Source organism: Nicotiana tabacum, chromosome 7 (genome assembly GCF_000715075.1).
Source record: "Nicotiana tabacum cultivar K326 chromosome 7, ASM71507v2, whole genome shotgun sequence".
NCBI classification, from domain to species: Eukaryota; Viridiplantae; Streptophyta; class Magnoliopsida; order Solanales; family Solanaceae; genus Nicotiana; species Nicotiana tabacum.
The window spans coordinates 168,557,636-168,629,724 of record NC_134086.1 but is presented as its reverse complement, the minus strand read 5'-3'; the positions used below and the strand labels follow the sequence as shown (position 1 = coordinate 168,629,724).

Genomic DNA, 72,089 nt, shown 5'->3' with positions numbered 1-72,089 from the left:
GTGTCGAGTTTTCTTTACTGGGTACTCCTAGTTTTGGACTTCACGTTGGAGCCTATTCTTGGTCTCTTGATTATTGATGAAATGGCCCCGGGGAATAATGGATCCATGACCTATTTTGAGTTTAAATTTTCTCATTAACGATTAGAAATCCCGCATTTCCTCTAATCAATTGACCAAGTTCCTTAATAATTGAGGTGAGCCATATTTAATAGCACAAATAGATTATGGCCCTCTAGTGTTAGTTTAAATACCCTTTCAAAAATGGAATTGAGGTGCGCCACGCCAAATAAAATTCCAAATGCGTGGTCCTCGGTTAAATTAATTTTTTAAAACCTTTAGAATTCGAGGCATGCCATCTAGCAAATTTTCATGGCCCTCGCAAAGTAAAAAAAAGCGTAGTTGCTTTAGGCGCGTGTTTTAATAATATTACCTTCCTAAACTCGGGTGCGTATTTCATGTGACCCAAATCCAAATCTTAATAACATCAAATAAAATGTGTTTCGGATTGCGGGTGCATTTCATGTGGTGCAATCCAAGGACATGCTTTAGACGACGTTAAATCTTCTTTAAAATTAATTAAAAGCATTTAATAATTTAAAAGGTACCATAGGCTAAAACATGTATTAAAATCAGATAATATGTCAACTATAATGGTTTAAGCGACCGTGCTAGAACCACGGAACTCGGAAATGCCTAACACCTTCTCCCGGGTTAGCAGAATTCCTTATTAGAATTTCTAGTTCGCAGACTTCAAAAGAAAAGTCGAATTTCCTAGATTTGGAATTTTAAAATAAATTGGTGACTTGGGACACCAGAAAACAAACCATCCCAAGTGGCGACTCTGAATAAAAATAAATAAATAATCTCATTTCGAATAATGTCACTTTAATTGGAAAAACTCCCTATATATACTTTCGGGTGTAGTAAAAAAGAGGTGTGACAAATACAATAAAATACAACAAGATACATTGAAATACAATGAAAAAAGAAGGCAATGAATACAATGAAATACATAGAATACAACGAGATACATTAAAAATATATTAACAGAATCTTCAAGTTGCTCAGCCCCAAACTCTGTCGTCTTTGTTCAAGAACAACCCTAATGTCGTCTCGTTGATAGCGGATTTTGAACCTCTAGAATAAAAGAAGATTTTTCAGCAATTTCCCAAACTTTCTCCCACCATCTCCGCGGATGATTACCATTATAATTGGGAGAAGAAGAATGATGTACGAAATTATGATGGGTTAGTTGGGCGTAAGAGCGATGAGTATGGGAATTATTACTCATGGTTTCTTTGATCTATAAATTAAAGAAGAGGGTTAACAAAGCAGGGGAGGATGTTCTTTGAGTTAATTCTTGAAAAGAAGATGAACAGCAGAAAACAACCAAATAAATTCGAGGGAGGACAATGAACTATATATAGAGATGGCATGTAAACAACTGGGTTTGAGCAATCTTGGAATAAAGAGGAAGAATTGTGAAATTGGGCTGTTACGAAGAGAAAATTGAGGTTGTATTCATGGAGAAAAACTGGCGTTGAGGGAAAGAGGGTGGAGAAAAATCTGAAAGAATGAGAGAGAAAAATAATACAAAGCATATTTTATGGCTTAAGGATAGGAGGTGACCATAAATAGATATTTGGCTATAAAAATCAAAAGATAGCTTTGGAATATAATTTTTTAAAAGGATATATTTATTTAAAATAAATAAAGGTATCAACTTTTGCTATATGAAGTAAACATTCCTTAAAAATATGATCCACGAATCGGCTCCCGGCTCCCTAACCCCTTAGTTAAAGGGCCTAGAATGGATTCATGTCTTTTACCCCAACCTAGCCTGGCCCGGCCCAGTCTTGCAAGGCCTAATCTGAATCTCAAATAGAAAATAGAAGGTGTCGTTGAACACACTAGATAGTAGATAGTAGAAAAAATCACTCGCTTTCTATTCGTGTAATGATCTTGGTTTGGATAAGAGTCCGAAACTTCTCTAGAACGAAGAAACATAAATGTTTCCATTTAAGTTAATAGTAAAAGTATTTTGGGAGACAATTAAGCTCATGTGATGATCCAAAATGTCATCTTATATTTTAGAACTCGATTCTGTGTTCCGAAACCTTTAAAACCTCATTATATTCCTCCTCGATTTGCATGCATAGTCTGGGCATGTTTTCGGAAAGCTTTTATGTTGAAAGTTGATAAAAATAATAACTTTTGCCTTTAAAAGTTGATGTAGTTGACTTCGATCAATGTTTTGAGTAAACGGACCCAGACTCGTGTTTCAACAGTCCTGATGGGTTTGTATCGAAATATGGGACCTGGGCGTATGCCTGGAATCGACTTCCGAGGTCCCTAGCTCGAGATATGAAATTTTGATGAAATTTGAATGAAAATCTAATGGATTTAAGAATTTGATTTGATCTCGTTAGTATCAGGTCCATATTTTGGTTTTGGAGCTCAGTACAAGTTCATTATGATATCTAAGACTTGTCTGTGAAATTTGGTGAGAAACGAAGTTGGTTTGACGTGATTCGGGCGTCCGGTTGTGAAAATAGAGGTTTTATAGCTTTCTTGAAATTTCATTCAATTTAGTGCTAAATTTGTAGTTCTAAGTATTATATTGGTGATTTGATCGCACGAGCAAGTTCGTATAATATTTTAGGGTCTGTGTGCATTTTTGGTTTGGAGTATCGAGGGCTCGGGTGAGTTTCGGATAGGTTACGCAATATTTTGAACTTAGAAAATCTGGTATTTTTAATGTAGCAGCTATTCTAGTGTGTCCTTCTTCACGGTCGTGAAGATACTATTGCGAACGCGAAGGGTGGGCTGGTCAGGGTGAGTTTTTCTTCTTCGCTAACGCGAAGGCCTGGTCGCGAACGTGGAGTGATGGGGGTTTTACCCTTCGCGAATGCGACTGGCTCATCGCGAGCGCGAAGCATTTGGGGACCTGGGGGAAGGGTTAGACTTCCTTCTGCGCGAACATGAAGGCTAGGGGGCAAAGCCTTCATGAACGCGATGGTGGTTTCGCAATCGCGTAAGCCTAGCAAGGCAGCTCTTCGCGAACGCGACAGTGTCCTCACGAACACGATGAACACTGTCGCCCAGTTCATAAACAGTCCCAAATCGGGACTTAGGCCTTTGTTTCAAATTTTCAAAAGCTAAATGGCCTAGAAGTGATTCTCAAAAAAGAATTCCTTTCCCAAAGTGTTGGTAAGTGATTCTAAACCACTTTCTTTCAATTACTCATTGCATTTCATGAAATTTCAACCTAAAATCTAGTGTGTTCATGGTAGAACTAGGGGGGGGGATAGAAACTAGGGATTTGAGAAATTGGGGATTTAGACCTCGAATTGGGGTCAGATTTCAAAACCAATTATATATCTAGGCTGGGGGTGAATTGATAAATGGATTTTGGTCTAAACTTCGGATTTTGACCAAGCGGGCGAGGGTCGATTTTTGACTTTTTGGAAAAAAATTGGGAAATCTAAATTTATGCATTATAGTTGATTTCCTAAGCAATAATTGATGTTGTTGAGTTAATTGTGGCTAGATACGAGTGGTTTGGAGGTGGATACTAAAGGAAAACGGTAGTTGAGCATTGAATGGCCCGTGGAGCGAGGTAAATGTCGTGTATAACTTTGACTCGAGGGATTAGGAACCCTTGGCTTATTTGTTATGTGAAAATCCATGTGAGTAGCGTATAGTTGAGGTGACGAGTACTTATGCGCCGCCAACTTATCTGTTTTGCATGTTTCCTTCCCATTCTTCTTATATTTTTTTTTCCTACCTTAACTGCTACATGTTTTAATTTTATTTTTATGCCTAATTGCTACTTGTTAGACATGGTTACTGTTTGTTGAAAGTATTAGTTCTTTTGTAGCTCTGTTGTCTCATATTATTTTCTTAAGTTGTTGTTGGTACTTTCAAGGCATATTTTCTGGATTGGTTTCGTTGTGTAGTATTATTCGTGTAGATTCTATATTGATTGAGGTTTCCTTTCTTGGTTCAATTGGTAATTAATTATCGTAAAGGCCTTGTGATTTAGCCCGTAGATTTTTATACATTGACTGTTTGGTACTGATATGGTGGGATCGGGTTGCACGCCGCAACAGGTGTAATAAGGGAGGATTGATATGGTGGAATAAGGGTGAATGTATATATACGGTGGGATCGGGTTAGGTTACATGCCGCAACAGGTGTAATAAGGGTGGATTGATATGGTGAAATAAGGGTGAAATTACGATATTGATTTGATATATGATGGGATTGGGTTGCGCGCCACACACACACACATATATATATATACACACACACACACACACACATACACACACACACACACACATATATATATATATATATATATATTATTTAATGTTGTTGATATTGTTATGGTGGAATAAGGTAGGATTATGTGTTATCTGGTAGGATCGGGTTGCGCGCCGCAACAACTTATATGTTTCTATTTTCTTGAGCTGCTTTGTTTCTCCAATATTTTTGTTTGAGCTGGTAAAATTGGTAATTCTGGACGACACCGGTTTATTTTCGAGGCTGAGGTTCTCATTCTCTTTTGACTGTTTAGATTCTGTTCAGTATTTCTATTATTTTTGTCATTATTATATACTAGGTACAGTTTTTAACGTGGGTGACCCGCCTTAGCCTCGTCACTACTTCGTCGAGATTAGGCTCCACACTTACCAATACATGTGGTCGGTTGTACTGATATTTCACTCTGCACTTTCTGTGCAGATTTTGGGAGCAGGTAGTGGCTGATCGAGAGGATGGCTGCATATATTTTTACAACTAGGACACCCAAGGTAGTCTTGCCGGCATCTGCAGGCCCTGGCATCCCCTTCTATGCTCCTACACTTACTGTTTTTACTTCCCTTCATAAATAGTTGTATCTTCTTTCGAACAAATGTTTGTAGAAAATCTTAGTGTGTTTGTGAATTGTAACTTCAAATTCTGGGCAGAAGTAGCATGTATCTGAAGTTGATATCTATATAGCTTCACATTTATTTCATCTTATTTTTCTGGTTTACTGATAATCATTAAAATGTAAGAATTGGCTAAATAAACTCTAACATTGGCTTGCCTAGCAAGTGTGATGTTAGGCGCTATCACGGTCCCGATGGTGGAAATTTTGGGTCGTGACAAGTTGGTATCAGAGCAATAGATTGCCTAGGTCTCACAATTAACGAACAAGCTTAGTAGAGTCTGAGGGATCTGTATGGAGGCGTCTGTGTTTATCCCCTATAGGCTACAGAGTTTAGGAACGATTTCACTTCTATTCTTCTCTGTCGTGCGATTTTGTTCTCTCAATGCTAATTAAACTCTCTACTCTTGTTCTTACACAGATGGCGAGAACACATATCGCTTCTTCAGCTGAGCAGCAGCCAGAGCCCCTAGTGGCAACTCCTACGAGGGACAGAGGCCGAGGCCGTGCCAGAGACTGAGGCAGGGGAAGGGCTCAGCCTAGATCTCGAGTAGCAGCACCAGCGGCGGAGCCTCAGGTAGAGCTTGATAAGGAGGCTCCATCCCAGACCGTTCCAGCAGGGCCAGCTCAGGTTCAGATGGGTTCATCACTACCCAGGCACTTCAGGATGCTTTGGTCAGTCTAGTGGGCCTCATGGAGAGTGTGGCACAGGCCGGCACATTCCATGTAGCACCAGCCGTCTCTCAGGCTGGTTCAACTTTGTTGCATTTCATCTGTCAGGTTCCGCCAAGAAATGGTGGAGGGATTTTATGTTGGCCAGACCAGTCGGGTCGCCGGCTCTTACTTGGGACCGGTTCTCTCAGCTATTTCTGGAGAAGTCTCTTCCTATCACTCAGAGAGAGGACTACCGGAGGTAGTTCGAGTGCTTGCAGTTGGGTTCTATGACTATCACTCAGTACGAGACTCGATTTGTGAATCTGGCCCGTCATGCTATTCTTTTACTTCCTACAGAGAGAGAGAGAGAGAGAGAGAGAGAGAGAGAGAGAGAGAGAGGGTGAGGAGATTTATTGAGGGACATTCCCAACCTATTAAATTGCAGATGGCTAAGGAGACTATGAGTGAGATTTCCTTTCAGGCAGCAGCCAATATTGCCAGGCAAGTCGAGATGGTTTTAGCTCAGCGGAGTGGTCAGGGGCCGCGTTACTCCGGTGGATTCAATAGAGCCTCATATGGAGTTCGAGGTACTTTTGGTAGAGGCCATCCTCCCAGGTCATTTCATTTAGCGCTCCACACTTTCCATAGTGCTTTAGAGAGTCATGGTCCTTATGTGCCTCATTTAAGATAGCCAACTTACAGTGAACGGCCAGCTCCTATCAGTGCACCTCCTATTCAGAGTTATTATCGTGGTCAACTGGCGTGTTCGGGTCATGGTTCCAGCACCAGTTGTTGCACCGCCTGTTCAGCCAGCTAGAGGTAGGGGTTAGGGAGCTAGAGGTAGAGGTCAGGCCGCTAGAGGTGGAGGTCAGGTCATTAGAGGTGGAGGTCAGGTCATTAGAGGTGGAGGCCAGGCCGCTAGAGGTAGAGGCCAGCCAGTAGGAGGCCGTCCTAGAGATATGGTTCAGGGTGGTGAGGCCCAGCCTCGATGTTATGCTTTCCTAGCCAGGCCTGAGGCTAAGTCATCTGGTGTTGTTATCACAGGTACTGTTTCAGTTTGTAGTAGAGATACTTCAGTTCTATTTGATCCAAGGTCTACATACTCCTATGTGTCATCTTACTTTGCTTCATATTTGGTTCTGCCCCGTGATTCCTTGAGTGCCCCCATATATGTGTCTACACCTGTAAGGGATTCTATTTTTGTAGATCATGTCTATCGTTCATTTGTGTTTATTATTGGGGGTCTTAAGACTAGCGTAGATCTTCTATTTCTCGATATGGTCGATTTTGATGTCATTTTAGGGATGGATTGGTTGTCACCTTATCATGTTATATTGGACTGTGATGCCAAGATAATGACCTTAGACTTGACGGGGTTGCCTCGATTAGAGTGGAGAGGGACTCCTGAACATTCTACCAGCAAGGTTATCTCTTATATGAAGGCTCAGTATATGGTCGAGAAGGGGTGTCTAGCTTATTTGGCTTATGTCCGCGATTCTAGTGCTGAGGTTCCTTCCATGGATTATGTACCAGTTGTTTGAGAATTTCCACAGGTATTTCCTGGAGACCTGCTGGGGATGCCACCCTACAAGGATATTGACTTCTGTATTGATTTGGTTCGGGTCACCCAGCCTATTTCTATTCTGCCATATCGTATGGACCCGCCAAAGTTGAAAGGATTGAAGGACTAGTTGCAAGATTTTCTTGATAAGAGCTTTATTAGACTTAGTGTCTCGCCTTGGGGTGCGCCCCTATTGTTTGTAAAGATAAAGGATGGATCGATGAGGAAGTGCACAGATTATCGGTAGTTGAACAAAGTCACCATCAAGAACAAGTATACATTGCCGAGGATTGATGACTTATTTGTTCAGCTTCAGGGTGACAAAGTGTTCTCGAAGATCGATTTGAGGTCTGACTACCATCAATTATGGATTAGGGTATCTTATGTCCCTAAGACAGCTTTTTGGACTCGATATGGGCATTATGAGTTTCTAGTGATGTCATTCAGGCTGACTAATGTCCCAGTAGCATTTATGGATTTGATGAACCGGGTGTTCAAGCCTTACCTGGATTCCTTTGTGATTGTGTTTATTTATGATATCCTGATCTACTCCCGCAGCCGAGAGGAGCACGAGCAACATCTTCAGATCGTACTTCAAACTCTGAAAGACAGTCAGTTATATGCTAAGTTTTCAAAATGCGAGTTTTGGTTGAGTCCAGTTGCTTTCTTGGGTCACGTTGTATCCGCAAATGGTATCCAAGTAGATCCTAAGAAAATCGAGGCCATTTAGAATTGGCCTAGACCTACTTCAACCACAGAGATCCGTAGTTTCTTGGGATTGGCATGTTATTAGCGTCAGTTTATGGAGGGGTTTTCATCTATAGCAAGCCCGTTAGCCAAGTTGAACCATAAGGGTGCCCCTTTCAGATGGTCAGACGAGTGTGAGGAGAGCTTTCAGAAGCTCAAGATAGCTTTGACTACGACATCGATATTGATGTTACCCTCAGGTTCAGGGCCTTATATAGTATATTTGTGATGCATCTCGTATTGGGCTTGGTGCTGTATAGATGCAGGGTGGCAAGGTTATTGCATATGCTTCACGGCAGCTAAAGGTTCACGAGAAGTATTACCTTGTTCACGACTTGGAGCTGGCAGCCATTGTTCACGCGCTGAAGATATGGAGGCACTATTTATATGGCATGTCGTGTGAGGTGTTGACGGATCATAAGATTTTGCAGTATTTGTTCAAGCAAAAGGAGCTCAATTTGAGGCAGAGGAGGTCGTTGGAACTATTGAAAGACTATGATATCACTATCTTGTATTATCCTGGGAAGGCCAATGTGGTGGCCGATGCTTTGACAGAAAGTCCGCTAGTATGGGCAGCCTTGCGTACATTCCAGTCGGTGAGAGACCATTTGCATTATATGTTCAGGCATTAGCCAATCAGTTCGTGAGGTTGGATGTTTCCTAGCCCAGTTGCGTTTTAGCTTGCACCATTGCCCGGTCTTCTTTGTTTGAGCGTATCAGGAGCAGCAGTGTGATGACCCTCATTTTCTTGTCCTTATGGACATGGTGCGGCACGGTGATGCCAAGCATGTTACAGTTAGATATGATGGAGTTTTAAGGATGTAGGGTCATGTTTCTATGCCTAATGTTGATGGACTTCGTGAGTTAATTCTAGATGAGGGCCACAGTTCCCGGTATTCTATTCATTCGGGCGCCTCCAAGATGTATCAGGACTTGCGATAGCATTATTGGTGGAGGAGGATAAAGAATGATATAGCTGCATATGTAGCTCGGTGTTTAAATTGTCAGCAAGTAAATTACGAGCATCAGAGACTTGGTGGTTTGCTTCAGAAGATAGAGATTTCTGAGTGGAAGTGGGAGCGTATCACTATGGATTTCATTGTTGAACTCCCACGGACTCAGAGAAATTTTGATGCAGTTTGGGTAATTGTGGATAAACTGACCAAGTTAGCGCATTTTATTCATGTGGTTTTTACCTATTCTTCAAAGCGGTTGGAAGAGATTTATATCTGCAAGGTCGTTCGTCTTCACGGTGTATCTGTGTCTATCATTATCGAGGTACGTAGTTTACCTCGCACTTCTAGAGGATAGTGCAGCTTGAGTTGGGTACGCGAGTTGAGTTAAGCATAGAATTTCATCCTTAGATGGATAGACAATCCAGGCGTACTATTCAGATCTTAAAGGATATGCTCCGCGCGTGTGTTATAGATTTTGGAGGATCGTGGGATCAGTTCTAGCCCCTTGCAAAATTTGCCTACAAGAACAGCTATCAGTCGAGCATCCAGATGGCTCCCTATGAGGCATTATATGATAGACGACGTCGATCATCGGTTGGATGGTTAGAGCCAGGGGAGGCTCGGTTATTGGGTATGGATTTGGTACATGATGCCTTGGATAAGGTTAAGATCATTCAGGATAGAATTTACACTGCTCAGTCCAAAAAGAAGAGTTATGCCAACCATAAGGTTCGTGACGTGGCATTCATGGTCAGAGAGAGAGTGTTGCTTCGGGTATCACCCGTGAAGGGTGTAATGAGTTTAGGAAAGTAAGGCAAGTTGAGCCCTAGGTATATTAGGCCTTTTGAGATCCTTGAGAGAGTGGGACAGGTAGCCTACAGACTCGCGTTGCCACCAGGTTTATCAGCGGTACATCCAGTGTTTCATGTGTCCATGCTTCAGAAGTATCACAGTGATATATCCTACGTGTTAGATTTCAGCACTGTCCAAATGGACAAGGATTTGACCTACGAGGAGGAGCCGGTAGCCATTCTAGACCGGCAGGTTCGTCAATTAAGGTCGAAGAGTTATCTTTCTATTCGAGTGCAATGGAGAGGTCAGCCTGTTGAGGTAGCTACCTCGGAGTTCGAGTCCGATATGCAGAGCAGATATCCCCAGGTAGCTGCCTCAACATGCTCACTTCTCCACTGCACTCGAACCGAAGGATAACTCTTCGATCTCAACTGACAAACCTGCCGGTCTAGAATTGCTACCGATTGCTCTTCGTAGGTCAAATCCTTGTCTAACTGGACAGTGCTGAAATCCAACACGTGGGATGAATCGCCGTGATACTTCTGAAGCATGGACACATGAAACACTGGATGTACCGAAGATAAGCTCGGTGGCAACGCGAGTCTGTAGGCCACCTCTCCCACTCGATCAAGGATCTTAAAAGGCCCGATGAACCTAGGGCTTAACTTGCCATTCTTCCCAAACTGCACCACACCCTTCATGGGTGACACCCAAATCAACACTCTCTCTCCGACCATGAATGCCACATCACGAACCTTACGGTCGGCATAACTTTTTTGCCTGGACTGAGATGTACGAAGTCTATCCTGAATGATCTTAACCTTATCCAAGGTGTTTTGTTCCAAATCTGTACCTAATAACCGAGCCTCCCCCAACCAGTGATCGCCACCGTCTACCATATAATGCCTCATAGGGGGCCATTTGGATGCTCAACTGATAGCTGTTATTGTAGGCAAACTTCGCTAACGGCAAGAACTGATCCTAAGAACCTCCAAAGTCACTAACACAGGTGCGGAGCATATCCTCCAAGATCTAAATAGTACGCTCGGACTGTCCGTCCGTCTGAGAATGAAATGAATGCTCAACTCGACCCACGTACGCAAGTCACACTGTAATACCCTCCAGAAATGCGAGGTAAACTGCGTACCTTGATCCAAAATGATAGACACGGGCACACCATGAAGACAAACGATCTTGCGGATATAAATCTCTGCCAACTGCTTCGAAGAGTAAGAAACTGTCACAGGATTGAAATGCGCTGACTTGGTTAGTCTATCCATAATAACCCATACTACATTGAACTTCCTCTGAGTCTGTTGAAGTCCAACAACAAAATCCATAGTGATACGCTCCCACTTCCACTCAGGACTCTCAATCTTCTGAAGCAAACCACCAGGTATCTGATGCTCGTATTTTACTTACTAACAATTTAAACATCGAGCTATATATGCAACAATATCCTTCTTCATCCTCCTCCACCAATAATGTTGTCGTAAGTCCTGATACATCTTAACGGTGCTCAGATGAATAGAATATCGAAAATTGTGAGCCTTCTCTAGAATTAACTCACGGAGCGCATCCACATTAGGCACACAAACACGACTCTGTATCCTCAAAACATCATCATCTCCAACCGTAACCTGCTTGGCATCTCCGTGCCACAATATGTCCCTAAGGACAAGCAAATAAGGATCATCATACTGCCACTCCTTGATACGCTCAAACAAAGAAGACCGAGGGACTTTATAAGCTAGAACACGACTGGGTTCAAAAACATCCAATCTCACGAACTGATTATCACCTACTGAAATATATGCAAGGCTGCCCATACTGGCTGACGTCCTACTTAAAGTATCGGCCACCACATTAACCTTCCCAGGATGATACAAGATGGTGATATCATAGTCTTTCCCTTCCCAGGATGATATAAGATGGTGATATCATAGTCTTTCAAGTGCTCTAACCACCTCATCTGCCTCAAATTGAGATCCTTTTGCTTGAACAAGTAATGCAAAATCTTATGATCCGTGAATACCTCACACGACACGCCATATAGATAGTGCCTCCAAATCTTCAATGCGTGAACAATGGCTGCTAGTTCCAAGTCATGAACTAGATAATTTTTCTCGTGAATCTTCAACTACCGTGAAGCATATTCAATAACATTGCCACCCTGCATCAATACCGCACCAAGTCCAATACGAGATACATCATAATATATTGTATAGGGCCTTGAACCTGCGGATAATACCAACACTGCCGCCGTAGTCAAAGCAGTCTTGAGCTTCTGAAAGCTCGCCTCACACTCGTCCGACCAACTGAACGGGGCACCCTTCTGGGTAAACCTAGTTATCGGGACTGCTATTGATGAAAACCCATCTATCTATAGCTACGGGTGAGTTTTGGATAGGCTAGGGATGTTTTGATCTTAGAAAATCTGGTATTTTTACTGTAGCAGTTATTTTGGTGTGTCCTTCTTCGCGATCGCAAAGATACTCTTGCAAACGGAAAGGGTGGACTGGTCAGGGTGCATTTTTCTTCTTCGCGAACGCGAAGGCCTAGTTGCAAACGCGGAGTAATGGGGTTTTTACCCTTCGCAAACACGACTGTCTCATCGCGAACGCGAAGCATTTGGGGATTTAGGGGATGGGTCATACTTCCTTCTATACGAACGCGAGCATGGGCTTGCGAACGCGAATGCCAGGGGGAAAAGCCTTCGCGAACGCGACGGAGGTTTTGCGATCGCGTAAGCCTAGATAGGCTGCTCTTAGCGAATGCGACAGTGCCCCCGCGAACGCGATGAACACTGTTGCCCAATTCATAAACAGTCCCAAATCGGGACTTAAGTTATTGTTTCAAATTTTCAAAAGCTAAACGGCCTAGCAGCGATTCTCAAAAAACTTGAAAGCTTTCGTAGCCTACTAATATGATATCCCTAGTCAACCCCTTTAATCTGAAGCCCTTTTATTTTCAATACTCATGTTACAAGCCTTTATCCGTTCTATAATGACCCTCTCTTGGCACCCGATCTTTCCTTAGCATTCTTGATAAACAATTGGAAAAAAGCATAATTTTAGGGGAGAGACGAGGAATGTGAAAGTGATAAAAGGTACAAAAAACAAAGAGAAATGAAGAAAAGGGAAGGCAAAGAAAAGGAAGAAAGGCTAAAAAGAAATATGTCCAAAAGAAAGTGAAAATTGAATTGATTCAAAGAAAGCAATGATGAAACGCATGAAATGATTAGAAAAGGAGAAAAATGATTGTCATAAGAAAGAAAGAGTGACATTGTGTCTCTCTAGTTCCCCTAAGGAATAAGAAAATGACTCAAAGAGTCAAGAAAGTATGAGCCGAAATGAGAAAATAGAGTGCTTAAGGAAAGATGAAACCATCCTATGCCGATAAGTCCTACTTTGATCCAAAATCCTTCATTACATTCCCGCAAAAGCCCTATATGATTTCGAGTTGAGTGAGCTTACATTTGTGGTGATTTACATAAGGGGTAAGCTTATGGTACTTAGAGCCAGACTGGTGACATTCTTTTGAGAGAGATGGGCGTACTTCTTCACAATCCTTGTTTTGAGTGTTACATTCTAAAGTGAGATTTGCTTATGGAGAGTAGAGGAGGAGGAGTTTGGGTTACACAATGACCTACGTAATAGAGCGAGCTTCTTTGGTGAATTAAGTCAACTCTTGATGATCTAGTGTCACAATAGAACTATGGTACTCAAAAGGTCATAATAAAGTGTTGTTGATAATTCATTTGTGTTGATGGTAATTGTTAGTTCCAATTGATGTATGATTGATTCACCTAAGGGCAGCTGAAATATCCTTCTGTTTTACTGGAGGTGGGAATTACCTTATTTGCTTGAGGACAAGCAAAATATTGAGTTTGGGGGAGTTGATAAGTAGGGATTTTAACCTATTATCTGCTCTTTTTTACTTGTGTTTTGGGCCAGAAATGCGTGAAGGTATTCCCAGAAACTAATGCAATATGCTTGCTTGTAGGAATTGTTCAAAATGAGCCAAAGGAGTAATAATCAACTCATAAATGAATTAAAACTTGAATAAAAACCAAGACTGGGCCAAGAGATCTGAAACGTGGATCACACAAATATTGTGCGTCCGCGAAAGCCACAACGCAACCATGATCAGAAATACGTGGTCCATGAAAAGGAGGTTTAGAGAGTTGCATTTTCAGGCTAAATGATAAGTGTGGACCGTACCAGAAATGTGCTGCCGCGAAAGTCTCTCTGCGGCCGCAATGGAAATTATGCGGACCTCGATGCATGAAGTTCAGAGAGCTCACAACTTGAGCAAAAGAAAGAAGTGCAGTCCGCGTCAGAATTGTGCGGCCGCAGAAGTCCCTTACGCGTCTGCGATTGAAATTATGCGGTCCACGAAACTCAGCTCAACGCAGATCCATATTTTAAGAACGCATACCGCGATTAGAATTACGCAGCCGCAAAAGAAAGAATACGGCCCCCGTTGAGAATTACTCGGCCGCACAACCTCCGCATGGGTATTTTTGTCTGAAAATTTTAGCTTAGTCTAAATAGAACTTTTTGTCATTTTTAGGTTATGTAATGAATTTGAGGAGCACCTGAGACGGCTAAGTTTACTGCTTTTGGAAATTTTGTACTATATTCATATTTTAACATTAGATTTTCATCATTTGATCTAGTATTATGAATTTTATCTTCATTTCATCTTTAATTTCTGTTAATTCCATGTGTAGCCAAACCCATAGCTAGGGTTGTGACCCGACCCTAGTGTGAGTATTTGATGGGTATTTGATTTTAGGGCTTGAATGTGAATGGGTTAGTGATATTTTGCCTAGTTCTTGCTATAACTATAGAATTAATGGTTGCAAATATTGATTCATGCCTTTATGACTCAGTCTCTACTTGAAAAAGAGGGACTAAGTCTAGGAAAAATAAGCTAACAAGGAATTGGGGTGAACTCAAGAAATTGATAGCCCCAATTAAAGGGTTAAACCTAGAGATAGTAATACCCGACTTGAGCCAAAATCACTTGAATTGCATGAATACCTATTTGGACTTGAGAAAGCCAAATTGGGGAAAATCACTCAAACTACCGAGAGGTATAGAGTGAGTTCCCAGGTATGATAGCTATATTATGATCCCAACTAATCACAAGTTTTCCCTAGATTTTATTATCCGTTAGATAACCACCTAGGTAGAAGTCATGACCCTAGTCTCTTTAACTATTTGAAAATCAAAAACAAAAATATTGTCCTTATTGCAATCTTTAGAGTAAAAGTTAGAAGTAGAAGTCAAACTCAAAACTTGTGGAAGAGTAATTAGACTCAAAGCCCGCATTTAGCTTAGATATAAACCTAATTCCAATTATTAACTCTCTGTGGGTTCAATCCCGACCTAGTTGGGTTAAAACTGCATCGACCACTGTTGCTCCCTAACGCACACGCAAGTATACGTGGTCGACAAGTAATATAGGATTGTATGTCCAGATAACGTACCCATAGGGACTTGTGATTAACTATAAACTAAATTAAACCAAACAATTAATTTATTCAAGCGAATCCTAACATATTAATATTAAACTAAAATTAACCTAAAGTAACAAATTAAGAGATTAAATAAAACAACGACAAACTTAAAGTCGAATTCAATGTGAGTGAATATTCTAGAGCTATGGATTAGCTAACAATCCTGTTGAGTTTTTTACTTAAATCATCTAATTAATTTATCTAGTTTATTGGTTGACAGGGTTAATATTGCTCGTAGCCTTCTCCTGAAGTACAACTTGCCTATTCAAGCTAACCTAACACCTACATTTCTATGGAATTAGAATTAACAAAAACACATTAATAATTCCGGTACAATAAACAAGCACGACGATTAGGTATATTCCTATACTAACCGCAAATCCGCCCCCTTTCAGAGTTAAGATCTTGCTCTACTCAATCTTATATGCATTCTAGAGTTCCCTCTCCCGAGTTCAATCCTAGATTCATAGATAGTATTCAATTGCTGATCAAGCAATCAAATAATTAAGCGCAATATTGAATAAATAAACCAATATGATAAAATAATAAGAACAATTCAAGCTTCAAACTACAACGTTCATGTAGCACCCAAAACTCTAGAACTAATAAACTATGAAACTAAGAGAAGAAAAGAGAAGAAAAACTAGTTAGAAGCCTCCTCCAAAGCGTGGTGTGTGTTCCCCCACGTCTCCTTTCCAAAATAGTCTCCCTAGGTCTAAGATGTGTTCCTAGGTCTAAGATGTGTCCCTTAGGTCTAAAGTGTGTCAAAAGTCCTCAGAATAGCATTTTTATATGTCTTTATACCAAGTAGGGTTGGGCCCAGATGAAACACCCTTTTCTGCGTGAAATAGGACTCTGACTCTGTAAAATTTGTACAGGTGCGCCGCAAGATGGAAATTATCAGCAGCCTTGCATTTTCTTGTCAAGCCAGTTTTTACACTGTTGCGCCGCATGCTGCGGCGCCCCATGCGGCATGTTATTGAGAATTTGTAAATATGCAAAACATAAAAGTTGTATCCCTTTCAAATAGCTTTCCAATGATATATGGTGGAGTCCAAACGGAGTTTTGAGTGAAATGTTATGTGTATTTACTAGACAATGTGTCATATGCCCGCTGGATTCTTCGTTTCATTCTTGACTATCATCCGTTGATCCTCGAACACGATACCGACTTAATTCCTTAGGATTTTACTCAAACTTCAAAGCTCCATATCACTTGAATTCATTCCATAATGCCTACATAGATCGGAATCACTCCTACAAGGTATAAAATACATATTTAGTGCAAAACACTAGCGATTAAAGCTCAAACTCAATTAAAGTGCAGTAAATTAGAGTGTAATAAGCGACTAAAATATATAATTATAGCCTATCATCAATACCCCACACGTAAACTATTGCTCGTCCTCGAGCAATCAAACTACACTTTATATAGACACGACATCTTTAAATAGCTCTCCTAACTCATCACACCAAGAATATTTAAAATAGACTAAGCACAAGAGTGTAACATCTTCATCTCAAGATTTGACTCACAAGTACCACGCATTATTCGCAACTCACCCACTTACTCTAACATAGAGGTCACTGAAATTACCTTTCCTTCATGAATCAAGTGCCCTCACCCAACAAAAGAGAGTAGTTACACACAATAAAATTTAAGAATAATCAGGAACTCAAGATAGAAAGAATTCACTCACTCTCAGAAATAACATTCATATGCCACAAAAGATGTACCATAGGCTTGCCCGTAGTGTACTACTCTACTAATCGAGCTCATTCAGTCTAGGATCAAGTAGGACTTTATTTCGTTGTAATGTAGGCTACATGTCGGATATGATACATTTGGATATAAGAGTGAACACCTCTCTAAGTACTTTAATAAATAAACTTTAACATTGAAAACCCCACTTATGTCAAACCAAAACTCCACCTTCACATCAATATATATTACCCCATACTTCTTTAAGCACCATTGCATCAAGAGCCACCACTTATCAAGGAATATTTTTCACAGCAATACAACTATTTATTTTCTTTCTTTTCTTTTTTCCTTTTCAAGTGACTCTTACTTTTTTTTTTCAAAACATTGCACCTTTCTCCTTATTTCATTAGTTCCACTCAAAAGTCAAACCAACCACCCCCACACTTTAACTTTTACAAAGTTCATAACAATTCAAGTGCTTATGAGAGGTGAAAAGGTTCAAATAGATGGTTAATTCAAACAAATGAGTGAGGCTTGTAATATGGTTGCCAAAGAAACAGGATTACATGCTCAAAGGGGGTAACTATAATACATAACAATTAGGGGGTAAATTATATATATGGCTCAACAAAGAAACGCCTATAACACTTCAAAGACTGAACAAAACTACTATTTCGCTTTGCAAACACACAGGGCAAGTTCTAGACATCAAATGCAATGCATAGAATAACGCAAAACCTTACACACACATGGAACATAACTCATTCAGGATTGGACTCGTCAAGACACTCTAGTCAAAGAAGTTAAGCAAAGTTTAGATCATACAATTTAAGATACTTATACAAGGATCAAAAATTGAGCCTAAGCGTCACAACCAAAGTATTCACTATTCTCAAGGCATGACAAAGTTAAAAGATATTGCTTTAATTCAAAACATAGCACAAATTTTCCTAGTTCTAAAAAATAAAACTAATTACACCCAGTTCAAACAAAACCCTTGGAAAAGAACAACGACACAAAAAAACAAGGGGGAATTACTACACTACCTACCAAGAAAATCTTTTTATCCTTTTTTTTAGACTTAAATCCCTCAAGAAAACTGTCTAGGAGATCCATTGTCAGGAAAAGTCCAATTATTTTCCCGTTTTTTCTAAAAAAAAAATTATTCAATTAAACTAGCACAAATAAAATAGCATAGAAAGTCACTCAGACAATCTCCTCACCCCACACTTAAAATTGTGCAATGTCCTCAATGTACACTATAAATAACAAGAGGGTAAAAGAGACTCCCTGATAGGCCAAAGGCCGAAGAATTAGTAGCTCACGGGATACTCAGACTTCTCCCAAGTATGATCCTTTATGCGGGTACCTGACACTTAGTTTCAAACACCTGCTCGCTTTTGCACATGCCTATTGGCTATGCCTCCTGCTTCTACTCCTACAAAACATAAAACTAACACTACAAAAAAACACACTAAAATAAAAAAATAAAAAAAAAAGAAAAAAAAATAGAATTGGGTTGCCTCCCAACAAGCACTTGATTTAACGTCGCGGTACGACGCCATCACTTTCACCACTTTTGCTTCCACTTTGAGGATATGAATTGTGCCCCCAATTTTGCATCAATTTTTCTATCACGTTCCTGGGGCGGTGGTACACAAATAAAGGAACCAAGCAAATAATATCGCATCTTGCACTTCTTGGCTTTTAAGTGAGGGATGTCATTTTGTCTCCTCAGCATCGCAAATTTTAGAATATATGCACTTTGTTCCCCATACATTGACTCCTCCATATGCTCGAATGGATCAATTCTCATGTCACCTACCAAACACAATGTTGAAAAATGGTTTGAATGAGGTCCAATGTGCTCCAAATCTAAAATCGCTTCACTTTTGACATCCTCACTTTTGCACATTCCGTCAACCTTGGCATTATTAATAATTTGGTCAAATAGTTGAGATTCCTCTTTTTGCTCCATAAGTTGACCAGTATCCACAAAAATTAGTTGTAGTGCATCAGACGCCTCAACCTTTTTATTCAGTTGAGCCTGTAGGTCATGGATATCTAAGCCAAATTGGTCTATCTCTTGCCTGAGCTCAGCTCTTTTGTCTATCAGCTGTTCTGTCATATTTGAAAGACCATCACAGAGAAACTCATGAGATTTCATCAGTTGAGCTTGTTCCTCTAGCCAAGATTGGCTCACTATATCTTCTTCTTCAAAATTATTTTCTGCTGGGAACTCACTCTCTTCAGTCGCTTCCTCTGCCTCGGCTTTCATTCTCATGATTGTTGCACTAATTTTTTGTGTAGCCTTTCGATTTTCATCTTGTTGATCGGCTACTTGCCTTATCATCATATCATGTTGCTCGACTACTTGCCTCATCATGTCCAAAATACGAGTCATGCTTTCCATATCCTCCACTTTCTTGCTCCTATCAAACTCATAAACATTATTAGAAACATTATAATAAGAACTCTGAGAAGGATAATAAGAATTAGGACAGTCATCCCAATGGCCACCTTGATAACCACACACATTACACAAATTCCACTCATAAGATTGAGATGCACAATTTTGCCCTAAGTATGGTCCTCCACAATATAGACAAGGCTCACCATAATAAGAATAACCAATATTCGACCAATTATCATTCCAAGATGCCATGTCAATAAATGTAATAAAATATTAAACTAAGTTAAAAATAAAAAATAAAACTTGAATTGGGAAAAAGTAAAAATCCAATTTTAATTTCTAAGTCCCCGGCAATGGCGCCAAAAACTTGTTGCTCCCTAACGCACACGCAAGTATATGTAGTCGACAAGTAATATAGGATTGTAAGTCCAGATATCGTACTCACAGGGACTTGTGATTAACTATCAACTAAATTAAACCAAATAATTAATCTATTCAAGCGAATCATAATGTATTAATATTTAACTAAAATTAATCTAAAGTAACAAATTAAGAGATTAAAGAAAACAACGACAAACTTAAAGCCGAATTCAATGTGAGTGAATATTCTAGAGCTATGGGTTAGCTAACAATCCCGTTGATTTTTTCACTTAAATCGTCTAATTAATTTACCTAATTTATTAGTTGACAGGGTTAATATTGCTTGTAGCCTTCTCCCGAAATACAACTCGCCTATTCAAGCTAACCTAACGCCAATATTCCTATGGAATTAGATTTAACAAGAACGCATTAATAATTCCTATATAATAACCAAGCAAGGCGATTAGGTATATTCCTATCCTAACCGCAAATCCGCCCCACTTCAGAGTTAAGATCCTAGTCTACTCAATCTTATATGCAATCTAGAATTCTCTCTCCCGAGCTCAATCCTAGATTCGTAGATAGTATTCAATTGGTGATCAAGCAATCAAATAATTAAGCGCAAGATTGAATAAATAAAACAATATGATAAAATAATAAGAACAATTCAAGCTTCAAACTACAATGTTCATGTAGCACCCAAAACTCTAGAACTAATAAACTATGAAACTAAGAGAAGAAAAGAGAAGAAAAACTAGTTAGAAGCCTCCTCCAGAGCGTGGTGTGTGTTCCCCCATGTCTCCTCTCCAAAATAGTCTCCCTAGGTCTAAGATGTGTTCCTAGGTCTAATATGTGTCCCTTAGGTCTAAAGTGTGTCAAAAGTCCTCAAAATAGCGTTTTTATATGAATTTATACCAAGTAGGATTGGGCCCGGACGAAACACCCTTTCCTACGAGAAATAGGCCCTGGCTCTGTAAAATTTGTACAGGTGCGTTGCACCCTATGATGCACCTTGCGGCGCGCTAATGGAGATTATCAGCAGCCTTGCATTTTTCTTGTTAGGCTAGTTTTTACACTACTGCGACGCATCTTGCGGCGCGTTAGTGGGAATTTGCAAAAATGCAAAACATAAAAGTTGTACTCCTTTCAAATAGCTTTCCAATAATATATTGTGGAGTCCAAACGGAGTTCTGAGTGAAATGTTATGTGTATTTTACTAGACAATGCGTCGTATGCCCACTCGATTCTTCGTTTCGTTCTTAACTATCATCCGTTGATCCCCGAACATGATGCCGGCTTAATTCCTTGGGCTTTTACTCAAACTTCAAAGCTCTAGATCACTTGAATTCATTCCATAATGTCTACATAGATCGAAATCACTCCTACAAGGCTTAAAATATATATTTAGTGCAAAACACTAGCGATTAAAGCTCAAACTCAATTAAACTGCAGTAAATTAGAGTGTAATAAGCGACTAAGATGTGTCCCTAGGTCTAAGATGTGTTCCTAGGTCTAAGATGTGTCCCTTAGATCTAAAGTATGTCAAAAGTCCTCAAAATAGAATTTTTATATGTATTTATACCAAGTAGGGTAGGGCCTAGACGAAACACCCTTTTCTACGTGAAATAGGACTTTGGCTCTGTAAAATTTGTACAGGTGCACCACACCCTACGCTGCACCTTGCGGTGCGCTAATGGAGATTATCAGCAGCCTTAGATTTTTCTTGTCAGACCTGTTTTTACACTACTGCGCCGCACCCTGTGGCTCCCCATGCGGCGCGTTAGTGAGAATTTGCAAAAATGCAAAACATAAAAGCTGTACCCCTTTCAAATAACTTTCCAATGATATATTGTGGAGTCCAAATGGAGTTTTGAGTGAAACGTTATGTGTATTTTACTAGACAATGTGACGTATGCCTGCTCGATTCTTCGTTTCGTTCTTAACTATCATCCGCTGATCCACGAACACAATCCCGGCTTAATTCCTTGGGATTTTACTCAAATTTCAAAGCTCAAAATCACTTGAATTCATTCCCTAATGCCTACAAAGATCGAAATCACTCCTACAAGGTATAAAATACATATTTAGTGCAAAACACTAGCGATTAAAGCTCAAACTCAATTAAACTGCAGTAAATTAGAGTGTAATAAACGACTAAGATGTGTCCCTAGGTCTAATATGTGTTCCAAGGTCTAAGATATGTCCCTTAGGTCCAAAGTGTGTCAAAAGTCCTCAAAATAGTATTTTTATATGTATTTATACCAAGTAGGGTTGGGCCTAGACAAAACACCCTTTCCTGCGTGAAATAAGACTCTGGCTCTGTAAAATTTGTATAGGAGTGCAGCACCCTACGCCGCACCTTGCGGCGCGCTAATGGAGATTATCATCAGCCTTGCATTTTTCTTGTCTGACTAGTTTTTACACTGTTGTGCCGCAACCTGCGGTGCCCCATGCAGCGCGTTAGTGAGAATTTGCAAATATACAAAACATAAAAGTTGTAGCCCTTTCAAATAGCTTTCCAATGATATATTGTGGAGTCCAAACGGAGTTCTGAGTGAAACATTATGTGTATTTTACTAGACAATTCGTCGTATGCCCGCTCGATTTTTTGTTTCGTTCTTAACTATCATCTGTTGATCCACGAACACGATCCTGGCATAATTCCTTGGGGTTTTACTCAAATTTCAAAGCTCAAGATCACTTAGATTCATTCCATAACGCCTGCATAGATCGGAATCACTCCTACAAGGCATAAAATATATATTTAGTGCAAATAGTAGCGATTAAAGCTCAAACTCAATTAAAGTATAGTAAATTAGAGTGTAATAAGCGACTAAACTACATAATTATAGCCTATCATCAACCACCCTCTCTACTCAATAGTAATTTTGGCTTGGACCCGATCAATATACTTGTCATGGAAGTACTTCAGCTTCTCCTTGTAAAGGTTTGAACTTGTGTAGGCATGATACCGGAATTCATCAAGCTCATTCAAATGTGACACCCTTAGGTTTGTTGCGACATCCCACTCAAGGTTCAACTTTTTCAAAACCCACATGGCCTTATGCTCAAGTTCTACCAGAAGAGGGCACACCTTCCCAAACACTAATCGATATGGAGACATCCCAATCGACGTCTTGTAGGCCGTCCTATAAGCCCAAAGAGCATCATCAAGTTTTCTTGACCAATTCGTTCAGTTGGCATTCACAGTCTTTGACAAAATACACTTGATATCCCAGTTAGAGACTTCAACTTGTCTGCTTGGTTGAGGATGGTAGGTGTGGAGATTTTATGAGTGACACCATCCCTGGTGAGTAAGGTATCAAAATCCCGGTTGCAAAAGTGCGAACCCCCATCACCAATAAAGGCCGCAGAGTACCAAACCTTGTGAAAATGTTATTTTTCAATAAAGTAACCACATTTCAAGCTTCATTATTGAGTAAATTCACGACTTCAACCCATTTCGACACATACTCCACAGCTACCAAAATGTAAATGTTCCCACAAGACCTCATGAACGGTCCTATGAAATCAATACCCCAAACATTAAAGATATCAATCTATAAAATAGTGGCAAGGGGCATTGATCGAGGCAAACCCTACATCACTACAAAATGGAAAGAGTGGTCGAAGCAGCTTTTATCTGAGATGGTCGGGATCGAATCCACAGGGAGCTAGAATTGGTTGGGATTTGGATTCCCATCTAAATCAGCAATGCGTAGCGTTTTTAATTGCACTTCCAATCATAGTTGTTCTTTTGATTACTTCTATTTTTATGCTAACAAGATGCTAAAATAAGCTAAGAGTAAAATGCTTGAAAGGTTTTTTAAATGGTTAAAGAGGCACTAGGGAAGTGACTTTCTCCTAGGTGAATATTTGACGGGTTCTCAAATCTAAGGCAAGGTTGTTATGTTGGGAATTACGATATAACCAATGCACGAAACTTCTCACTCTATACCTCTCAGTAGTTTGAGTGATTTTGCCCTAATTGACTTTCTCAAGACCAATTGGGTATTAAAATTGTGCAAGCAATTTAGGTTCAAGTCAGGTATTACTATATCTAGGTTTAACCCTTTAATTGGGGCTATCAATCTCTTGAATACACCCCAATTACTTGTTGGACTAATTTTCCTAGACTCAAGCTCTCTTTCTCAAGAAGAGCCCAAGTCAAATAGGCACAAATTAGTGTTTGCAACCACTAATTCAACATGGAAAACACAAATTAGTCCAAATATCAAACATCCATAAACATTCAAGCCCTAAAACTCAAGACCCATCAAATACTCACACTAGGGTTGAGCCACACCCCTAGCTAATGGATCTAGCTACTCATAATAATGGAAGAAAACTGTGAAAAGAAAGTATTTATACTAAGCCGAATTTTCTGGACAAAAATACCCCTAATGAGGTGCGGTCTGCATAAAATGCACCGCGGACCACGATGAGGCTTTTTGGCTTGATTATACATTCTCTGAATCTGACCACCGCGGGACACACAAAATGCACCGTGGCCATGGTGGCTTGATTGCGGTCCGCATAAAATGCTCTGCGGACCACATTGGCTTCAATTGTCCAAACTTCCAACTCTCTGAACCTCCCTCTTTGCGGATCACATAAAATGGATTGCAGACGCAAGAAAACCTCCGCGGACTGCACTACTTTAAGCTCCAAATTTACACCTCTCTGAATCTCCTCACCACGGACCGCACTAAATGGATTACGACCGTGGTGTGTCTGTTGCAGCAGTGCTTTTACTTGTTCTTGGTACTTGTGCATGTTTCACTCCTTTTTGAACTGGTTTTAACTAATTGTCACATTTTAACCAAACCCTGCAAACAAGTACAACATGTAAGCCTTTGGGACTATTTTGTATACATTTTTAATCAAAACTCAAGTGAAAAAGAGTGTAAAATGAACTAGAATCCCTAGTTATCAACTCCCCCAAACTTAAGTTTTTGCTTGTCCTCAAGCAAACCAAATAAGTCTCACCTCCTTAAGAGTAAAACCAACAAAATTCAGCTGACCTAAAGTGAGTGACCTCATCTAGCATCAATTGGGACTAACAATTGCCCTCAACTCAAATGAATCATTAACAACATTCAATCTTTTAAGCACCATGGTTTTAGTGCGACACAAGAGCATCAAGAATTGACTCAACCCATCAAGGAAACTCTTTCTAAAACTTTAGTCATTGTGGAACAAACTCATACATCCTCAACTCTCTCTAAGCAAACCTCACTTTCAAATTGTAACAAACAGAACGAGGATAGTGGAAACACTCTCATCTCTCTCAAAGAAAGGTCACAAGTTCGGCTCTAAGTACCATAAGTTTGCCCCTTATGTGAGTCACCACTAATGTAAGCTTCATTCAACTCAAGATCATATAGGGCTTTTTTGGAGTTATAGTGAAGGCTTTTGGTTTAGGTTAGGAAATATTTGGTCTAGGTAGGTTCCATCTTCCCTGAAGCACTTCATTTGCTTTATTTTGGCACACATTCTCTTCATTTTTTCAGTCATTTACTTCTTTCTTAGGGGTTAGAGAGAGACTGTCACTCTTTCTTGTTCATTTCAAACCTTTTTTTCCTTTTAGGCTTTCCATGCCTTTCATCACTTTACTTTTATTCAATCCCTTAATTTCTTCTATATTGCTCATTCTTTTTGACTTTTTGATTTTCGTTCTTTTTTATTGCCTTTTCTTTTATTCATTTCTTTACCACTTTGTTGCATTCCTCGTCTCTTTACCCAAACTTATGTTTTTGCCATGTGCTAAGGAAATATTGGGTGCCAAGAGAGGGTCTTTTCAAAATGGGTAAATGCTTGTATCATGGTTTTTGAAGGAAAAAGGGCTATGGCTCAAAGGGGTTGACTAGGGACATTATCATTGGTAGGCTATGGATGTTTTCAAGATATCATTTGGATGAAGGAGAGCCTATAATCACTTCTCAAGTCAAACTACACATAGGATTTCTCCTAGACAAACATTCAGGGCAAGTTCTAGACTAATGGCACGGGACTTGGACTTGCAGTTTAAATTCTCACCACACAAGCTATAGGATTGCTAAAAAGACAGAGTCGGGGGCCCACAAAAACCTTAGCTAAGATCTGAGCAACACAATGGTCTCGAAAAAACCACTTGATGATTATCGGCCAACACAAGAGTCTCAAGGTCACAACTTTCACCATCCTATACACAGCAATTTGTTTTTTACCATAGGATCAAAGGCAAATGTGTTAGGCCCAAGTGAAGCTTTGCTTGAGGCAACACTACTCACTAGCTACAATTTACACAAAAAGAAAAAGAAAACAGACTCAAACTCTTAAGAAGGTTGTCATGCCATCCATCATCGGGAAGAGTCACCCGGTTCACACAAATTTCACCTTTGGAAAGAACCGTGGCATTAAGAAAACTAAAGGCTTATTGCACGCAAAACTAAAAATAAGAAGCTATCAAAATGAGATAAGAAGGTAGTAAAGAAGAAAAAAATGCGGATAGTAAAATGAATATGTACAAGAGGGGATTTAGTCGAATATACATAAGGGGGAATGAATATATACATCAGAAAGTAACTTTATATATAGACCAAAGTTGCAAAAATACGAAAATTGAACTAAAATGGTAAAATTATGTACATACCAAAAGTGAAAATCAAAGCATAAAAAGAAAGTAGTGTAATATAAACAACCCAATGTCATCAAAATAGGGCTACCCCTCAAATGAAAGCTAACATTGTCCTCAATGCTAACTAACCAAAATAAGATCAATAAAAAATAGAGAGTAAAGAGAAAACTCCATATTGGCCCTCCGTCTGCATAGGATCATGAGCTTGGGTCCCTAGGTCCTCGGACTACTTGGGACCTTGTGACTGGGTCCATGTAACCTTTGTCTGCACTGGAAACTGGGCATGTACTGGAACCTGGGGCGGGCTAGAGGAGCCTTCTTGAGGCTCCGCCAACTCTATCACTGCATCCTCAGCACGAGGAATCACCATCTTTCTCTTGGCTGGCCTCTCCAATTCCTGCTCAGGCTGGACTACCGGGGGTCAGATCCTGCAATAATAGATCCAAGGGCAATTGATCAGCAACCTGCATTCTCTCCACCTCTACTCTCAACTCCTTCACTGACTCCTTCGAGATTAGGATTAATTAGTTAAACACATTGATTAACTACCTAGTGGGTTCATAATATGTGCATTTAGCTTAAAATGAGAAAAATCTAAAACCTTAGGTTGGTGCTGGTGAATGAGGTTCACCGCAGTCCGTGATGGTAAATATTTAGAGAGTGAAGGCATGAGGACTGCGACCGCGGTGGATTTTGTGCGGACCGCGGTGCATTACCGTGGCCGCACTACAATTCTTGCAGTCCGTGATGGCCTTTATCAGAGAGCGGGTGTCTGACCCCCACCTCAATGGGATCACAGTGGATATTGTGTCGTTCGTGGTGGTCTCTTTGCGGCCGCACTTCATTTTTTGCGGACTACGGTCTGCAATTTTGCTTTATATTGTCAACTATCTGCAATCATAATCTTCATTGTTTCATCTGGTACTATGATACAAACAATAACAAATTGAATTCCACTTGCAAGAAATGGTTAAATCACGAGGCGGTGGAGACAAACAAAAGGGAAAAGCTGAGTCCTCCCAGGTTAGGGGACAAGGAATGATCAGATTGACCCCACAAGTCAGGCAAGCAATAAAAGAAATCGGAAAATCAATAAGGGCTGCAGATAGAGCTGCTTCCCAGTCGGGAAGTGAGTATGAGCCCTCCTGGGAGGCGCCTGACTCTGACACAGTGCCGGAATATGTTCTTGACTGGCCGGAGAGGCCTAGATTGAGAGATTCACCTCCAAGCACTCCTACTACTCATGCTTCAGTTGCTATTTCTTCTGAGTCATCTGAGGGCACAACTGAGAGCGGTGACAGTGCCTCTTCCACCTCACAGATAGCTTCAACACCAGGTGAGGATCCCATAAAAGAAGAACAAGGAGGGGGTGAGCCCCAAGTAGGAGGGTGGCTAGAACCAAAAAATCGGAAGAGTGGCAAGATAGGTTTGTGAGTGAATTCGCCTACCACAAGTTCAGAGAATAGTGGCCCGAGAGGAAGTTGATACCTAAGCGAAAATTCATTACGAAGGACCTTTTGCCTCACAACCCCAATGTGCTAAGGCAGTTAAGAGAGAGAGCAGGCTGGAACTATTTTATAGGACAAGTTGAGGATGCCAATGGGCACTTATTCAAGGAGTTCTACACGAATGTTGCCCATATCAAAAAGGGCACTACAGTGAATAAGGTGTGGAACTTGACAGTGAAGTTTGATGGGAAGACAATCAATGATTATCTGGGCTTTCTGGAGGAGGATGAAACATTATACTTAGAAAAGATAGAACTAGGTGAGGATGTCCATCTGTGGTTAGCAGAGTACCTGGCACTCCCGGGCACCACCCCAGCATGGTTGACAGCATGAGTCAAAATTTTGAGAAGGACTCTAAACTTCGAAGTAAAAGGTTGGGAGACATTCGTGTGCAGCAAGTTGGATCCCACTACTCATGAGAACTCTTTGCCTATCTCTCGGGCAGTTTTGGTGACTTATATCATGGCGAGGTACCCGATCAATGTTGAGAATGTGATGTCTAGGGTAATTACACGGGTGGTCAATGAAGGAGATAGGTCATATCCCTTCCCAAATTTCCTGACTATGTACTTTGATGACTTGGAGGTGGACAAGAGGAGGTTTGATGTGAAGGTGAGGCCAAAGACATCTTTTTCCTGGTACAGCTTATAGAATGATGACAACCCTAAAGGTAAAGATCCAAAAGGCAAATCCACTGCTTCTACTGGCTAGTCTGAAGAGCTAGTAGTAGTAGTAGTAGCTCCTACTCAGCCTTCTGCAGCTACCCCAGACATGGCCCAAGGACCCTCTACTACCGCTTCCCCAGATATCCCTTCATCTTCGTCCTACCCATTGACTGCACACTGCTTGAGCCAAACCTTTGCCAGTATCAACAACTGGATGTAGGAAGCCACTTCTAAGCTGTCTGTGCTTTCTACCTTGGTGGAAGCCCAGTTTGTTCCCCCTCAGCCATAGGCCCATCAATCAGTGGAGGACACTCTCAAGGAGCCTCTGGACAACCAAAAGAAGCTCCTGGAGAACCAGTAGTTGATACGGGATGTTGTACGTACTCGCAGGAAAGTACTGAAGGAGCTAGCAAAGGAAACAAAGAAGTTGAGGAAGACTCGAGTAATCCAAAAAGAGTTTGCATGTTTCATCATTTTTCAAAAAAAGACAAAAAAAATTATTTTCTCTAAATTAGTTTTTTTTTAAATTCTTGCCCGTATACAATCTACCCGAACTACGCATACCTGATTCTCGTCTTACGGGGCGTGATACGTAGGCAACCCACATAGGGTCCGGTCTTCCTAGTAAATCTTAGGTTCTTGACTTCGCGGGGTCCTAGCCAAATTTTGCACTTCTAGCTATCTTTTGGCCAAATAAGTCATTTTGCAAAAATAGCCTCAATCATGTCTTGCATGTGTCTAACAGGGAGCGTTATTATGTTACATAGTGTTGGTTAAAGTTTTCTCATACAGGTGTGGGTCTATTTACCGGAGTTTAAGCATGACAGACACTCCGGGACCATCCAGTCAGGATTGCTCATTCAGGAGTGGATTAAAAGAAGATTTTCTTTTCTTTTTTTTTATGTTTTGAGTCTGCTTTCCTTTTTATGTCGTCTTTTACCTTCTAGTTTTGTATAGTAAGGTCGAGTTTTTTTATTATTATTGTACTTTCTATTTTGCATTTGAAAAAGTGTGTTATAAATCAAAAAATCCAAAAAAAAGAGATTTTGCGTTTTATATTTTCGTTAGAAGTCTTCCTTAGAATACTAATTCTAGGAATTAAAAAAATTCATTTGAGGAAGTTTTTCCTTTAGGCAATTAATATCTAGAACTTAAAATAAAAATTATTTTATATTTCCTTTAGTATATTAAGACTAAAAATTCAAAAAAAAATAGAATTTTCTTTTAGTACCTCTTTAAAAGTTTTCTTTAAGATATTAATTCCAAAAATCCAAAAAAAAAAAGATTTCTTTTGAGGTTCTTCTTGGCGAAATTAATGAAAAATGAATAGGAAAAAGTTTCTCTTAGTTTCACTAGATTTAGGACATTGTACATAGAAAAAAATAACATACCTTATCTTTTGAACTTCTTCTTTAGGTAATCAAAAACTGAAATCCAAAAATATTTTTTTTATCTTGTTCATTTCTCGTTTCGAAATCTTTCTTCAGGGATATAAAATGAAAATGCAAAATATTTTTCTTTGGTTTATTTTTCAGATTTTCTTCCTAAAAAAAGGGGTCAAAAAATATTTTTCTCTTCTAGGATTTTTCCTTAATAGAGTATTTGTTTTAAAAAAAAAGAGAGAAAAAACATGTCCGTTAAGCTTGAGTTTAGAATAGGTTATAGAACATTAAGTCTAGAAAATTCAAAAGGGTTTTTCTTCTTTTATTTCTCTTTTCTCATCAAAATAGTCTTTAAGGTAAAAAAAAAGAGAACGTTAGTTTGTTTACTTTATTCTCGATCTTCCCGAACTACGCAAAGATCTAATTCATGCGACGTCATGATACGTAGGCAACCTACATAGGGTTCGATAGAATTATTTTTTTCATTATTGAAAGAAATATGAAAAGAAGAAAAAAAAGAGAAAAAAGGAAAAAAAAAAGAGAAGGAAACAAAAAAAAAGGGTGAAATTAGGGAATGTGAGAAATGAGAGGAAAGAAAAGAGTGATAATTAAAAAAAAGGAAGAAAAATGAGCAAGCAAGTGCTAGAAAAGCAAAGAAAAGAGAGGATTGAGATGAACAAATTGGAATGATGCCAAGTGACCTTCGTACCCTCGAAGTCATTTTAGAACCGATAACTGCGGCTAGGTGCATTGCACATAAAGTGAGATTATCTTATGTTAAATTCCCCAACGCTAATATGATGACCTCATTTTGTTATATTCATAGCAGAAGGGTGGTTGGTTTGTGATTTTTAAAATGGTAACTCCTCTCTACAACATAAAGTCAAAAGGCAATGGCATACAACAACAGAATTGAGTTGGTTGATACCGGTGCTCGAAAGTAATTGGTTGAACAGGACATTGGGCTGGCTGATGAGGTAAGGATGTTAAGACAACACATGACGGACATGTATCAGGCTTGGATGACTGGGAAGGTACTACCCCCACCACCACCTAACTTCATAGATGATACCCTTACCCAAACTCCAGCCATAGTGCTAGATGATTCCCCATACTCTCCATCTCCACCCGCTTATCACAGCTTTCCAACCCACCCTAGTAGCTTAATCACTCATCCTCCAATTACCTCTCCCCATAATTGCCCTCCTGTCATATCCGCTATCCCCATGATCATAACTTCTCAACAATCTTCCCTTCATAGATCCGACAATGAACATCCACTCAAAGCCCATGATGCCCAATATTACCCCTCAGAGGTTTCCCACAAGGTTCTTGACTCATACAAACAGAGCCCTCAAAATTAGCCTCATGCTGAAAATGAAAAGGTCACAGGAAAAGAAGGACGAGATGAAATATCCAGGAAGCTGAAAGGTATAGAACTGACCTTAAGGAGCATGCAAGGGATGAGAAATCAGATTCATATGATCCTTGACGTTTGCTTGCCCGCGGGGTTTAAAGCGCCAAAGTTTAACTTGTATGATGGATGTAGAGACCCGATAGCCCATTTGAGGGTTTATTGTAGAGAAATGAGAAGTGTTGGCGAGAAAAATGATTTGTTGATGGCGTATTTTAGTGAGAGCTTGACTGGGGCAGCTTTGGAATGGCATAATCGTCAAGATGTCGGTAAGTGGCCTACATTGGGTGACATGGCTCAAGATTTTGTTCGACACTTTCAATACAAATTAGGCATTTACCTAGACCGCTCCTCCATATCTAAAATGGAAAAGAAGCTAGAGGAAAGCTTTAGGGAGTTTGGACTCAGATGGAGGGAGCAAGCTGCTCGAGTCAGCCCCCCGATTGGTGAAGAAGAAATGGTTGAGCTTTTCCTACAAGCTTAGGGGCCCACCTACTTCAGTCATTTGATTCCGACCTTGGGTAAACCTTTCAATGATGTGTTAAAAATGGGGGAGATGGTAGAAGAGGGAATCAAGTCAGGCAAAATTATGAGTTATTCGGCATTGAAAGATACTACAGAAGACATTCAGAACATCCCAGTAAGTTTGGGTGGAAGAAAGAGAAATAGAAAAGATGATCCGCTGGGCATTCCTGCTCAACGCTTTTAGCATCGATATCGACCCCATGGATCTCCTTGTGCACCAAATGATCCTCCCCAATGCTACTTCTCTCCACGTAACCCCCAAAGTCTTACATCACTTTCCCAGTACCATATCTACAATGCACCACCATATGCTCCATACCCACGAGGCCCGTGATGGCCCGCACCACTTACCCAAATGTCTTACCCGCCACCTCAAGCATATCAGCCACCTGCCCGCAAAAGGTTCCAACCGAGGCCAAAATACAAACTGAAAATACTGTTGAAAAAAGAAAAGGCTTTCACCCCTATTGGAGAATCATACGTCAGCGTGTTCCAAAGGTTGAGGCAATTGGACATGTTGAAGCCGCTTCAGATAAAAATGACAAACCCTCTGCCAAAGAAGTTTGATTTTTCTCAAAGGTGCGCATATTTCTCCGATGCCCCGGGTCACAGTACAGAAAAGTGTTGGCACCTAAAAAATGCGATTCAGAAGCTCATTGATGCAGGTGACATTGTCGTGCAAAATCCAAATACAGCAAACACTAGCCAAAGTCCTTCGCCTATTCGTAATGAGACGCATTTGGTGGGTAAGATTTGTTCTGAAAAGGAATATGAGAATTCTTCTGAGATCCTCGGAGGTCCACGCGTTGCAAAGCTTTCAGCGCTATCAGAGGTTGATCTTAAGAACAAGCCGGCAAAAGGAACCCAAAAGCAATATGTTAAGAACAATGTGATGAAGACTTGTGAAGGTCTTAGTATTGTTGATGCAGAACTCAGTGGCTAAGATGTTGAGCTTGGTGATGGAAAAGGTGCTCTCTTTTTTTGGTTAGCCAGGGAGGAGTCTTGGTGGTTTATTTTATTGTCATTTCTGTTGTCTGGTTTATTTCAGGGTTGTAATCCGGATATTGTCTTGTGGCTCAAACCCTTCTATCCTTTTATTATGCTTGGTTTGTTTAGTCGTAGTAACTCGTTTAGCGCTATCTAGGTTTGTTTCAGGGTTGTAATCCTAGTTTAGTGCTTGTTTTGTTGTTCAAACCCCTTCACCATTTGTCTAATGTAATTTTCTGTTTTCTGTTATTTCTAGTTATTTCTGTTTAGTTCTTTTCTCCTTTTATAGTTCTCTTTATGCTGATTCTGGTGATATGACATGCACGCATAATTCTGGGCCTGGTTTTAAAGTTAATTTAATCATGAAGCAATGAAACAATTTTGAAGATGATAGGGACATTTGAGGGAAATAAGTACAGATTTGGACATTGTAAGATTATTTGAAGCCCGAACCATGTGAAACTGGGGCAGATAATTCGGGAAGTTAATAGGGTGACAAGAATTCGTTAAAGGAGAGTGCATCCCAGACAGTTTGAAGCAAGAAACTTTGAGTTCAAGTGCATCTCAAGTTGCAAGATAAAGTCAAGAAAGTTGTCTCCGAATTGACGGAGGATATCCATTGTGAAGAGGGAATCACCCAACAAGGGTTCTGTACTTGACAAAGCACTAAACAAAATTGGAAAGCATATCACTGATATCAATGTCAAAGCTGTAAAAGAAACGTTGTGCGTGCTATTCCTTTTTCATTTAAGGTTGCATGTGGCATACTTGGTGTTCTTAGAGATTGGGAGGCCCTCTTTCAGATATCCAAACACTTATACCATTCGATACCCTTTTGAGCTTGTACTGATTTCTTGGACCTCCCCTCTTTTGGATCAAGTTAGATTCATACGAAAAAAAAAGTTTATGTCCCCATAAGTTTATTTTAAGAGGTTCATTCCAAAGGGAAAATTTCAACAAAAAAAAAAGAAGAAGAGAAAAATAGAGATAAAAAAAAAAGAAAAAAGGGAAAAAGAAAGAAAGAAAAAGAAAAAGGAAAATAGTAACAAAAAGTAGCCTTGTGAACTACGTTCGACCTGATTCTTGTCACCACAAGATACGTAGGCAGCCTCACGGTTCGATTGCACCAAATAAAATATTTCATGATCCCACGAAGTCGAGAGTAGGCAGAAATTCCATCTCAAAAAGAAAAAAATCAAATTCCCTTGCTTTAGAAATTGGGGCAAAGATTTTGAATGGATTTCAAAAGTTGTAAATAAATAAACTCGTTGTCATAGTTATCTTGAGCCTTTATGATATCATTTCTTTCTAATCCTGTCCAAAAGCCACATTACAGTCCAAAAAAGACCTCCCAGATAATCTTTGAGAGTGCTGAGTTTTGGCATGCCAAGGGTATATGATGTTTTACTATGGGTAATGCCTTGTCATCTGTAGAATCGGAGGAAACAAGAAGAAAAGAACAAAATAAGAGAGTCTTATGGTGAAAACCTTCACAGGCACCATAAGGCGACAGTGAGTCGAGAGAAATAACAAAATGAGAGAGGCTTGATAGTGAAAACCCTTCGGGCACTACAAGTCGAATAAGGATCAGGAATCGGATTGGATAATCGGAGCATTGAAACCCAGTTTCACGGCTTAGGGGGGTATAACAAGAGTTGAACATCAGACTTGCTTGACAGATTAGGTCACTTAATCCAAAGGTGCATGTCATGGTCATTAGAGTTGGTATCCATATCTGTTAAGTTTCTACTTTGTAGTTTTCTGGTTATGAATCATCTCTTTCCATTGTCTTTTACTTTGTTCCTTTTGTCTTGTTTACTCCCTCTTCCCGAGTCTGTTTGGTCAGAACAAGTGAGAAATGACTTCAAAATTTGCCACAAGTTTTCCAATTGCACAAAACGGGATCTGGCTAGCACATCAAAGTGTCATAAGTCAGGAAAGAACAGCAAGCGCACTAAGTTGGTAACAATCAACGTGCTTTGAGATTCATGTAAAATACAAAGGATCGGTATATGTCAATTCATGAACAATGCAACAGATAGAGGGTATTGGGTTTGAACGGATAAAGGGCATTTTCTGTGATAAGGTTGACAGAGAAAGTGGTTAACCAATAACAAGCAAGGTCTTCCAATTGAAAATCAAAGTTATCATGGCAAGTGAAGGAGCAATAGACCTCAAGGCCAAGGCCAGTGGCATATGTCAGGAAAGAACAACAAGCGAACTGAGTTGGTAAAAATCAACGTGTTTTGGGATTCACGTGAAGTACAAAGGACGGTAAATGTCAATTCATGAGCACAATGCAACAGATAGAGGGTTTGATTTTGAACGAATCAGGAGTATCTTCTGTGATAAAGGTGACAGAGAAAGTGGTCAGTCAATAAACAAGCAAGGTCTTTCGAGTTGAAATCAAAGTTATTATGGGAAGTGAAGGAGCAATTGCCCTAAAAGTCAAGGCTACAAACCAACCACCATATTTATAAACTCACAAGTTTTTTTTGTTTGAAACAGGGACGAAAATTGTGTCCCAATCAAAGATTGCAAGTTTGAATTTTTTTTTCAAATGTCGTGCCCAAATTTTGTCAGCACAAAGGTGGTTCGAGAAGGAATAAGAAAAATGTGTTCGATCTACAGGAACCCTCCATGAGGAAAAGCATGGTTCAGGGGCAAGGAATTTTGTTCGTTTTGCAGAGATCCTCTAGGAAGAGAGTGCGGCTCAAGTAAGTTCATTCTTGGCTTCTCAGGACCCTCCTGAATAATGGGACTTAATTTAAAATTTTCTAGACCCTCCTGAATAATGGGACTTAATTTAAAATTTTCAGGACCCTCCTAGATAATGGGACCTAGTTTCAAATTCTAACATGCATGAGTAACAAGATCTAGCCTAAGTCTTACCACAAAGAAATATAAGTTGGCTTTGAAGTTTTCATTCTTAAGATAGGATTCAATTCGAAATTTTCAGGACCCTCCTGAATAATGGGACTTAGATTTAAGACCTCCAAGATAACAGGATTTAGTGTAAGTTCTGTCGTAGGGAAATATAATTTAGCCTTAAAGTTGTCACGCTTAAGATGAGATTTGATTTTAACTTTCAGGATCCTCCTGGATAATAGAATTAGGTTTTAAGACCTTCATAGATAACGAGATTTAGCGAAAGTCATACCTTTAGGAAATATAAGTTAGCTTTAAAACTATCATTTAACTAGGAGTTTCCAGGACCCTCCTGGATAATAGGATTTAGCTTTTAAATTCTTAGAGATTTTGGGATACTATGATTCGATTAACACTCACATATGTTCCTGATATCGAACTGGAGCAAAAAAAATTCTTTTGTTTTGTTAGTTTTATTGTAATCAGGTTCACAAGCAGCAGTTTCAGAGGGGTCAGTTCAAATTATTGGAAATTAGGAGCCCACCTGGAGAACAAAGGGAAGCAGTTCAAGTTTCAAGGGAAGCAATTCAAGTTTCAAGGAAAAGTAATGCAAGTGTTCAGTAATTAGGAGCCCACCTGAAAAACAAAGGGAAGCAGTTCAAGTTTCGAGGAAAATCGGCGCAAGTGTTGGTAATCAGGAGCCCACCTAGAGAACGAAGGGAAGTAGCAATGTTCAAAGGAAGACAACAATCAGGAGCCCACCTGAAGAACAAAGGGAAGCAGCAATGTTCAAAAGAAGACAACAATCAGGAGCCCACCTGGAGAACGAAAGAAAGTAGTGAGGTACAAAGGAGTTCAGCAATCAGGAGCCCACCTAAGAACAAAGGGAAGCAGTTCAAGTTTCGAGGAAAAGAAGCGCAAGTGTTGGTAATCAGGAGCCCACCTGGAGAACGAAGGGAAGCAGTAATGATCAAAGGAAGACAACAATCAGGAGCCCACCTGGATAACGAAGGGAATCAGCAATGTTCAAGGAAGACACTAATCAGGAGCCCACCTGAAGAACGAAGAGAAGCAACAATGTTCAAAGGAAGACAGCAATCAGGAGCCCACCTGGAGAATGAAGGGAAGCAGTGAGGTTCAAAGGAGGTCAGCAATAAGGAGCCCACCTGAAGAACAAAGGGAAGCAGTTCAAGTTTCAAGGAAAAGCAGCGCAAGTGTTGGTAATCAGGAGCCCACCTGGAGAACAAAGGGAAGCAGCAATGTTCAAAGGAGGATAGCAATCAGGAGCCCGCCTGGAGAACAAAGGGAAGCAGCAAGGTTCAAAGGAAGTCGGCAATCAGGATCTCACCTGGATAACAAAGGGAGAACAAGGCAAGTTTCGGAGGAAAGGAAGATAATTCAAATGCTTGAAATCAGGAGCCCTCCCGGAGAACAAAGGGAAAGAAACAGTGGTCAAAGGAAGACGGTTCAAGTTCAGCAATCAGGCACCTACCTGGAGAATAAGAGAATTCACTTCAGAATACAATTCAAGTTAGCAACAAAAGAAGCCCGCGGTAAGAATTCGAGTCAATAGTCCGAGGTGATCAACAAAAGTTAGTAACAATAAAAAAAAAAAGGCAAGAAGTTAATCCAAATACAGAAGTTGATGAAAGATGTGGGCTGATCAATATATGGCCGAGGTCACAAGCACTGCATGTCTGGTCTTGATCCGAAAAGCTGAAGAAGGATGAACTAGAACCTGCAACTAGCAAGCATCAAGGTTCAAATCTAAAGTGTGCATGAAGAACCACTCAAAACTCAAGATCAAGCTTTAGAAGACTTATAGATAGGAATCTTGTAACTCGTAGTTGATAGGCTTAGCTAGTCTTTTTCATGGTTTGATTTTTGATGTAACATCAGGACCGCGGACCGGAACCTCGGCGAAACGGCACCTCGATTAGCTCTCCACCTCAGCATACTCCATCATCTCACTCACCTCTTAACTACACGTGGCCTGATTCCTTTATAGCCAAGGATATGTAGGCCGCTCAGATACCAGGACTCGGTCACATTTCCCTTTTCTCTTAGTTTTGGTCTCCTTAAATAAGGGTCGGGTCAAAAAACCTGTCTAGTCGTTCTTTGTTTGAAAATACTTCGTATTTCCAGTCAAAGAGGGGCAGTTGTAGACATGTGATTTTTGACCCTCCCCAAGATTTTTCATATTTTAGCACCTAAATATTTAATTTAGGCCTAATATAGCTATTTCAACTAATTTTAACTCTTTTACTTTATTTTATTGCAAGAAAAATGAAAATTACAAAAAAAATTGTTTCATTAATGTTTTGTAGTCATTTTTAATCTTAAAAAATACCAAAAAATAGTTTTATTTTAACGGTCAGTATTATTTTAATAGTTATTTTATTTAAGTAGGACTAATTAATAAATGAGGTCGTATTTTAATCTCGTTCGCAGGAAAAGGATAAAACTTGGGCTCGAGCAACCCATTTTTAGGTCTAATTTTGGACCTAGCCCATAATTCCCAAACCCATTAAGTTCAATATCCAATACCCATTAAGCTAACCCCAGGGACCCTTCTACACTCTTCTTTGGAACAAAAAATAAATAAAAAGACCCTAAGGACCTAAGAGCAATTAGCACAAAAATACACATTTAGACCTAGACCTATATAATAGGGGTAAGGCCTAATCAGCGAAAGGGAGCGAACACAAAAAAAGGGTCTTGATCTTCTGAACAAAAAGAAGAAACGGGCAGATAGGAGGAGGTGGGCAAGAAAATTGGGGATCTGAGAAAAAGAGGAAAATCCCAACACCTCTTTCCTCTTCACTACGGTTCCGAGATCCACTGTTCCGAGATCACTGTTCATCCTCCCTAAAACCAGCACTCGCATCGAAATGCCAAGTGATTCAAATCCCAGCTAGTTTCGGTCTTAGTTGTTTGAAAAATGGGGGTTTGAGTTGAGGATGACGATGGAGTAGTTGAGTTCCGACAAGATTTTGAGGTTTCATGGAGGTTCTCAGTTGGTCGCGACTAAGGAAAGTGTAAACCCAAGTTCATTTTTGAAAAGGCTTCTAAAGGTTCGTTAATTACCTATTACTTTTTTGCACTCATCTTTCAAATATAGAAGTTTTTCTTAGCAAAGTTGTTTGAATCTTCACGTCATCTGTTGAGCTTTTATGAGCTTTGTCATGTTTCGGTTATTTATTTATTGAGATTAATTATTTATTAGTATTAAGCTTGTCTAATTTCATTGGTAGAGTGAAATATGATATTTTTGTTTGTTTAAGCTGAATAATGAAAAGAGATTTGGGTCTACTGCTAGTGGGTTATGGGATCTAATTTGTTCGATTGGGTGTGGGCATATGCTACAAGAGAATTGGGTCTTACCTTGATTTTGCTTATTTCGCCTTTTCTAAAATGGCAAATTTGTTTAAAACTCAATAATTTCCAACATAATACTTCAAGAGCCATGGTTTCTGATTTAATTCGGCCTTAATTTATATTTGATCAATATATATTTATACCTTACTTTCTTGGATCAATAAAGCTACTATATGGCATGGATATAAAAGGACGTGATAGGAGTCTGAATGCATATTTGATAAATAAATAAATATATATATATATAAAAGTAAAGTAACTTGGTTGGAGGTTTATTCTTTCCATTTTTGTTTGATTTATTGCCATGCTGGACACAGGCTTTTCTATTGTGAAATTCATGGAGTTTGTCTCCTTGCTATTTGTTTGGATATAGCCATTGAGTTGGTTTTCTGGGATAATTGGTAATTGAAGTACTCGAGTGGTTAAACCATTTTATAATGTTTAAGAAAGGTTTGTTAAAGTGGATAAGTTGTTGTTTGGTTTAATTGGCGTAGAAACAAGTTTAGCAGGCAGTGAACTTTCGATAGTTAATTTGAATTAATAATATCGATAACCCATGGCCCTCGGATAATTAATGATAACTCTTTAGAAATCGAGGTGTGCCATTAATTAAATTTTTTATGGCCCTCGCAAACTTGAAAGTGCGTAGTTGCTTTAGACGCGCTATTTAAAATTAATTTCCTAAACTCGGGGGTACATTTCATGTGACCCGGTCTTAATTTCCAACAAGGTTAAATAGAACGTGTCATGAACCACGGGTGCATTTCATGTAGCGTGGCTTGCGATGTGTTTTAAATAACCTTGAATCAATTTTTTAAATAAATAAAAGCGGTTTTAAAGTTAAAAATGCACATAGGTTTAAAAGTGTTTTAAAATCAGATAATAGGCCAATAATATCAGTTGAGCGACCGTGCTAAAACCACGGAACCCGGGAATGTCTAACACCTTCTCCCGGGTTAACAGAATTTCTTACCCGGATTTCTGTGTTCGCGGACTATAAAACAGAGTCAATCTTTCTTCGATTCAGGATTTTTAACCGGTGACTTGGGATATCATAAATTATCCCAAGTGGCGACTCTGAATTTTAAATAAATAATCTCATTTCGATTGTCACTTAAATTGGAAAAATTCCCTTATCCCCTTGCGAGGGTAGTAAAAAGGAGGTGTGACATATATATATATATATATATATATATATATATATATATATATATATATATATATATATATATATATATATATATATATATATATATATATATATAGTGCATATGCATCACCATTTGATTTATAAGCATATACAAATATTTTTTATAATTTTTAAAGACTTTAAACCAATTTATTCCTACCTTTTATTATATATAAATATCCAATAAGTATCCTCTAAATTTTTTTATGATTATTTAATCGTACAAACTTTGCGTAATGGCTTCCTGGCCACTTAAACTTGTAGGGCTTTTGAAAGCCGATACATGAACTTTGGGTTTTCTCATTTGAACACTCCAACTTGACAAAATGGGTAATAATAAACACAGTTGACCATTGACCATGCCTATGTGGAAGCACTACAGCTGACATGTCTAAACTGTGTGCAAATCACGCTCCCAAGACGTGTGAATAGTATAGTTTTTACTTAAAAAAATTAGAATTAGAATAAAATATAAATAAAAAAGAAAAAAAAAGACTTTTCCAATTTTTTCATCTTCCCAGGGGTCCACCATGGATTAAGTGATGCTACGAACTTCACCAGACCATGCCGGAGCATGTAAGTTCAGAATCCTAGTGAAAGAGACTGAGTAGAACTGGAGGAGGCATTGGCATTTGGTCGAACACTGTTATATGAACAGTGTGCAGAATGATCATTTTGGATATTCGAAAGATTTCGCCCATGTAAGGTCCGGTTTGAAGGTTTGGAAACATTCTCCTGAGGAGCAGGAGTAGTTTGGCATTGGTTTTGACTCCTTTGGTTTGCCTGATCACCTTGCCCAGCCAACTGGTGAAGTTTTAAGTTTTCAACTTAGTGGTGATGGTTGATTTCTCGAATGGATTGAGCTGAATCTTTTCATAGAGGATCCATGGGTGTAGTAGAAGGGATTCCAATTGGAAATTGGTCTCCAATTGGCCCCGAATTGATAGGGGCATTTCGTCGAACAACTTGTTTAACAAGACTGTCTGAGCTTTTGGGTTGTAAAATTGGAGGAATTGGTTGGTATCCATATGCAATTGGAAGTGTAGGAGCATTCTCCTCATCAAGGCGAACATTTTGGTACCTTTCTTTTCCAATTTGGATACCTGGAACACCTTGCGCGTTCATTTTTGCCTCGCCGGAGTTCTGCTGCTAGTCGGAGGGGACGATTCTCGCGGTGGAATTGTCGAACTATGTTTCAGGCGTTTTTTTCCTTTTTGTATTTGTAACTTTTTTTTCTAATTTTGTATTTAAAAATGGGACCCACAAATAACACATGACAAGTAATAAATAGCTTAGCATGATGTGTTGTACATGTCAGCGCAATTGATATACATGCTTGGTGGATGTGTTTATTATTACCCATTTTGTCAAATTGGAGTATTCAAATGGGAAAATCCAAAGTTTGTGTATCGGCTTTCAAAAGCCCTACAACTTTAAGTGGCTAGGAAGCCATTACGCCTATAAACTTATCATTTATACCAACATGAGGCTTTAAATATTGTCAGTGCATTTTTATAATTATATTTTCATTTTTAGGGCTAATTGCACATTTTTGCAATAATAGCCCATATTAATGTATAATTATATTATGTAGGCATAAAATGACTTTTTATATTTTTATAATATTACGTATATTTTTAATCATTTTAGTGTACAAATGATATTTTTATTATTTATGTATTACTTTTATATATTATTATTTATTTATTAAATATTGGGTATTTAAAAACTAGCCTAAATTCTACCTATTTCAGACCAACCCCCATCCCAATCAACTAATACACTAGCCCAAATACCCCATCCAAAACCAAATAACCCCAGCCCAATCAAGTAAATCTACCGACCCAAAAAACCCCTCTTAAATCATGGCCGTTGATCTTTGAGATCAACGGCCCATATTACTCCTACTCTTTTAATTATGCCCAAACCCCCTAACCCTAAATAATTCTTACCTGTCTGCTGTCCTTAAGTCCTCTCGTCTCTCATCTCTCAAACCCTAGCCGTCTTTTCCAAATCACTCTCCTAATCCCACCTGACATGGGATTCCATGGATGTTTCTTGCCATATATCATCTCTCTTTGGTACTAGGTCCTTCTCTATACTGCTTGCCTAAACATGGCAGGCAGATCTTGTAAGAATCGAACCAAAATTGGTTCAAATTCTTGACATTTTCACTATTCCGTCTATGTTCATTCTTATTCTATTATGGGCATGGATCTTTGTGTATTCTTACTTACCCTGAAATTAGGGTTTCAAATCTCTTTTAGATCGAACCAAAACTAGTTCGATTCTTTGATTTTAAGCGATATTTTTGTCTATATTCATCTTATTTTATGCAACACTTGATGTTTTTTTTTTGAATCTGCTGATTTGTGTACTTTCCCTAACATTAGGATTTTGAAATTTCTCTCTTTTCCTTACTAATTTCGATTGCATGTGATGTTCTTTCCTTTCTAGTGTTTGACTGATGATTTTTCTTATTTGGGTGTTCGATTTCTACTGCTATATAAACCCATCCCATTTTCCCTTTGTACAAGACTGGAAATCGTTAAGAAACTCACTAAAACTGAACTTACTACTCTTTGTTCTCGTATACTCTTGTTCTATATACTGATTCCTGGCCGGCTGAAAGCCAAGGCCTGAAATTCAAGATTTTTGCTACTGTAGACTTTGCTCTTACTTGTTTTTTGCTTAACTGGTGAGTTGTTGAACCCTTTACAATTTTGTTCCTATGTATTTATAACTTGCATATGTTTTCACTTCTGAAGTTCATAGCTTAATGTGTTTTCTGGGCTGTTCTCGTATGCAATTCTGACGGTCTTACTTCAATTAGGCCTTTCTAATTTAAATTCCATTATATTTGTAGTTTGAGACATGCTTAGACTTAAGTTAATTAAGTTCTCTTTAAGTCTGCCTAGCCTATGTGTTACTGATGTTTAGATCCTTTGCACGTTAGCCATCTCCTTAGTGTTTCAATTGGTTATTAACCCTGTTACTTGAACATGTTTTTCATATGCCCTCTTATGGATTAGTTGACTAAACATGAATGTATTCATTAAGTACCTAGCATAAGTTTGTCTCTGAACTTGGTATGATGATATGCAACATGTTTGATCCTGTATGCTTCTACCATGTCTTCTCAGTAACTGCCTTAATTTGTTCTCATTTTGTTAAAATATGTTGCCAACTGATATGATCCTTTCTTGTAACGCTAGCACCTACACTTAACATAATCTGAACCTTTTTCTTACTATGAGTCTGTGTACATTAATCTTGCAAACTTGTCTTGTTAATATATGTATTATGTGTTAGAACTTATTTTTTGAAACTTTGTTAAGTCTGTTTTTAAAACCTAAGCATGTTCTATCACCTGTTCTATGTGCTCAATTTGAATATGTTTGTGTCCCTCCGTGTTGTCCCTTAGCTAGTCTATTCCCTTATTGCTTGGTCTCTTTGAGTTCTTATTCTTTGCGGGCTGAAAGCCAAGGCTACTTAGGTTCTATCCTTTGACCTCCCTAGTGTGAGCACTGCTCGAGGTTCAATTGAGACCCTTGTGAACTCTGACACATTAGGACTTTGTCCCTAGTCATTCTCTGAATTATTTATGTCAGCCTCCCTAGTGTGAGCACTGCCCTAGGTTCTTGAAACCCTTGGGAACTCTGACATGCTAGGGTCATGGTTTTATATGCTCAACTCTGTTTTCTACCTACTGGGTGAATCAATTGGTTTCTGGTTGCCTTATGTCAATGAAGATGTAATTTCTGGGTTGCTGTAAACCATGAGAATGAAGGCCTGGCCTGGCTGGATGTATCTTTGGGCCTGTTGTAGGTTCACTATAGTTATTTATTTCTGTAATTTATGCCATTCATTTGGGTCTATAATAACATTGTAATAATAATTGAGGTATTAGTAAATTTCTAAAAGTAAATATTTATATTCCATGATTCGAAGTCATAAATTATTAACACTAGTCCCAAAAGATATTTAGAAAATATGATTAAATTACTTCAGAGGAAAAAATAATCTAATGGAGAATTGTACGTGATGAGTCGCTCAAGGTTTGAGCTATGAAAGGAGAGTGCGGAATCGGAATAGGAAGTTAAAACTAAGTAAAAGTTATACTATGTTATGATAAAAATCAAAATATGGTGGATGTCTACTCTTCCTCCATGATCTTTCTCTCAAATGGTTAATGACATATTCAATGACATATTTTCTATGTTCAATGACATATTCCATGACATATTTTCTTCACTTTTCATGCCTATATAAATGTCTTGTAATAGATAGGAAAATACACACAATTAAAGAAGAAAATCTCTTCCTTCTCTCTATCTCTATTTCTTGTATATGTTTTACTAAATTGCTTTTATTTCTTGTTCATGTTTTACTAAATTGCTTTTATTCCATAACACGTTATCAGCACGAGTCTCTAACCAATTCTAACCACTTGTATATATATATCTACAAAAAATTTCCTACATCCAGAAAGATTACAATTAGAAGTCATACATATCATCACATGGTTAAATATAAAGAGAAACTACATATGGTAAGTAATGAAATGTAAGAAGGTATGATTATCTTATACTTGTCATTCCTTTAAAATCTCATATACACACAACTTCGTACTACACCTGTATTGCATAAGCACATATTAATATTACATCTTTTATATCACATGAATGGAATAAATTTTTTGAAGTTCTATATGTTAAAATCATAGTAACAGTTAATTGTTGATATGATGCATGTCATGGTAACCAAGGATATTTTATATAAATTGTCTTATGCATATTTATGTGTTAACTATCTTCAATCTGTCCTGCCGTTTTTAACATTTTCTTTTACTTGGATGAATATTTTTTTTCTTTTGGATTTTTACACTTGCATATAGTACCAAAAAAAAGGAATAAAAAATAAAATAAAATTGGTCATACTGATTAAAAGCATAAATCATCTTGAAGAAAACAAGAAATACTTCACATCTTTATCTAGGTTGATTAATTACTTCAAAAGCTATTGAGAAAGTATACTTCATAATTTATGGTCGTATCATTTGAAAGCAAACAATGATTAGTATGACTACTGGAAGAGGTATTTTTGAGTATCCATGACCTACTTGATGCTTGCTACTGACTTACCATTTTTAAGTATTTTATATGAATAATGCACAAGCTACAACTGGTAAGTTGTTACCTATAATGTCACTTTTTAGGTAATATAAATGCTGAATTTATGTATTAGTACTATATATGTGTTGTTACCTATATGGTGTACTTTTGATAAATTTATTCACTAATTGCTTGGTTGAATTGAGTGAACGAAAGTCATGGCGTTAAATCAAATCCAATAAGTAGGGTATACCCCGAAAGAAACAATATTTTTGAGAGAGACTCAATAAATATTATGACAATGATTTTATGATCCTTTTAAACTCTAATAGAATTTAGAAGAAATATTCTGACCACAAACGATTGTATTTCATATAGATGCTACAAATAATTAATAAAGCTTTACGTTGATTTGAGATTTGTACACTTATTTAAGAAAGCAAATTTGATTTGCTAAGTTTCAAATTAGTTGTGTATAACTTTCTTGGCATGTGATTGAAATTAAGGCTTGAGAATGAATCTCAATATTGTTTAGCCTATTATGCCATTGATTGGGGATAAGACATCGGGATCAAGTCCTGATGCTCCATAATGATAAGAGTTGGGTTTGAGTCCCAATTTATTATGGCCTAACATGCCTTTATATTGGTAAGACATTGGGTTTGAGTCCCAATGTACCATATTGATGATATAATGATGACTAAAGAAAAATAATATATTTTTCATGAAAAGGCATGAAAAATGTCCCACTTGATTTGCTCCATTCTTGAAATGAATGTGATAGCAGTGCATAATAAGTTTCAATGAAGACAAGTGGTTGAACAATGAACGTGGGCGTTCCAAATATCAAAATAATAATAATAATCACTATGATTATAAAAGGAGAACAATAAGCGTTCTCAAAATAGTCCTTCAAAATGTGAAGGCAATGCTTACCATTAAATTGATATGAAAATAATAAAGCACGTCGCTGATTATGATCCATTCCTTGAAGAGAATGTGACTTGTGATAAGCATTGAGAATGCAAACCCATTCCTAAAATTGAATGTGGCAATATGTGATAAAAGCAATGAATAAAGACATGCAATTCATGATTATATGAATACCACACAACTCACCTCTAAGGGAGATTTGAGTAAAATAAAGAGAATAAATATTATTGTGTGGTTACATGAATATGTCATCGGTCGCGTACATGTGATACGCCAAATATTATTTTGTCATGCCTTATAAAAGTTATTAAAGGCAAAATTAAAGCAAGAAATAATTTTGCTTATGATGATTTTGACCATGACAATTTATTATGATATAATTTTCTCCGTGAAGGAGACATTTACCATATGAATGGTATGATAAAAGATCTTGTAGTACAAAAGTTGTTAAGAACTCTGGAAAAACTAATTTGTTACTACCCGGATGAATAAGCTTATTCATGACATTGATATTGTAAAGTCTCAAAAGAAACTTTTTGAGTTTCAAATATATAAGTCAAAGTGATTGGCATATTGAGACTATAAATGAAGGAATATTGAATATCTTCATATTTCTATAATCATACCGGGTAAATATGAAAGGTTACCCGATCTTCTTTCTATTTGTACTACACAAATATAAGCATGATGTTGGAATCATATGCCACAAGTAAACTAGAGATTTACTAAAATAAATATTAATTGGCATGACCGGTTGACCATATCGGTTCAATTATGATGCGAAAAATTAATTAAGAATTACATTGACACATATTGAAGAATAGAATATTCTTCAAGAATTCTCTTGTGCTGCTTATTCTCATGATATACCAGTTAAAGGTTGGGATTGAATCCTTTGATTTCTGGAAGGAACAAAAGGTGATATATATATATATGGGTCCAGTCACCTGCCATGTGAACCGTTTACTATTATATGATTTTAATAGATGCATCTATTTTATGATCACATGTGCATTTGTTATCAACTTGTAGTTTGGTTTTTGCAAGATTGCTTGCTCAAATTATTAGAGCACAATTTCAGAATATAAATTATGATGATTTATCATAATAATACTGGTTTAAATCCAAGTTGGTTTAGCAGAAATTTTATGCCTCCAATTATAGCTAAATCATTGGTTATGAGAACAGAACTCCCAGAAACGAAATTTGGTATGAGATTTATTATTTAATATACAGCAGCACGTGTACGCATCTAGCCAAGTTATAAAAATTTCTCCCTATCACAATCGGTTCAGGGTCAGGAACCAAATACTTTCTATATAGAAATATGGATGTGCTATATGATTTAATTATGCCACCAAAATGCACAAAGATGAGTTCCCAAAGATGGTTGGGAAATGTGTTGGTGATCCCAACATCAGGGGGAGAAAATGGGCAGCTGAGAAAGTGATACGTGAAATGAATTATTATGAATACATATAGATCCTCGTACAAGAAAATATAAACTTGAAGTTCAAGTGATAATTCATTTACAAATTATTGCCAGACGCATTTGCTGACCCAAAGCTAAATATTATATTTCAGCTACTAATGCTCCAAATAGAATAAAGTCCATGAGGGACAGAGTCTATGGCACGCATGAAGTGTAACAGACCAATCGGTTCCAAAGATAAAACTCCTTGAAGAATGAGAGGGGCAAATATTCAAAATGGTCATAATAAGGAGGCAAGTGCTCTAGAAGAGCACCACGACATAACACTTCGTAAGACCTCATGTGAGAGGCTCAGGTACCTGAAAATAATGAAATAAAGAGATCTCAATAAGTTATGTCTTTATTGGGTAATAATGGAACCGACATAAAATGATTGTCGACGATATTGTTAATATAATGTAGCGCTCAATATGATTAATATTGACGAGGATCTTGAGATCAAATCTGTCATGAAATTTGGACGGATAAAAGATTGGCCAAATAAAAAATACGCAATGAAATTGACTTCACTTGAAAAATGTGAAGTTGGACGGATAGTCCAACACCTGAAAGTATAAAGTCAATTGAGGTATAAATGTGTTCTTGTGCGAAAGGTTCAAGTCGATAGACATAAAGACGACTTGTGGCACAAGAAAATTAATAAATATCCTCACATTGATTATATGGAGACATGTTCTCTTATAGTGGATATAGTCACTTCAGGTTTTAATGTGGCAATATATGAAAAACTTGATATGCGTATTGTGGATATCATTGAAAGATTTAAATTGTCTTGGAGCATATTAAGGTTTCCAAGAAATTTATTAAATAAGCTTCAAAAATCCTTATACGGATTGAAACAATCAGGGCCCATGTGGTATAATCGCCCGAGAGAATACTTGTTGAAAGAAGGGTATAAGAATAATTCAATTTGTCCTTGTGTCCTTATAAAAGGATAGGGATTTGAATTTGTTCTAATCGCCATGTATGTTGATGATTCAAATATCATTAAAACTCTCGGAGAGCTTCCTAAAGCAGTAGACTGTTTAAAGAAAGAATTTGAAATGAAAGATCTTGGAAAGACAAAATTTTGTCTTGGTCTACAAATTGAATATATGAAAGATGGAATTTTTGTCCTTCAATCAGCATACACTGAAAAGATTTTAAAGAGCTTCTATGTGGATAAAGCACATCCACTAAGTACCCCGATGGTTGTGAGATTACTCGATATAAATAAAGATCCACTCTGACCTTATGAAAATAATGAAGAGCTTCTTGGTCCTAAAGTATCATATCTTAATGCAATTGGTGCGCTAATATATCTTGCTAACACTACAAGGCATGATATAACTTTTTCAGTTAATGTCTTAGCAAGATATAGCTCCGCTCAAGGAGAAATTGGAATGAAATCAAGCACATATTACGTTATCTAAGGGGGATTACCGGTGTGGGCTTATTTTATGGCAATGATTGCAATACCGATCTTGTTGGTTATGTCGATGTGAGGTATTTATCTGATACACAGAAGGCTTGATCTCAAACATGTTATGTGTTTACATGTGTGGCACTGTCATATCTTGGTGATCGACTAAGCAATCAATCGTGGCTACTTCTTCTAATCATGCTGAGATAATTGCTATTCATGAAGCACGTCAAGAATGTGTATGGTTGAGGTCTACTATACATCTTATTCGAGATAAATGTGGTTTGAAGTGTGATAAACTATCCACAGTTTTGTATGAAGAAAATACAACATGCATAGCCCAATTAAAGGGAGGATTCATAAAGGAGTTAGGATAAAGCACATTTCACCTAAATTATTGTTCACACATGATCTTCAAAAGAATGGTGATATTAATATGCAACGGATCCGTTCAAGTAATAATATGGCTGGTTTTTTCACCAAATATCTATCGGCGTCAACCTTCAAGAAACTAGTGTATAAGATTGGGATACGAAGGCTCAACGATGTGAACTAATGATCTCATCAGGGGGAGTTAATACGCGTTGTACTCTTTTTCCCTTACAAGGTTTTATCCCATTGGGTTTTCCCTGCAAGGTTTTTAACGAGGCAACCAAAAGGTGTATTTCTAAATATGTGTACTCTTTTTCCTTCATTAGGATTTTTTCCCATAGGGTTTTTTCCTAATAAGGTTTTAACGAGACACATTATTTATGGACATCCAAGAGGGAGTGTTATGATAAAAATCAAAATATGGTGGATGTCTACTCTTCCTCCATGATCTTTCTCTCAAATGGTTAATAACATATTCAATGACATATTTTCTATGTTCAATGACATATTCCATGACATATTTTCTTCACTTTTCATGCCTATATAAATGTCTTGTAATAGATAGGAAAATACACACAATTGAAGAAGAAAATCTCTTCCTTCTCTCTATCTCTATTTCTTGTATATGTTTTACTAAATTGCTTTTATTTCTTGTTCATGTTTTACTAAATTGCTTTTATTCCATAACATACTAATATATATAAGCCAACAATCTATGTTTTTCTACAATAATATTTAGAGCCCTTTAAAGCATAAACAAGGAGTTCCTTTAGATTCTGTTTTATATGCTTTCTCCGAATCCCACTACAGCCTTTGCATATATTCGGCCAAGTGTCATTCTGAGGTTTTTATTTAAAAAAAAAAAGAAGATAAACGTCTATATAGGGAATCAAACGTCCAACATCCTACATTGCAAGTAACCGGCACGACCACCGGAATAACTTTGTTTGTGGTGTCATTTTATAAATAGTAACGTATTTCGTCAGATGGCACCGCTAGTTGCGACGTAGATCCGCCCCTGCAGTCGTGCTGATGATGGTGAATCTTAATGTAAAAATTCTTTACACTATCAATAATCCAAATTATGGATATCTTCCATAAAACTAATGTTTTGATTCTGAGCCTTGACAGGAACATATTACTTGTTCTTATGTTCTGCAATGAATGGTCAAAAAATTATGTAAGCAGCATAGTAAGACAATCTACATCTACTGATTGCTTAGAATGAAGGGTAATTATTATCATCAGTCACTTCTCTAAATGAGTGTATGTTATATGTAACATGGTGCAAGAACATATCTATCGTCAGATCACTTAAAGGGTAACTTGAGATAATGTCACATCCCAAACCTGGGGCCTGGCTGGCATCCGGTGCCGAACTGTCCCGAGCGAACCATTTTGCAACTCTTTTCTTTTTCTTTGAAACTATCATGGGCCAACATGACCACAACTCGTAATATATAACTGTAAGTGGAAAAACATTGTATCACTGAACCATTTTTCTTAAAACATGAATACATATGGGCCGTCAAGGCCTCTGACATACTGTACAAAATGGACCTCTGTCTACAAAGCCTCTACGATTATTTGACATCAAATAGGACAGGGTACCGGCCTACCCATAAGTCTATAGGAAAACTCTGACATGATGACTCATAGACTCGGCTGCACTCCGAATGAGGTGAAGTCTTATCGATCCTTTGCTGAATGCTAATTTCATCTACTATGAGGGCTCGTCAAATTGATTATCTATACCTGCAAGCATGAATGCAGCATCCCCAACAAAAGGACGTCAGTACGAATAATGTACTGAGTATGTAAGGCAGAACTGATTCATGACTGCCCAACTAATCAGTGGTAACTGCCTGACCGATCATCGCATGGTGGTAAATATATGACTGCCCAGGTGGTAAATAATGATACATAACTGCCCAACCGGTGGTAACTGCCCGACTGGCCGTAGCCTAGTGGTAAATGCATGTCTGTCTGGCCGGCCGTAGCATAGTGGTAAATGAATATGCATGACTGCCCAACCGGCCGTAGCACGGTGGTAAATATGTAACTGCCCAACCGGTCGTAGCACGGTGGTAAATGCATGACTGCCCGACCGGCCGTAGCCCGGTGGTAAATGCATATGCATGAAGATGCATGTATTACTATATTATAAATATCAACGTCTTTATCAAATACCTCAATAGAGACTTAGGAACATACTTAGACATAGTTGAATATCACTTTATACGAATGAATAACATAGACATCCTTAACTGCTAAGAGTAGAACCACTTATGGAATAACATTACGTTTACGTATCGTTACTTGGATCATGCCAAAAGAAAGAAGGGATAGCTTTAACATACCTGAGTCGATTCTCTTGATAATCCTCTAACACACGTTAATTGCGACAAAACATGGAACAAGTGATATGAAAAGCTTGAAGCAATCATGTTGCTATGCAAAGAAAATGTTTGGCCGAAACTTTTCCGTAAGAACTTAGCTACAATGTTACTATTTGGAAAATGAATTGACATTGCTATGTTCTTAGAAAGTGATTTGTATAGTAACGTTCTTGGCTGAAACACTCTCTAAGAGATTAGAAAGATATGTATCTCTTTCTTAAGAATGAATACTAGTTATGATTAGCCCGGGCACAGCCCGGGCCAACAACCATACTCACATGTTAAAATTTTATGCGGCGGCCAGTTTTGCTTTACTCGTTGGATTTATACCCACTTTTTAAAAAAAGTCTAATTGATACCCAATTTTTAGATAACTTCAGATGCATACACTTTCTTTTCTTTTTTACTCCTATTTTCTTCTTCTTTGTTCTTAGAGTTCTTCTTTTTCTTCTTCTTCTTCTTAGTTGCAAAATGAATTTTTAAAATTTGTTGTCTTTTCAACAATTTGATAACTGGGATTTGTTCGTTATGATGTTTGAAAGTTATGTTTCAACTTTGAGCTCATTTGAAGTAGATTTGAGTATTGAATTGTTGAAAATCGAAGAACAAGTTTATATTTCAGAACTTAAGATTCGAAATCTGAAGTTGCATTCAATAGATTGAACTACTGAAGATTCGAATTTTTGAAGTTGCATTTGAGAGATAAAAGAACTTCAGATTTGATTTCTGAATTTGCATTGAAGAGATTAAACTACTTCAGATTCGAAGTTCTGAAGTTGCATTTGAAAGATAGAAGAACTTCATATTTGATTTCTAAAGTTGCATTAAAGAGATTGAACTAATTCTGATTCAAGTGGATACATTTTATAAATTTTAGTGCAATGCAGGTATAACTTCAATGGTGATCCCAAAAGTGAGTATATATGTAAATGCTCCTAGTCAAACTCCTCTATATATAACTGAATTATACATATATTATACATCTATTAATTAAATATATAGTTGGTGGGTTACTGTTTAAATTAATTCTTTCAAGCAAAGCTAAAAGAATTTGCTTCTTCCTTTTTTTTTTTAGATAAAAGCTAAACTTTCTTAAGATTTTAATTGACTCAAACTTAAAATTATATTTATTTATATTTTTAAATGTTGCATATATTAAATTCCCATTAATTGATGATCCTTTTCTATGTACAGCTTTACGAATGAAAGCTCTCAATAATAAAATCAAACCTTATCATAAACTCATAAATATTGTGAATATGTAGTTTGTATTTTCGCCTCGTTTTATTGACTCAAATATAGATTAGAAAGTAATTAAAATAATGTTGGTCGAATACATACTTTGCCCCCTTAACTTGTATGCAAATTCTCTTGGTACACTGCAGTTTTTATATAAAATTCTCACCAATTCCTTCATGTATTACTGTTTTATATATTTTACCTAATTTTTTATTTAGCAAATCTATATGCTTTACCTAATTACTTTGCGCAAAGTTCCGCTTATTTGATTTAAGAAAAAGGTTATCTTTGCCTATTTCCCTCCATCTTATAATTTCTCACATTAATTTAGTTGAAGCATATCTTAGTCCAAATTAAGCATATTTTATCTGTGTCCCGCTAACATTTACATTGTACACATGAAGTTAAGGACATCATATCCTTAATATTTACCCAACAAACATGAACAAAGGGTAGAACATATTTTCGTATTAATTTTAATAAAGTAGTGGTTATTTTTGCTTAGTATTAAAATTACTAGATAAAAAATAAGTATTATGTTAAAAAGTAGCTATTCCACGCCATTTCTACTTGCTTGTATGTTGGATATTTGTATTCTCTAATTCTTGATAGGGAATTAAATTTCAGTAGCTTTGTCCTAGAACATTAAGAATAATTATGGAAGCAATTTATTTCCTCTCCTCCTTTTGTTCTTTGAATGTCCTCCTAGTTTTTTTGGGTTTACTTTTATTTTCTCCTTTCTTTAACCATTTAACAACTTAACATAAATATAGTGGAAAATACTTTTTTCACTTTATACTTACATTTTCTGAAAAATGAAAGTGACAAAATTACCAGTTTGCTTCGTCGAATCGAAACTTTTCTAACTAAATATATATTATGATAAATTTTGCAACCCATATAGAGCTTATGGAACAAACAAATGTATGAAAAAAAAAAAATTCTCTTTTATTTAATTGGAGTTTCAATATGTTATCTGAATTTTTTTTCAAATCCAAATTAAAACGTACATTGGTTGAACTTCCCTTTCTAGACTAATCAAATCTTGCTTAAGCCATATTCTTCACTAAAATATTCGATATTCAAGAAACTTCAAAAGAATAATAAACTACAACCTTTTTTGTATTAATAAATAAATAACTAATGAACTTAATTAAACGTAAACATAACCTCGACAATTTAAAAATCAGATTCTAATATCGAAATGCTTGTAAACTTTCTTTCAAAATAAGATCGTACAAAAGATATTGAAAATTTTAACAAACATAATTTATTATTAGAAACATAAATTAATGAGTTGAGCTTAGCGAAAGGAATAAGGATTCATATTGTCGACCCAACTTATTTGGGACAAATGTATAATAGTTGTTGTCTTTGTTATTGTGATAAACTTTTCTTGTCCTTTAAAATGCATGTTATGAAATGATATTTTTCTCCCTTTTCTTACTTTAGCTGGAATCTTTTTAGTCAAATTTGTATATATTATGCTAAAAAAATTGAGTTAAAAACCTTTAATTGGTGATTATTAACCAATTTTTTTGCTAAACTAAGTAATACATTGATTAGTTATGTTTATTTTTATAATAATACTAAATTTAAGTTAACTCCTAAATAAGCATACGAATTAGTTAAAATTTTGAAGCTCTAGTATAACAAAGTAACATTTGAATAATAAAATTAACTTTGTTAACATATGAAACCAGCAGAATCTATCAATAAAAAAATCAAGTTTTTGTGACACTATTACAAGAAATACCAAAAGAAAATTAACAATAATTTAAAATGTGATATGGCTAAGTTGTATGTGAAAGAAGAATTAACCAAAAAACATCTACCGTATCAGCGAAGAAGCCAAAAAGGAGGGGAAGTACCTGCGTCTCAATGCGGGGCCCACTTTTTCATATTTAAATAGCCAAAGCAGAAGCAGCGGTGCTTGTCTTGACGTGAGAGTGCCAGAGTGGGACCCACAAAGGGGTATATTTAGTCCGGGCACTCAAACTTTAATTCAGAAACTGCAGTAAAATTCCTCTTGGACCAATGATATTACTCCATTGTTCATGAAATGACTATAACGCCCTCAAGTTGTCAGACGGGCATGTCGTCCAGCTGCTAACTCCCTTATTAGATAGTAGAATATTAAGAACGGATTTGTAACTCTTTTCTTGAAAGTGATGTGTGACTCACGTTTTAGACTTTGCCACATAATATGACTTTATGAGTCATCTTAATTTATAAGGAGCTGCCACGTTTCCACACTTAAACTTATCCAAATTTTATCCACCAATTTTCTTAATTACATGATTAATCTTTCATCAAAAATCCACAATTAACAAAATACTCACATAATTAAGAATTATCTTAAATTACTTAAAATATTACTCACTTTTAATGCACATTATGGTCATGTAGTACCATATAAAATTAATACATACACTATTATTTTATTAAAACATCCATGTAAAAAAACGCATATATTTTCTCAACTTCTAATTTTCCTAATCTCATATAAAGAGTAAAAAATTTCGTATGCTTAATTCTTAAAATGAAAAAAAGATAACCTTCTTTTCTTGTGAAAAAATAATATCTATCTTTACAATAAAGAAAATCTCATAAACTTTCTCATATTATGTGTATAATTTAAAGCATATTCGAAAGTAAAAATATTAATAACTATATAAAATCATAATTTTTTCAAACATCTTTTTCCAAAAATGTTCCACTCAAAAATACCATATCAAATGTATATAACGATATCAAGATTGTTAAACTTACGGGGTCTTACAATAACATAGTCACAAATCCTCTATAATCTCATGAATGATCTTAGTCCCTTCAAGCTCATATGGATTACTATGACTCATCCTAATATTAAAGTACGGATGTAACATCCTTTTGTGATGACCCAAATCATCACTTGTGTTAGAACAAATTCTGTGTTCCGAGGCCTTAAAACCTCCTTTTAGCTCACCTCGATTTGCATGCATGATCCGGACCTATATCCAGAAAGCCTTTCATGTGAAAATATGAGAAATAGAAATTTCTAGAGTTAAAATTAATTATGGTTGACTTTGGTCAATATTTTGAGCAAACGGACCTGGATCTGTGTTCCGACGATCCCGGAAGGCCCGCGGTAAAATATGGGACTTGAGCGTATGCCCGAAAATATATTTCGATGTCCCAAACCTTAGAAATTAATTTTTGAAAGAAATTGTTTTGATGAGTTATTTATGAAATAAAGAAAAGAATTAATGTTTGAAACCATTGGTATCGGGCTCGTATTTTAGTTCCGGAGCTCGGTACAAACTTGTTAAAGTATTTAAATGATAACTGTGAAATTTGGTGAAAAAATGGAGTTTATTTGACGTGATTTGGACCTCCGGTCGTAGAGTTATGAACTTTAAAGTGTTCTTGATGAAAATGATAAGTTTTGAGGTTCAATTCATAGTTTTACATGTTATTTTCATAATTTAGTTGCACGAGCAAGTCCGTATGATATTTTTAGGTTGGTGTGCATGTTTGGTTTGGAGGCCCGAGGGCTCGGGTGAGTTTTGAATAGGTCACAAAGTGGAATTTAACTTAGGATGTTACAGGTTTTTAGTTGGTATGTTGCAGGTCTACAGGTTACGCATTTTGCGAAGCCTGGCTCACAAATGCGAGCTCGCAAATGAGAGAAAATCATCTCAAATGCGAAAAGACCTGGTCTGCCATGAAATCGCAAATGCGACGTAGTCATCGCAAATGCGAAAGGCCAATCACATTTGCGAAGTGGCCTGGAATCCTTCAGTGTCGCAAATACCACAATTCCATCGCAATTGCAAACATTAGTCGCAAATGTGAGAGTAGCCGTCAGAGGGGTTCGCAATTGCGACACCTACAACCTGCAAAATCATAACTTAGACGCATTTCAACCATTTTTCAAACTCTTTCAAAACCAAAACACTATTGGGCAATTTTTCAAAGACAAGTACTCTTCTAAATCGATTGTAAGTCATTTCTAACTCGTTTTCTTCAATCGTTAACATCTTTTCTTATGATTTCAACTCAAATCAGCGGTTTTCATGGGGAAATTGGGTGTTTTGGGTAGAACCTAGGTTTTTCAAATTTTAGGGATTTGGACCTCAATTTGAGGTCCGATTTCAAAACAAATTATATGTTTGGGTTCGTAGGGGAATGGGTAATCGGGTTTTGGTTCGAACCTCAGGTTTTGACCATGTGGGTCCGGGGTCAATTTTTGACTTTTTGGAAAAAACTTTATAAAACCTATTTTCATGCATTGGAATTGATTCATTTAGCATTTATTGATAGAGTTAAGTAACTTGTGGCTAGATACGAGCGAATTGGTGGTGGAATCAAGAGGTAAAGCGATAGTTGAGACTTGAATTATGTTCGTGGCATCGAGGTTAGTGTTTGGTCTAACCTTAGCTTGAGGGATTAGGAGTTGTGTCTTATTTTACTATGTGTTATTTGTTGAGTACGACGTATAGGCATGGTGACGAGTATCTATACGTTGGTGTCAAGCATGCCCGTGAGTCTTATATTATGACTATTATGACTCCATTTGTATTGTTCATGCCTTTAGTGATGATTTCTATTGTTGAGTGAAGCTTGTGGAAGTAATATTGGTATTTGAGTATTGAAAAACGTTGGCTCAAGTTGTATAATGAATTGTGAAAGTATAATTGGCAATTGAACCTTATAGAGCATTGGCACAAGTTGTGAAGTAAGTGTGAAAAAGAGAAGAGGATTATTATATTGTCTCCCTTGCCGGGATGTTGTTACTTTCAATGTTATCTCCCTTGCCGGGATATTGATGTTTTGATATTGTTCCCTTGCCGGAATTTGATTGTTTTACTATTCTTCCCTTACCAAGATTTTATTGTGATTTCATTTATTTCCCTGCCCTTATTGCTTGTGATTGTTGTTTGGGTAAGGAAGAGTGTTAAAGCACGAAGGGTGATGTCGTGTATTATTTTGGTAAGAGAGTGTTAAAACACGAAAGGTGATGTCGTGTATTGTATTAGTGAGAGAGTGTTAAAGCACGAAGGGTGATGCCGTGTATGATTTTGTGAGGAAGAGTGTAAATCACGAAGGGTGATGCCATGTTGCAGGATATACAATTCCGCGCAGATTATATTGATTCATATGATAAGGATGGGAGAAAGCACGAAGGGTGATGCCGTACACTTGTTTGATTTCTGATTCTTGTCGATACTTGAGTTATGGTGTTCCTTTTAGTTATCTGTTGTCCTTCTGTTATTGTTTGATATTTCCCCACAGCATGTTTTCCCCTCCCATACATAACTATACATTTCTAATTTTATTTTCCTCTATATATTGTCACACCTCCTTTTTCCGGCACCCGCGAGGGTGAAGGAGTTTTTTTCAATTAAAGGACAATCGAAACGGGATTTATTTATTTATTTCAGAGTCGCCACTTGGGAGATTTAGGGTGTCCCAAATCACCAATTTTAATCCCGAATCGAGGAAAAGAATGACTCCATATTACAGTCTGCGTACCAGAAATCCAGATAAGGAATTCTGTTAACCCGGGAGAAGGTGTTAGGCATTCCCGAGTTCCGTGGTTCTAGCACGGTCGCTCAACTGTCATATTTGGCTTGATTATCTGATTTAATACATGTTGAACCTATGTGCAAAATTTAACTTTTAACCGCTTTTATCATTATTCTTATTATTATTTTATACAAGAATTGCAACGTCATGAAAATGCATCTCGAACAACGTCACAACCAGTGTACACGTGATTTGTTGACGCATTTTGACTCCGTCAAGATCGGGATTTGGGTTATATAAATGCACACCCATATTTAAGAAAATAACTTTATTAAATATGCGCCAAAAGACTACGCATTATTATACTTTTAGGTAGGACCGTGAAATTTACTAAACGGCCCATCCCGGGATCTAAGTATTTTTTTTTAAAAAATAAATAAATAAATGAGATTGGAGAATCCTGCAAATTTTTGTATTGTTTACATCTATTTATTTTTAGCGAAATCCTTCCTTATTTTATGAATATCCTTTAATGACTACATTTTTATTATTACTAAGTTTATCTATAAATATAAAATCAATCTCTACATACTTAAAAATAACATATTAAATAGAAGAGAAAAACAAATATTAATGGAAAGTAATAAAAATTATAATTATAAATACAACATGGAATTGTCAAATAATTTTTTTTTTTAAAAACAAAATACTAATTATCCCATAGTCGGATTAAAAATCATATTGTTAGATGACTTGAGCTATTGAAATTAATTATTTACAAATACTGAAAATTAAAAATAATCTTGATTACTAAATCGTATTTCTAAAAATTAAATAATTTAACCTTAACTAACCTTATTTTAATTCAAATTCTGTCTTAATACTTGATTCGCAAAATTAATTCATGTTTTAACTGAATTTAGCTACATGATTCCGATTAACTTAACGTTGGCGATACTAAAACCTTTATGAATAAGGAACTTAATCAATTTTGCCAAACTGATTTAATAAAGCCATTTTTACGTTATTTTCTTCTATTTTAATTATGTGATAGTTTAATCAGTAATGAACATGCTTAAATATATACTACCTAATAATCAGGTTAAAGCAAAGCATTATTTAATACATCGCTACAATATGCCTAATTATGCAAAACAACGGCGATTTACAGAATAATAATATATGAAATAACATAAATGCAATTAATAAAAAAAACTAAATTAAAAATTTAAACTTCCATTCTTCATTTTCAGCTTATAAAAGGCCAAAATTACAGTTGTGTACCTGGTATTGTCAATATAAGAAGAAGAAAGTCAGCCACGTAGTACGTAACACAACAACAACAATAATAACCAGCAATCCAGTCAACAGAAATCCCAGTGACAGATTTGAAAATCAAAATAAAATCCAGAAACACCAACAACAAACAACAGACAGAAACCAAGGGAATTTTCAGATTTTGAAAGGCTAATTAATGTTTAACCCTTCTTTTCTAAACCCGTATATCAGAATATTTATCAGGTGTGTACTACTCTCTCTTCTAATTTCCAGCTCCTTTTTATTTGTATTTTTTTTCTTTTCTTTTTTTTTTCTTGAAAGTTTTAATATTTTTCGGAATTTTCTTTCTCTCTTAAATATTCAGCTCTTTTTTCTCTCTCTATCTCTGTCTTCTTTTTTTTTTTAAAATCTGATCAAGCCTCCTATATATATCACATCCCAAACCCTTTAATTAATTAATAAAACAACCATTTTCTCCTACCAAAACCATTATCTTCCCACTCATCCCCATTTTAATCCCACTAAATTAAACAAATATATCAACTTCACCCCATTACATCTTGTCCCCCATGCTTATCATAAACAATTACCATATTCTCCTCCACTACATTATGTCTTGTCCCCCATTATATTAAACAATTATATCACCTACACCCCATTACCTTTTGTCCCCCATGTTTAACATAAAGAATTATTCAAAATGTTCAATTCCCAAACTACCCCTCCGAACTTATTGCAATTACCATTTTACCCCTGAACGTACTGCAAATTACCAAACTACCCCATCAGCTATAACCAATTCACCTAATCAATCTTAACCAAAATATAGCCAATATGATCAATTTCTAACAATGTTCAACAACAAATTCAAACTAAATGATGAACAACAAAGAAACAACTAAAATTATCTTGATTGAACAACATCTTTAACAACAAACAAACCTACTTTCAGATTCAACAACAACAACAACAACAAACAAATATATTCAGATTTCTAAATTCAATAATCATTTGAACTTAAAATCTAACAACTTTACAACCAACAATTCCTATATTAAAACTAAACAAAATCATGAAGCAAACTGAAGAAATAATCAAAAAATGATAATCAACAAACAAGAAGATCAAACTATACTAATTTCGGATTCAAGATCAATCAAACAAAGTATGAGCATAAATGAAAAGATTCAACAACAATAACAAACAAACTTTATTCAACTTCGAATTAAACTTAAACAAAAACAAATAAACATATTCAAATCACTAATCTTCAAATAATCAATTAATCTTTTTAAATTAAATCCAACAAAATTATAACAAAGATACATGATCCAAAAATTAAAAACCAAAACATAACTTCACATTAAATCACTGAATTAAAAACGAACTTCAAAAAAAATGAATGAATACGAATTAAATCTATATTAACGACAAACAACGGATTCAAATGATTTAAGCTAACACTTTTCTATATTAAAACTAAATCCTCTTAAAATTAATAAAACAAACTGAAAAATAATTTAATAATTAATTGAACTTCAACTTAAATCTAATAACAATATAATTAAACTAACAATTTTTAAAGCAAACTTATACTAATTCCAAATCTGAAAATATCAAACAAATTACGGACGAAAATAAACTTAGAACAACTAACCGTAAATGACCACCGACGAACTCGAACGAACTTTAAATGAAACCAACGAAACTTTGACATAAACGAACTTGAAGATGACGAAGCGACAAGCTGCGATGGCTTGCGTTTCTTCCGGTGCTTTTCTTCCGAGACTTTGGGGATGACACTGGCCTTTTGCTTTTCTAAATACCAGTTTTCATTATTCCGTTCTGTCTGCTGGGGATATGGCTTTCTTCATTAAGCTTTGTTATGCTGGGCATAATTCAATGTTCACATGCCACTTCTTTCAAGATGCGTCTTTTCTTCCTTTTGACTCATGCGCTTGAGTTTGTGCTGGGACCTCTTGTTGCAACCTTCTGTTTTCCGGTGCTGAGGATTTTTTATTGTTTCCTGCTGGGAATTCCTGTTGTAACCTTCTACCTTCCGGTGGGTTACTGATTTCAAGATCTGCAGTATAAGACTGAAAAGTATTCCTCTCGTTATACAGGTGAGCGCCTGGATGCAACAATATGAAATGTATTCCCTCGTTATACTGGTGGGCGACCTAGGACATGAAATGAAAAAGTATACCCGCATTATACTGGTGGGTGACCTAGAAATGAAAAACTGAAATGTATGCCCGCATTATACTGGTGGGCGACCTAGCACACGAAATGAAAAACATAAATGTATTCCCGCATTATACTGGTGGGCGACCTAGAACAGAAATGAAAAGATAGAAATGTATTCCCGCATTATACCGGTGGGCATCTAGGACATGAAATGAAAATGTATACCTGCATTATACTGGTGGGCGACCTAGAAATGAAAAACTGAAATGTATGCGCGCATTATACTGGTGGGCGACCTAGAACATGAATTAAAAACAGAAATGTATACCCGCATTATACTGGTGGGCGACCTAGGACATGAAATGAAAACAGAAATGCATACCAGCATTATACTGGTGGGCGACCTAGGACATGAAATGAAAACAGAAATGCATACCCGCATTATACTGGTGGGCGACCTAGAACATGAAATGAAAACAGAAATGCATACCCGCATTATACTGGTGGGCGACCTAGAAATGAAAAACTGAAATGTATGCCCGCATTATACTGGTGGGCGACCTAGAACACGAAATGAAAAACAGAAATGCATACCCGCATTATACTGGTGGGCGACCTAGGACATGAAATGAAAAACAGAAATGTATACCCGCATTATACTGGTGGGCGACCTAGGACATGAAATGAAAAACAGAAATGCATACCCGCATTATACTGGTGGGCGCCTAGTGGTAAGGACATGAAATGTATTCCCTTGTTATACAGGTGGGCGCCTAATGGAAAAGACATGAAATGTATTTCTTTGTTATACAGGTGGGCGCGTAATGGTAAAGACACGAAATGTATTCCCTTGTTATACAGGTGGGCGCCTAATGGTAAAGAATAACTTGAATTTGTTTCCTCGATTCTTCGAGAAAAATTTCACTTGTGGCAGAAAAATTTCTGCCCCAGCTCTGGCGATCTTTCCTATGGCGTGTCTTTAGGCCATCATCAACACCTTATTTCCTGTTCAAATCAAAGAAAATTTAGTTAGTTTTTTTTATTTTTTATATATATGGCGAGTGGTCATTTCGCTCCTGATGGGGATGATTGTTCCCTTCCCCTTATTCCTGTTTGGCGTTCCCAAAACTTGTTGGGGATGATGTTATTCGTTGGGGATAACATTCTGCTGGGGATGGCTTTTCCATTTATCCCTTCCCCGTTCTGTATCTCAAAACTTGCTGGGGGTTATTTTACTGTAGATGGATTTTCCTTTCTTCCTTTCCCATTCTGTGTTGTCCGACCACCTCGGAACTTGGTCGATATTCGGTCGGAGTCCTATTGGGGATCCTCTTGGAACTTGACCTACAATTTCCTCAACATGTTTTTTTTCGGTTCTTCCCCGTACTTTCCTTGCCATTTTAGGACAATATTATTCGGCCTGGCAACCAACGTCTTTTGTCTTATTGCCTTGTCTCTGGCCTGCCTTTTTCACATTTTACGTTGTACCATTTTGGCAACTGGTAGTAAGCTCTGAAAGACCTTTCTCAAAAATAAATTTCTGGAAAAAGTCTTTTTAAACAAAGAAAAGAAAAGAGAAAATCTTTTTGTACAAATGATGGGGGAAAGAGAGAAGAAAAAAAATGAACTTATCTGGGTGGTACAACCGATTCCAACGATCATGTTGTGCATTCCGGATTAATCAACCCAGTCTATTTGTGTCAATCAATCTTTCTGATGTCTTCACTTGCTGGGGATAAATAGGTGACTACTTCTTTGCAAAATGCGGATCCTTTCCGCCAATATACCTTGTCGCCTCATAGTGCCCTTTGAGGGGTTTTCATTAATAAGACTCTCTCATTTTTCACAGCTCCCGTCGCTTTATGGTGCCTGTGAAGGTTTTCACCGATAAGACTCTCTCATTTTGCTTCTCTCAGCTTACGTCGCCTTATGGTGCCTGTGACAGTTTTCACCGATAAGACTCTCTCATTTTGCTTCTCTCAGCTGGGGATTGGAGTGTTGCCGGTAAGATACTCTCTGCTGGGAATTCTTATGGCTATCAATTCTTTCATCTCATGATCCTTATTTAGTCGGTGACCGGCGTGTTATTCTTGGCTTTCCTTTGCCTGTTTTGGTACCCCTCGGATACTGATCGGGAGGTCTTTTTTGGATATCGATATGGGTTTTAAAATAAAAGGATATAAAATTCAAAATAGCTTTGATGGGTAAAACATTACAACTCTTGGAATCAAACTCTTTTTTTTTCAAAATTTAAAAACATAACTTCTGCCCCAATTTTCTTGCTTGGGGAATTTTTGATTTTTTGTTACATTATGATCGAGCCGTGAGGCGCCTACGTATCCTATTTGAGGAATCAGGTCGAACGTAGTTCACTTGACTCCTTTGTTTTCTTGCGACCTTCAAAAAAAAATATTATTATTTTTTCATTTTTTTTTCATTAATGATTCCAAGAGAGGGGTATAAAAAGATAAGTAAGGCTCAAAGGGGTAAAGCAAATGTTAAAAGTGTTTGGATAGAAGAAAGAATTGCCTTCGTCATTTCATTATCCGATAAGCACTAAGTACAAACAAACAAATAAACAACAAAAGAAATTACACATAATATCTTTTGACTGCATCAGAATTGATAGCCATATCGACGCATCTTCCTTCGACATCTGTCAGACGTAAAGCACCATTGGATAATACTCTGGTCATAATATACGGCCCTTGCCAATTCGGGGCGAACTTGCCTTTTGCCTCAATCTAATGTGGGAGGATCCGTTTCAATACTTGTTGCCCTACTTCAAATTTCCTGGGGCGCACCTTCTTATTGTATGTTCTTGTCATTCTCTTCTGATATAAATGGCCATGACATACTGCTGTCAATCGTTTTTCATCAATTAAACTCAACTTCTCTAGTCGGGCTTTGACCCATTCATCATTGTCATTCCCGGCCTCAGCGACAATTCGAAGGGATGGAATTTCGACTTCTGCTGGTATTACTGCTTCAGTTCCGTATGCCAACAAATAAGGAGTCGCACCTATTGAAGTACGAACAGTAGTGCGGTATCCCAACAATGCAAATGGTAGCTTTTCATGCCATTGTCTGGATCCTTCAACCATTTTCCTCAATATCTTCTTTATGTTTTTGTTGGCTGCCTCAACCGCTCCATTCGCCTTGGGCCGATACGGGGTGGAATTACGGTGTGTAATCTTAAACTGTTCACATACTTCTCTCATCAAGTTGCTGTTAAGATTAGCACCATTGTCCGTGATTATTATTTTTGGGATCCCAAATCTACAGATGATATGGGAATGGACAAAATCCACCACTGCCTTCTTGGTTATTGACTTGAAAGTTTTGGCTTCAACCCACTTAGTGAAATAATCGATGGTTACCAGAATGAACCTGTGACCGTTCGAAGCTGCCGGCTCGATAGGCCCAATGACATCCATGCCCCATGCCACAAATGGCCATGGTGCTGACATTGTGTGCAATTCCGTTGGTGGAGAATGAATCAGATCTCCGTGTATCTGACACTGATGACATTTCCGTACAAAACTGATACAATCATGCTCCATAGTGAGCCAATAATATCCCGCTCACAGAATCTTCTTTGCCAACACATAGCTGCTCATATGAGGCCCATAGACTCCAGCATGTACCTCTGTCATCACTATCATGGCTTGACCCGCATCAATACATCTCAGCAATCCCAGATCTGGGGTTCTTTTGTACAACGATGAATGGCTCTCTTTTGATCTTCGGTTGCCTGCTCCGGGTATATCCCCATCCTGAGGTATTCCTTGACATCATCAAAACCATGGCTTGCCATCCATTTCTTCTTCTATTATGTTGTAGTAAGCATGTTGATCACGAACCTGAATATACAACGGGTCAACATGGATTTTGTCTGGATGGTGCAACATCGATGCTAAAGTGGCCAAAGCATCGGCAACCTCATTGTGAACTCTCGGGATGTGTCTGAACTCCACTAATCGAAATCGCTTGCTCAGATCGTGCAAACATTGTCGATATGGTATAAGTTTCAAATCCTGTGTTTCCCATTCACCCTGGATCTGATGTACTAGGAGGTCCGAGTCTCCCAAGACCAAGACGTCCTGAACATCCATGTCTGCAGCCAATCGTAGGCCCAAAATGCATGCCTCATATTCAGCCATGTTGTTGGTACAATAGAAACGTAGCTGAGCTGTAACAGGATAGTGATGTCCTATTTCTGAAATAAGTATTGCTCCTACTCCAACTCCTTTTGCATTCGCAGCCCCATCGAAGAAAAGCTTCCATCCTGGTTCCTCATTCAGTTCTAACTCCTCTATATGTATCACTTCTTCATCTGGAAAATACGTCCTCAAAGGCTCGTATTCTTCATCAATAGGATTCTCAGCCAAGTGATCGGCCAATGCTTGGGCTTTCATGGCCGTCCTCGTCACATAGACAATGTCGAACTCTGTGAGTAATATCTTCCATTTTGCCAATCTTCCTGTGGGAATAGGCTTCTGGAAAATATACTTTAATGGATCCAGGCGTGAAATAAGGTAAGTAGTATGTGACGACAGATAATGCTTAAACTTTTGTGCTACCCAAGTTAGAGCACAACATGTCTTCTCAAGTTGAGTGTACTTATTCTCATAGACTGTAAACTTCTTGCTGAGATAATAGATGGCTTGCTCTTTTCTTCCTGTGATGTCGTGTTGCCCCAACGCGCAGCCAAACGAATGCTCCAGGACCGTTAGATAAAGGATTAATGGCCTCCCCGACTCAGGTGGAACCAACACAGGTGGATTGGATAAATACCCTTTGATCTGGTCAAATGCCTCCTGACATTCTGCCGTCCATTCTATCGTGGCATCTTTCCTCAGCAATCGAAAGATGGGTTCACAAGTCATTGTGAGCTGAGCGATGAATCTACTGATATAGTTCAACCTTCCCAACAGACTCATTACTTCTGTTTTGTTCCTCGGTGGCGGCAATTCCTGGATGGATTTGATCTTTGACGGATCCAACTCAATGCCTAGCCGACTGACGATGAATCCCAACAGCTTTCCAGATGGAACACCAAATGCACATTTGGCTGGGTTGAGCTTAATGTCGTACCTTCGAAGTCTTTGGAAAAACTTCCTAAGGTCTGCTACGTGGTCTTCCTGACGCTTGGATTTGATGATCATATCATCTACGTACACTTCGATCTCTTTGTGTATCATATCATGGACACAGTAGTCATTGCTCTCATGTACGTTGCCCCAGCGTTCTTCAAACCGAATGGCATTACCCGATAGCAATAAGTCCCCCATGGCATAATGAAAGCTGTTTTCTCTGCATCTTCTTCATCCATCAGAATCTGATGATACCCGGCGTAGCAATCCACAAAGGAGCCGATTTCTCGTCCGGCGTAATTGTCGATCAAGATATGGATATTGGGCACTGGAAAGTTATCTTTTGGGCTTGCCCTGTTCAGATTGCGGTAGTCGACGCATACCTTGATCTTCCCATCTTTCTTTGGTACTGGCACCACATTAGCCAACCAATCAGGATATCGAGTGACCCGAATAACCTTTGCTTGCAGCTGCTTGGTTACTTCTTCTTTAATCTTCACACTCATATCTGTCTTGAACTTCCTCAGTTTCTGCTTGACGGGAAGGCATGCCGGGTCAGTGGGCAATTTGTGAACCACTAGCTTGGTGCTTAAACCCGGCATGTCATCATACGACCATGCAAAAACATCTTTAAACTCAATGAGTGCTTTGATTAATTCTTCCATGATGCTAGGCTCAATGTGGATGCTGATTTTTGTTTCTCGGACATTATCCGCATCCCCTAGATTTACAGCTTCGGTGTCATTCAGATTAGGCTTGGGTTTCTCTTCAAATTGGCATAGTTCTCGGTTTATTTCTTCGAAGGCTTTATCCTCGTCATATTCAGACTCATCGTCACAATCGATCTCTTGTATCATTAAATCAGAGTCAGATTGATTTATTAGACTAGGTCGAAGATCCGTCATGCATGCCATGTCATTAGAACCAGTAAAAAGAGAACTGTTCAGAAAGAGAAAAGAATAAAACAAAATTAAAATGAGACAAGAAAAAGAATTTTATTAAAAATGCGGGATAACAGGGTTCACACTTTTACAAGGCAAAATGAGATTTGGATTACACCCTGAATAATCCGAAAAACAAGAAAGCAAAAATCAAAGCCTACTACCAGGACTCTCCCCGAGTAGGAAGAGGAGTAACCGTCCAATTGTTGGTTTTGGCCTCAAATTGTATGTCAGTTCCGCTGGAACCCTCTCCGACTTCTACCATATTGACATCAGTGAAAAATCTTTCGAAGCTCTAATTCAGATCCCCGTCAATCCCAATCAAAGGCCCGAGAATATTCGGGATCGGTGACCCCTTGGCGCTTGCTCTAACAAAAGATCTTGAGAGACGTGGCACAGGTTTGGGAAGAAACCAAACTTTCTTCTTCATTTTCCGCGCTCGCTTTACATCTGCCGCAGTCGGTTTGAACCCCAACCCAAAGGTCTCCAAATTCTTGGGCAAGGAAACAGGTTGAACAATTCCTGAAGCTCAGCTCCCAAGCCTTTTCCTGGCACAAACCCATTACCCAGCATTTCTGAAACCATCATGACCGTTGCGGAAGCTACCCTAGGGTGCTGAATGATTTCACCCTCAGGGATCTTGTTTGCCGACACTGCATCAAAAATCTGGTAGACCCAGGGACCTTTGTCATCATTGGTCTCTATGAAGGGTACAATGGCGCCTCCTATGGTACACGCAGTGTCCTCACCGTGCAACACGACCTCTTGTCTATCCCACTCGAATTTGACCATCTGATGCAAGGTGGATGGCACGGCTTTGGCTACATGGATCCACGGTCGTCCCAACAGAAGGTTATAAGATACCGCGGCGTCTAATACCTGGAATTACATGGTAAACTGGACTGGACCGATTGTCAACTCAAGTACAATATCCCCCACGGTGGCTGTTCCATTTCCGTCAAATCCTCGGACGCAAATGCTATTCTTGTGGATTCTTCCATGGTCGATCTTCAACTCGTTCAGGGTGGATAATGGACAAATATTGGCGCTTGAGCCATTATCCACCAATGCCCGAGTAACTGCCGAATCTTCACATTTGACAGTTAGGTAGAGAGCTTTATTATGCTCCGTGCCCTCCACTGGCAGATCATCATCTGAAAATGTTACCCTGTTCACCTCGAAAATTTTGTTGGCAATCGTTTCCAGGTGATTTATAGAAATCTCGTTGGGCACATGAGCTTCATTCAGTATCTTCATCAGGGCCCGACGATGTTCATCCGAATGGATGAGTAATGATAGCAGCGAGATCTGGGCCGGTGTTTTCTTCAACTGTTCGACCACGGAGTAATCCTGCACTTTCATCTTCTTTAAGAATTCCTCAGCTTCTTCTTCTGACACAGGTTTCTTTGTTGCAGCTGGATTGGGTCTTCTCAACTCCGCCGGAGCAAAACAACGTCCTGATCGAATCAGTCCCTGCGCCTCACAACTATCCTCCTCCACTTGTTGTCCCTTGTACATCACCACTGCCTTCTCGTACTTCCAAGGCACGGCCTTGCTATCAATCACTGGTGTTTGGACTACTGGCTTTATGATGACCGGTTCCCTGCAAACCCCCTTCACAACAACCACGGGTGCAGATGATGCTCCCGTTATTACCAATTTGGCTGGTTCTGGTTTCCTTGTAGCGGCAGATAGATTCTTCCCTAATATCACCACTGGCTTGACATCCTCCCCATTCAACTGTACCCTTGCTTCCTCATCAGTCGATTTTTCTTTCGGAGTGGCACGGATCATCATCACTGTCTGTGAGGGTTTCTTCGGCTCCCCTCCTTCGTGCACAAGCTCAATCATGTGGGCTTCAGGGTGCTTTGGCAATGGGTTCTGGTTAATGTTGGTGCCTCCGGTGCCTGTACCTCGATCTTGTTGGTATCAATAAGATCTTGTATCGCATGTTTCAACCTCCAACATTTCTCGGTATCATGTCCAGGATCTCCCGAACAATATTCACATCTTACCGAGTGATCCATATTTTGGGGTAAGGGATTTGGAAATCTAGGCTCAACAGAATTTAATAAACCCAACTGCCTCAATTTGAGGAACAAGGCAATATAAGTTTCCCCCAACTCAGTAAAAGTTCTTTGCCTCTGCAATCTTTCATTTCTGGAGGCCGGATTTCCCCTGAAACCCATCCCTGGAGGGTTCCTGTAGGCTCTTGGCGGTGGATAGGTGTTTTGTGGTGGTGGGTAGGTGTTATATGGAGGTGGGTATGTATTGTGGGGAGCCGGCGCGTGCCATTGTGGGCGAACCAGAGGTTGATTGTATGTCTGGGCTTGATGGACGGTGAAATGTTGTTCTTGTGGTGGGTAGTAGGGTTGTGGAGGGTAATTTGGAATGTGTGGGTAGTTTAGACGATGGGGTCTGGGTTGGTAATGAGGGGAAGGACCTCTAGATCTGGACCAATTGTCGGCCTCTATTGTCGTAACCTCCTCTCTCCTTTTCTTTCCGAGCGCACCTCCCGTGCCACTCTGAATGGCCTGAGTTGTTGCCTTAATTGCCGAGTAACTCAGGATCTTATTGGACTTAAGTCCCTCTTCTATCATACCTCCCATTTTCACCACTTCATTAAATGATTTGCCAACTGACGTCACCAAGTGACCAAAGTAAGTTGGCTCGAGAGTTTGTAGAAAGTAATCCACCATTTCTCCCTCTCTCATTGGGGGATCAACTCTCGCTGCCTGTTCTCTCCATCGGAACCCATATTCCCGGAAGCTCTCTCCGGGTTTCTTCTCAAGCTTTAGCAATGTGAGACGGTCTGGGACTATCTCAAGGTTGTATTGGAAATGTCATGCGAAAGCCTGTGCCAAGTCATCCCAGGTGTACCACCTGCTCGGATCTTGTCTTGTATACCACTCTAATGCCGACCCGCTCAAACTCTGGCCAAAGTAAGCTATCAATAGCTCATCTTTGCCCCCTGCTCCCCTCATTTTGCTACAAAAACCCCGTAGATGTGCCATAGGATCGCCATGCCCTTCGTATAAATCGAACTTGGGCATCTTGAACCCTGCTGGTAATTGAACGTCAGGGAAAGGGCATAGATCCTTGTAAGCCACGCTGACCTGGTTGCCTAACCCGTGTATGTTCCTGAAGGACTACTCCAGGCTTTTAAATTTCCGCATTACCTCGTCCTACTCTGGGCTCTTAGCCGGCTTTTCAATCTCCGCCGGGACCTCAAAGTGGGGATTATAGGTATGTGGCTCGGGTGCTTTGAATGTGAGTTCAGGGGGGTAATATTGTATGTCGTGAGCCTGAAACAGCGGCTCACTAGATGATCTATGCAATGGGGCTGGGGGAGGTGCCACAAAGACGGGAACATTTGGTGGAGGATGGTTTTGACTGGGTGGTGGAGCTTGGGGATCATAAGCCTCTCTTCCCTGAAAGTAGTGATGGCTTGGGAAACTCGTTGAAGGACCGGGAGAGGGATATTCTGACGTGTGTCCTGGTTGGAGAGTAGGAGTAACAGGTAGTTCCTGCCCCTTTTGGGCTCTAGCTAAGGCTATCTGCATTTCATTCATTTCCAGCCTCATTTTTTCCATTTTTTCCATGGCTTCCTTCAGCATCTGATGTGCTGTCTTTTCCGACTCAACACTGTTGTCTAATCCAGTCATGCTTTCTGGTATAGGACCTTTCGATCTTGTTTGATAATGGTACGGTGCCAGTACGCTCTAACAACTAACTGGTATTATTGGAAAAACAACAAACTTGTCAGTGTTAGAGCCTTGACAGATATTGTAATCGCACATTGGGGATGCAATGTTATTAGGCAGTGAACCACTTCTAACATGCTTTTGCTCTGATCGCATGCATCATCCCGGCTTATTTCATTTGTGCCTCTTTTAAGTGTTTCAGGGACATTTCTTTTCTTCTCTTTCTCACTTTTAC

General features: G+C 38.2%; 1 long non-coding RNA gene across 1 annotated transcript; it reads left to right on the top strand.

Moving 5' to 3' along the window:
* Nucleotides 1-38,131: 38,131 nt before the first annotated feature.
* Nucleotides 38,132-41,517, top strand: LOC107808664 (uncharacterized). Its single transcript, XR_001653212.2, has 2 exons — nucleotides 38,132-38,693; nucleotides 40,708-41,517. It is a non-coding gene; the product is annotated as an uncharacterized LOC107808664 (long non-coding RNA).
* The last annotated feature ends 30,572 nt before the right edge of the window (nucleotides 41,518-72,089 follow it).